This window comes from Castanea sativa, chromosome 4, assembly GCF_040712315.1.
Source record: "Castanea sativa cultivar Marrone di Chiusa Pesio chromosome 4, ASM4071231v1".
NCBI lineage: Eukaryota > Viridiplantae > Streptophyta > Magnoliopsida > Fagales > Fagaceae > Castanea > Castanea sativa.
The window spans coordinates 41,515,110-41,565,651 of NC_134016.1; the positions used below are offsets into that span (position 1 = coordinate 41,515,110).

Sequence of the window (50,542 nt, forward strand, 5' to 3'; positions counted from 1 at the left end):
TAAACGTGTGTCGTAAGAAGTCCAAGTACGCACGTTTGCGTGGGGATAAAGCAAAAGCTCATCCGAAATATATCGAACGACATGCCACGTGGAATCCACAATTAATTTATACAAGACGGATATTCAGCAATACTCAACCGTCATAGCCGACTAACTTACGGTGTCGATCCGTCCTCATTATCTCCGTCCATTTACTATTTTTATCCCCTTCAGGTGGTTTGGGCGGTTCTCTTCTTCTTCTTCTTCTTCTTCTTCTTTTGGTGGGTTGCAGTGGACGTTGGGGAAGAAAGAGCCTCTAACAAGACCAATGGTGAGACAAAAACAATTTTTAAAAAATAAACTAATGTTATATACAACTACAATAATCGTGTAAATATACACGATTATTATAGCAAATATTTATATTTACACATTTATACACCTAATTATGTGAGTAGTCGTGGGACAAAATTGTATAAATTTCACCACTTTTTCTATTTGGAAGCGCTTATATTAATGCTACCACATAGCGAAAGAGGGAAATCTCTATGAAAATTAGTACTTTCTTACCATGAGACCATCTTGTTCTCATGGAGCATTCTTGTAAGCTCCACATAATTAATTAAGAATTCTGCAGAAGTTTGTTTTGATGCCCTTGCTAAAGAGGAGGAACCATCTAATTGGTTTTTTTTTTTAGAGAAATTTTTAACCTATGGTGTCTGCTCCTAATGATAGCTATTTATCATCAGACCAAGACACTAATCAGTTTTTTGGTGTAGACGGGGATTGAACCCCAGATCTCTTATTCAACTATCAGAGACTTTACCCTTTTTTTTTTTTTTAAGCTCATTCTGCCGCTAAATTTTCTATTGCTCTTAAAGATAGTTTCTTTTATAATAATTGCAATCTGCCTCCTGTGGTTCTGGAAGTTCTTAAAAGAATTCAAATAAGTCTTCTAATTTTCAAGTTTATTCAATTTAAGTTTTTCATTAAATTTAAATATACATACGTACACACACACACACACACACATATATATATATATTTTGTTCTTGTCTTATTCCCCTATAATATCTAAGTTGATAAAAATCTTAATTTGATTACAATCAAAATTCTTCATCTACTCCTTCTATTATTAATTTATCTATAATTTCTAAGTTGCCAAAAATCTTAATTTGATTGCAATCCAAATTATTCATCTAATCCATTTATTATCAATTTTTTTAACTATTTTTTTTTACTTAAATTATATTACCACACATCAACGAAACAACAACTTTATTTGTTCATATTTTTTAGATTTTAAAAAATAGATATAATATTTTGTTGTTATCTTCTTCTCCTATAATTTATTAAGTTTTACATGTTAATGTTTTTATTTTTTTGGTTCTTATCAACTACTTTTAGTATTTTAATAAAACATAAATTACCGTAACTTTCTTTTTTCTTTGGATTTCCTCCACACACTGTCACATTTTTTTTCTTTAGATTTCCTCTTCATACGCTACTTTTTTTTAAATTTAGATTTCAGCTTCACATCTCCACAAATTAAACTAACATTAGATTTTTTGTTCATATCAACTTCTTCAATATGGAGTATACATACATACATAGACACACACACACGCACACACACACACACACATATATATATATATATATCAAATAATTCATAATGAATACTTACTATACATTTTTTCCTCTATTTTCTCTTCTTCTACTAACAACCTTGCAGGTATGTGTTTGTACTATAATTTTTGGAAAAATTACACTTTACCACTCTAAATTAAACTTTGCATCCTAAACTTTTCAAATGCACATTTTGCACCCTAAATCATAATCATTGTTACACTTTGCACTCCAATGTTAAGTTTGCTGTTAACTTGGATGAAAAAGTGGCACCACGTGAAAAGACTTAATTGCTCCTCTTCTTAATCCTTAAAAAATAAAATAGAAATTATATTTTACCATCCTAAATTATATTCATGATTACACTTTACACATTAGTTAAACTTTGAACTTCCATCCAAATTAACAGAAAACTTAACATCGAGGTGTAAATTGTACCAAGGGTCATATTTTAGGGTATAAAACGTGTATTCGAAAAGTTTAGGATGCAAAGTGCAATATGAGGTATAATTGAGGGTAGTAAAGTGTAATTCCCCATTTTTTTTACCTTATATGAATTTATGCTTAATGTGGTTAGACATTATTTTCTATTATTTTGTATATCGTATATGAATTACATGTTTATGACATGGGTTCCAATGGTGATATGTTGCTTCCATCTCCTCAATTTTGATTTAGAAAACAATCTTCTTTTTAGCTTATTATTAAGCATTTTTAATATTAATTTGATGATAAATTGTTGAAAACAATTTGATTTTTTTTTTGTTTATATTATTTTATCATAATTGATAGATAAAATCAAAGATAATATAAAACCGAAGCCTCTAACTAATATTTGATTTTTTTTAAAACCTTCCACATTTTTACACATCAGCATTATTAAAAATTAAAAAAAAAAAACTATTTCTAATAGAAAATCTTTCCACAATTGTGAAAATCAAACCTGATACCCAAAAACCCAACTCTGAACATCAATCCCAAACACCAAACACCATTCTCCTTCTCCTCTCTCTTCTCTATTTCCCTACCATTCTCCTTACCCAAAACCCAACCCTAAAATCAACTCAAAATTACACACACACACACACACACACACTATTTCTCCCCATCCTCTCTCTTCTCTAATTTTTCCTCCTTCATCATTACAAAACTTCTATGACTTACTTTGGATTGAACTGAAGAATGGAATTGTGCAACAATCTTCAAAGCTACATAACCTTTCTTTTTATCCTAAAAAAATTACAATATCACGTATCTGTAATCAGCTCTACCCATTTGTGACTCTTTTCTCAGTTTCTTCCTCTCTCTGTGTTCCAACTTCAAACTCACTAATCACTATGTTAAAGTTAAGTTTGATGTTCCAACTTCAAACTCACTAATCACTAATCACTAATCACTAATCACGTGTGTGGTTAAAATTTGATGTTTCATCAACTGAAGTGGTAGCCAAGTATGACTCCTCTTTCTTCTTTATTTCTATATATTAAGAAGATTCAGAAAATTAATCTCTATATATTAAGAGGATTCAAAAAGTTAGTTATACCTTTAGAAAATGTAAAAAATAACTCTAAGCTAATTAGATAATCCTTATTCTTAAAAAAATAAAAAGTAGGGTTAAAATTGTAATTCAACAAAAAAACACTATCGTAGAAACTTTTTTCCTAAAAATTAGTTCACCCTCTATTTAAATATATCTCACGCACGTTTCATAATTTTTTCCTAAAAATTAGCACACACTAAACTCACAAGTTTACTCTATTTCAAATCCTAAATTTTAGGGTACGTTTGGTATGCTGTAATAGCTCCTGTAATGGAATAGTTATTCATGTGTAAAAGCAATTCGGTCATTTGGTTGCATCTTTATTATATGGATTAGTTATTACATTGGAATAACTATTCTTTAAATCGAAGAATAGTTATTCCTCTTTAAAATAGATGTAATAGCTATTCCTTAGTGAATATAATAGGTTTTAAAATTAATATAATTCCAAAAATATAAAATTTCCTTATACATCATCATTTACAAGCTTTCCATATTTAACAACCAAACTTATGAATAATAATAGTTATTCCACTACAATGTTTTCTATTCCCAGTAATAAAGATTACTATTCCTAATGTAATCTACATTCAGTATACCAAACGTACATTTAGTTTCTTAAAAATCCCTCCCAGTATAACCCCACTAACAATAGATAAATTTAATTTTAAAAATTACATTAAAATCAAAATAAATAAATGAAAAAGCTTCGTCGCACAAAGATATATTATCCTACATAACATTATAATATACACACACATACACATATATAATTACTATTAAACTATTATACATCCTATAATATAAAAAAAAAAATAGTAATATAACATGATTCTTTTTGGGCTAAGCAAAAAAATTGATCATTATTTTTTCTTAAGTAATTGATTATTTGATTAGATTTTTCATATATTCAGATTTGTCTACTTTCTGGCAAATTTTTAATTTATTAGTATTTTTTTATGAATTAATAATTTGTTATCTTATTCACTATATTTAATGAGTTATATAATTTGATTTAAAAACTAGATTTGTGGGAATTTAAAAAATATTAATTCATTTTTTTAAAAGACTATTAATTCATTGATGTAAAAGAAAAAAGAAGAGAATAATCTAAAGTAATATAGCAACGAGTGTCTTTTTAGATCTACAAAGATTGAACTCGAAAAAACATCATTTTGAATCATTAAATGGTGAGTGTACTTTAACTAGCACATTAAATACATTTACAAAATTGTTTTAGACTATTGTATATAATAGGGATATAATTAACATATGTATAGAGAAAAAAAAATTTAAATGTCATTTTTTTATCAGACTCTCCAAAGTTAAATTCCTGACTTCGCCATTATGGAGAATGAGATTAAGGAATCACTTGCTCCGCGACACTAACTGCCGCATGCAGTTTTGGTGTTGGCGTGTGAGTGTATTCTCTTATCTCATCCCTCTTCCCCTATATATATGTGTGTGTGTGTGTGTGTGTTTCTCAACAAAAAAAAAAAAAGATCAGACTTGGTATTTGTTTGTGGTCATATAATAGGGAAGAGGCTTCTCATGGAAGGGTAGTTTCTTTTCATAAGATTTTGACTTAGTTTCCACTTGAGATATTAAACTTTTTTTTTTCTCCCCACGGTTGCAAGAGACATGAAATAGAATTTGCAATATTTATACATTAGAACTTTCAATAATGCTACTACAAAGTTTGGATGTTATGCTATCTGCTTGGTTTGTGATAAAGTTCATAAATGGGATTGTCAAAGCCTTAAAATCTTATAAAAGTGCCCAGTTTCTAAAGGTGAATGTATCACAAAGAAATCCAAAAAACTAATGTCCCATTATCCAAAATAATTGGCAATTGGCTACTAAATATCTTTGCAAATCTCTCCAAAACTTCACAACAGATTTTCCCATAACACATTTTTCAACCTGATAGCCTACATAACTGTTGGAAATGAGGTTTGGAAATTGCCCAAATTAATTAACAAAATACAAAACAAATTAGAGATATAAGATGAGAGTGTAGAGAGATATAAACTTATTGATTTGAGCCGAGACACGAAACTTAATCCGATGTCCTAAAGAAGCAATTTCGCCCCCACTGGAATGACTTTGTCGGTGCAAATGGCTCCGGTGGTCGCTCTCTAAGATACAACGGCAGCTCTATTAGTGTGCACTCACAAGCAGAACTTCAAACTTGTCATTGGATACCCAATATAAATATTGAAGAAAGATAGAGGTAATACTATATTAGAAGAACTCTATTTTTTTTCCTGCTTCTCTCATTTTTGAAAGAGGAATGGCCTTTTGGTTATACAGAGGAGCTAATAATAAAATTAACCGCACTTACACAATTGGCTGGCTTCATTTGCGATTTACTTTACATAGAAAATTCCCCAATTGCAAAGAGTAGTTTTCTAGATGTTGAAAGTAATGAATTTTTGCAAGAGTGAATAAGGAAAGAAAAGGATGGTAGACTTAGGAAATTCTACCAACAAGGGAGTGATTTGAGGGATTTCATCCCTTTGACATCGGAGCTACCTAAATCAAAAATTTTATTTTCTATTATTTTATATGATATATAAAATAATAGAAAATAACCCTTCACCCTAAGTTTAAGCAAACACAAAATTGAAGGATAACCCCATAAAAACACATCTCTAAAACATTGCTCAAAAACTAGTACTTTATTGGTTATTCAAAAAGCCCACTAGTATCAATTTTGCAAGTCACTGGCAAACTTCATTCTCTAAAACTTCTTCTCCCTTGTGAGAAAGAAATAAAAATAGTAAACACACTCTTCAGCCTTTCAAAACTTATTCATATAAGATTAAATCATACTTTATTTCGATAGGTATATTGTCGATTGAGATTTTAATCTGATATTGTTTTTGTAGGTGGTTATGGTGTACTACAATAGTAACAATACTACTATATAAGGGGTTTCCTTTGTTAGGATCATTATTTCCATGGTTCAAAGATACCCATATACCCTAAGTTTAAGCAAACACAAAATTAAATGACAACCCTATAAAAATACATCTCTAAAACATTGGTTACAACCTAGGACCACTCTCCCACTATTAGCCACTACTTTAACGGTTATTCAAAAAGCCCGCTACTATCAATTTTGCGACTTAAGTAACAAGCAAACTTCATTGTCTAAAACTTCTTCTCAACCGTTAGAAAGAAATAAAAACAATAAACACACTCTTCAGCTTTTCAAAACTTATTCATATAAGATTAAATCATACTTTATTTCAATAAGTAAATTGTTGATTGGGATTTTAATCTGATTTTTTTTTTTTGTAGGTAGTTATAGTGTACTAAAATTAAGGGAGTCAATACCATACTGGAGAGTGTTTCAATTTGGTCAAATAAATGAAATATTTCAGTACCGGTTAATACCGATATATTGTTTCAAAATTACCGCTAATTTTATATATTTATATATATAAATATTTATTTACTTATTTATAAGTTCATTAGTCAAAATCCATATAATTTATTAAAAATATTTATAATTATAAGTCTATATCTTAATCAGTATGCTAAACTTTAGTTAAAAACTTAAAATGTTAGCTCGTTTTAATAATAATAGAGAGTTTATCTATTTAATAAATACTCAATAGATAGTTTTTTTAGTTGATATATTTAATTAATAATAATAATATAATAATAATAGTAGTTGTGGTGCACAACACGTTATCAATTTGACAGATGGTAAAAAATTTCAAAAAAGTTGAATAGACACTCTATTAAACTTTAGTAGTTCACACGAGTGTAGTGGTCTTGTCACTTGTCAAGGGCACACTTAACCAAATGCTATTACTAGTTCATTGCTCAAGATATAGATTTGAGGAGTTGGGCAACTGAGTGGTGAAAATGTAAAGATGAAGAACAGAGGTGTTAGGATGAAGAAAAAGAAGATGGGTGGGGAAGAGATCGGCGAAATACAATTTAATACTTGAAAATTTTGCTGCAATGCTGGTAATGTCGACTAAACGTTTATTTTTTCCTCTCTTCTTTTATTTTTGCTGATTTTTTGGTACCGGCCAGTTTTTAATTTATGGCTGAAATCCGGTAAATAACCCAGTAAAGTCGAAATGGACCCGATACATCTGATATTTGAACTGGTATGATATAGAAGCGTTTTTGTACCGGTTCAGGCACTGGTACGAAATATACCAGCCAAAACGGTACGAAATCAACTTCCCTGACTATGATACTACTATTTAAGAGGTTTTTTTATTTCTCAAAAAAAGGAAAAAAAAAAAAAAAAAAGGTTTTTCTGGATTGGGATCCTCATTTTCGTGATTCAAAAATACTCTTACACTGTAGGTTTAAGCAAACACAAAATTGAAGAATAGCCTTGTAAAAATAGGAAAATACATTTCTAGAACATTGACCACTCTCCCACTATTAGCCACTACTATATGGTTATTCAAAACCACCACTACTATCAATTTTGCAAACTTCATTATCTGAAAGGGCCTGTTTGGTAACATCTCAAACTCACATTTTTACATTTTAAACAACATTACATATATTTTCCCACACTTTTTCATCTAAATGCATTTCAAAAAATTACAAAAAACTATAAAAATCTCATCTCAAACTATTCTACCAAACACCCCAAACTTCTCCCCATGAGAAAGAAATAGAGACAATAAACACACTTTTCGGATTTTCAAAACTTATTCATATAAGTGATAAAGATTAAATTATACTTTATTTCAACAGGTAAATTCTCAATTGAGATTTTGATCTGATATATATATGTGTGTGTGTGTGTGTGTGTGTGTGTGTGTGTTTTGCAGGTGGTTATGACATACTTAAAGTCTACAAGTCATCCTACCAAATCTAGAAGGAATACAATATAGGTGAGTTTGGTTCAGCTTTTTAAAACTAGGTTTTTTGAAAAAGTAGAGTTTTCAAAAAGCGTAGTATGAAAAAGAATTTTTTGAAAAAATTGAGTGTTTGGTCAAAACTGTTAAAAAGTGTTTTTTGAAAAAATTGAGTGTTTGACTAGCACTTATAAAAATGGTGGTTTGAGTGGTAAATTACCAAAAAGGACAATGTAAATATAAAAGAGTTTGTTTCATACTTAAATCAACTACTTCATCATACTTAATTCAATTTTTCTCTTTCTTAAAAAATTATTTTTCTCTCACCAATATTAGCTAATAATAATCTACCACTTAAGATTTATTGTGAAAATATTATGATAATTGATACCGATTTTAATTTGAACGTACTATTACAATTAACTTTTTTCTCTTTCTAAAAAAATTATTTTTTTTTCACCAATATTAGCTAATAATAACCTACTACTTGAGATTTATTGTGAAAATATTGTGATAATTGACATTGATTTTAATTTGAATGGACTATTAAAATTATTTTTTTCTCTTTCTAAAAAAATTATTTTTTCTCACCAATATTAGCTAATAATAACTTATCACTTAAAATTTATTGTGAAAAAATATTGTGATAGTATTTCCTCCTTTTTTTCCCTCTTTTTTTATCCTCCACACACGTACTTTTTTTTTTCCCTCCACACACGTACTCTTCACTTTTCTTTTTTGTCTTTCTTTCCCCATTTTCCCTACCACTTCCTCTAGAACATTTCAGTTTCATTTCGCAGCTTTTTTTTTTCCCCTTCTTCTTCTTCCTTTCTCTCTTTTCTCTTACCACTTCATCTACAAGTTCTATTGTGCTTGATCTTTGCCGCGTGATTCTACTGTGCTTAATCTTTGTTGCGTGATTCTCTCTTTTTTCTTACCATTTTACTGTGCTTGATCTTTGCTGCTTGATCTTACCGCTGCCTATCTTCCACTCCACTAGGTCAGATCGGTTTTTTGAAGGGCAGAGCAGAGAGATGAGAGGAATGAGGAATCTGGCATGAGAACTGAGAACATCTTCTGATTTATTAAAGGGTAATTTGGTAATTGCTTGCAGAGTCCAACGGATATATAAATCAACGCACACGGGCTTTTTCAAAATGCACCTTAGAGCTCCTTTATGGCATTGCGCGTTCTCTTCACAAACCCAAAACGCAACTTTTTGGAAAAAGTTGCGTTTTAGTGAGTGTTTGGATCCACGTTTTTGCGTCCATGTTTGCGCATTTTCTCCTTTTTTTTTTTTTTTAACTGCAACTTTTGACTATTTTCCAGTGTAATGTTCACGGGTTCTACAAACTTCACTTTTCAGCCACCTTTTCATTAAAAATAGGTCTCACGGCACTATTCACACATTTAAAAATTATTTTGCTACAGTGTTTTCAAATTTCAGTTATAAATTCTATCCAAACGGACCCTTATACCTAACCAAACGGGCTTTTTGTATTTGTAGTTTCAAAACGGGCTTTTTGGGTTAGGAAAGCTGAAACAAACAAGCACATAATGGCATTGAAAACTTTATTGGAGTTCTTATCAATAAATCTACAGATCTGGGTACGTTGTCTTTTAATTTGTTCTATTTCTTCATATTTTTTTTTTTTACTAAGCACACTATTTACGGACCTTAAATTTACAAAATGTAAATGTGATATTACACTTGCTCACTGTATTGAGGATGAAAATTTTCATCCAACTATCCCACCAAATATGATAAATATTGGTAACTTTTTCGCTCTTAAATTTCCAGGTTTTGCCTAGATCTGATCTCCAATTAAAAATATATTTTTTTCACTTTTATTGGCGTGCCATATAGCTCCATAGACCTTTACTAAAAAATCTTTGGTTAAATTGCAAATTACACTTTCTAAGAGGTGTTTAGATTTTACACCCTGAAATTTCAGAATTTAGATTTTACTCCTTAAAGTTTGGAGGTGTTTGAATTTTAAATCTTGACATTTTAAAATTTGGATTTTACCTCCTAAATTTTAAGGGTATTTAAATTTTACTTCCTAAAGTTTAAGAGTATTTGGATTTTATACCTTAAAGTAGTAAAGTTTCAAAATTTGGAGTGTAAAATCCAAACACTTTCAAGCTTTAAGGGATAAAATCTAAATTCTGAAATATTAGGGTGTAAAATTTAAATGCCTCAAACATCAGGAAGTAAAATCTGAATTCTGAAACTTTAGGGTGTGTAAAATTCAAGCACCCTCAAACTTTAGGGGTGTAATTTGCAATTTACCTTTTTTTTGTGGAGAAATTACCGTTTTAAGAGAGTCTACTCAGTTATTTTTTGTGATTGAAAAATGTAGTAATTTCAAACTAGTTGCTAACCTGTGCTATGCACGAGAACTTATCTATTTGTGAGGTAGACTAAAATAATTTTATAAAATCTTAAATTGATTACGAAACTAAACCATTACATGATTTGCTCTTGTATGATTTTAATTTGTGTTACAATTTAATGAATAAGCCCTTCCAAAAAATTTGTCAGACAATTTCAAATACTGAAAAAAATAACTTTATAATTTAGATATTAAAACTTCTAAAAGACCAAGAAATATTAAAAAATCAAATGATTCATTACTTAGAAATAGTTGAAACAAAACAAAATATATATGACTAAAAAATAGAAAAATATAATAAAAATATTGGGTTACATTTAAAAGAATAATCCATGGTTATAAGTTTGCACCCTATCATAAAATATCACGTTAGTGAAATAGAGAGATGATAATAATAATAATAATAATAATAATAATAATAATATCAAAGTTTGAGTTTGTGTTTGAGTTGGACTTAGACTTATTAGAGAGATAGAGTTTTACTCTTTGATAAATTTGGATTAAACAAAAATATTTTTGTTTAAAAGAAAATGATGAGTTTGAGTTTAAGTTGGACTTGATAAAGAAATAGAGTTTCACTTTTTATTAAGTTTGGACTAAATAAAAATAATTTTATTTAAATAAAATGATAATTTTATTTATATATTGTATTGACATGAAAAATTGTGAGCGTTTCATAGGTTTCGGTTATATATATATATATATATATATATATAATCAATGAAAACTATTAATCTTTACCACCAAAAAAAAATAAAAAAAAACAGATGAACAAGTGCCAGCACACTTGCAAAGGCTAAGTGGGGAAAGTTTTATTAGTCATTGCTTCTTGTACTCGTATAATTTCCTTTTCCGAGTGGGAGAAGGTTTGTGCACCGGCTTTGTATAATTTTTCTATAAATAAGCAACGAGTGAATAATCTTTACATAACTGTGTTAAGATTTAGATAGCCAGAAAATACAAAGATGGATAGTGTAGTAGTGAGAAAAGTATGGAAAGAAAATCTCGTAGAGGAGTTCGAACTCGTGAAGGTAGCATTGAGGAGTCACCGCACGGTTTCAATCGACACAGAGTTTCCTGGTGTTGTCTACCGACCTGCTAACGTCGACGGGCACGACCTCGGAAAACTCCCTCCGAACTGGAACTACCAGTTTATCAGAGACAACGTGAACTCCACCAACATTATTCAGTTGGGTCTTGCTCTTTGCGACGACAAAGGTTGTCTTCCTGATTTCGGTACCGAGTGTCAGTACGTGTGGGAGTTCAACTTCAAAGATTTCGACGTTTACAATGATCTCCAGAACCCGGAATCGATCGAGTTGCTTGAGCGCCAAGGAATCGATTTTGACAAGAACTTGAAGGAGGGTATTGAGTCTGCCGACTTTGCTGCGTTGATTTTGGAATCTGGGTTGTTGGGCAATCATCACTCTGCTTTCACTTGGGTCACCTTTCATGGTGCCTATGACATTGCCCACTTGATGAAAATCTTGATTCGGCGACCACTGCCGTATGATCTGACGAGGTTTATGATCATGGTGCAGAGTATATTTGGGAAAAGGCTTTTCGACTTGAAGCATATGATGAAGTTTTGTGATGGACTTTATGGGGGTTTAGAGAAAGTGGCTAACGCATTGGGAGTGCAGCGTTTGGCTGGGAAGAGTCACCAGGCTGGTTCGGATACCTTGTTAACTCTGCAGACTTTCAAGAAGTTCTTGGACGTGTACTTTAAAGAACAGAACAATGGTGGACTCGGAGTCAGACATAATGGGCATTTGTTGACAAAGATGCAGTGTGTTCTTCACGGCTTGGAGTTGAATAATGGCTTTCATCAATGGAATAATGCCGGCTTGAAGATAATTAATCCGTTCAGCCATGGCTTTCGTAGGTTAAATCTGAATAGTGCTGGCTTGAAGATGATTAATCCGCATCAATTGAATAGTGCTAGCTTGAAGATGATTAATCCGCATCAATTGAATAGTGCCGGCTTGAAGATGATTTATCCGTTTAGTCATGGCTTTCATGTGATAAATCTGAATTTGTGCAGACGAACATCTGCAATATGTAACTGATTTTCATTCAAAAAGTTTTTTTGATTTTTCTTTTCTGTTTTTGGTTTATAATGTCAATACAGGGTTAAATCTTTTTAGTTTCTATTTGTTCAAATTTTATTTTGTTTTTCTGGTTCTTGACTATCAAAATAACATCGCTATTTACTTCAAAGAAAATATAAATAACATCGCTATGAATTATTCTTGCCTGTGTACTAAAGAATTGCTAAGCAGACAGTAAACAAATGGGAACAATTTGCTTACACCTCTTTAAGATATTAGAGTAGCTATAGGAAGTCACATCCACTTTCCTTACATCTAAACAATGTTTTAATTGTGAACCAAATGGTGACTGCACGTACTATGTAACCCATAGTATGTATTAAAGTGAAAAGAAGAGAGAATCAATATACGGATATTTACAAGAAAAAATGAATGATACGACATTCTGCAGCGTATGAAGTTCTATATACAAGGTGTTCATCTAGAACTTGTTTCAATTTTTGAAGGAAACCAAAAAAAAAAAAAAAAAAGACACTATCCTCAATGGTATCACAAGGCAGAAGCATGGACCTAAAAACACTTCAATAGAAGAATGACTTTCATGTATGATCAAAACCAGTTCAAATGCTTTGGTATTAGTAACTATACCTATAGCTAACACCTGAACCTTTGGGCTAAAAAAGGAATCCCCTTTGATAAATGGTTCTACTAGGTGCCAGCAGATTCACAGACGGCACCAACTTTCAAATGAACAAAAAATTACTATGTCAGTCAGCAACGATTACCATAATCTCTGATGCTCATCTTCCTCCCTAAAGGAGTCAAATCTGTGCATCATCCAGCCCCCTCTTGCAACAAATGAGTTAACATCAAAACCAAAGATCAATCTGATTGCTGAAGTATGTCCACTCTATCACGAAAAGGAAAAGACAATCCAAGAAAGCATCCTATTTCAACACAGCCCTATCCACAACTTTTCTTCTCAACCCTACAACAGTGCGTGTATTTCAAGCAGTGTCTTGGAAAGAAACTTGAAATTCGGAACTACGCCTTGGCTTGATAACTGATGCAGTGGCCAAGCCCTGAAGCAATTTCACAACATCCACAGTATCGTCAAGATAGTACCTAGCTTTGCTTGGTTTTTGGCCAACCGTACATGCAAAGATCTCTGGAGCTGCAGGGAGACATGATTCATTAGCTATGCTTGATATGCTTTCAAACATGTCCTCATCAGATCTATCATCCCCAATGCACATCACAAAATCAGGTTGTTTCCCATTACTAATCATGGTAGAGAGAACTTTCTCTGCAACTAGCCCTTTAGTGACTCCCTGCAGTGTGGATGCCAATGTTAGACACTCCAAAAACCAACCAATAACAGGGACACAGAAGACAGAGAGAGAAAAAACATGCATACCTGTGGCTTTACTTCAACAATATGCTGGCCCCTCTTTACAACTACAGGCTCATTTGCTAGCACACTTTCAAGATGGTCCAAAAGCTCCTTGGCCTGACAAGTCCCAAAGTCAGGATCAGCATCTTGATGGTGCCATACCAAGGCACTCTCCTTGGCCTCTATATTGGAGCCATCAGTTGTCTCTGTGTACGATCTCATTACAGGTGTTGCAATCCTTTTCCAATCAAAATCTGTGGCTATGGGATTTGTTTCCCAATTTGATGTCCTACTCCACCTAGAATTTGAATCATAGAAAATATGAAATTAATACTTGTGGCCAATTATCTCAAAAACATCATTTTGATAAAGGGACACAGCACATTCAATGCACTTGAAAATTACCTTTATTAAATGGAACTCCTATTTCATGTAGGAAAATGTATTAGAAATGAAAATTACAAATTAGCACCCATAATTATGAGAATATAACATACCTTATGAAGTATCCATGCTCAGCCGCAATACCAAGATTCTCACATTGAGCAAACCATTCATTAAGTGAGTCTTTCCCTCTACCACTAACTATGAACACTGTGTTCTTAGGGTCATCACACAGGTTGTTCAGAACAGAAATAACTTCGGGGGATGGGGTTTTAACAATTGAAGCTTGGGGCACTACTGTACCATCATAATCCAAAAATATTGCTCTTCTATTCGTCCTCCTATATGCAGAGACAATGTGATCAATAGAAAGCTTCCGGAAACTTGGGGAGAGAGATATAACTCTAAAACCCAGACCAAATCCAAGGCCCCAACAACGTTTGCTGTAGTGATCTTTGCATGCTCGATCCAAATCCTGCACAAAAGCGCGGGACCAATACGCCACATCATGAGTGCTAATATAGCGAAAGTGTTTCTCATGCCGCAACTGCTTCTCTAAATCAGGCATCATGATTGCCAAATACAGTGCATTGGCTACAGCATCAATATCCCATGGGTTCACCTTAATTGCCCCACTTAGCGATGGTGAGCACCCTATGAACTCTGAAACAACAAGTGTACTAGCATGACAAGAAGCAGAGGCAATTCCCAGAGCTTCATCCATTTTTGGAGTCCCTTGCCTACAAACAGTATACTTGTATGGGACTAGATTCATACCATCCCTCACAGCATTTACGATGCAACATTCTGCCAAAGCATAATAGGCAGTCTTCTCATAGGTAGGGACCTTACGGTCAATTAGAATAATCGGTTCATAGCCTGGAAAACCAAAATCCTCATTTATCTTTCTGGTAGTCATATATGTCTCCCTTTTTGCTTCTTGGACATCTTTCCCTGTGGTCCTTGCAGGATTTATAATTTGCACCAGGACAAGTTTGCCCCGCAACTCTTCATGCTGCAACAAAAGCCGTTCCATGGCTAATAATTTTAGACTGATGCCTTTAAATATGTCCATGTCATCGGCACCAAGAATTAGTTTTTTCCCCTTGAATTGTTTCTGGATCTCTTTGGCCTTCATGGAAGAAGATGGGTGATTCAATGCAGATTCAAGTTGACCCATATGAATCCCCACAGCCAAAATTTTGATATACACAGTGCGTCCAAAATATTCAAGTCCAATGTGGCCCCGCTTAGATTCAAACACCAAGCCCATCAGTCTACTGCAACAAGATAGAAAGTGGCGAGCATAATCGTATGTATGAAAACCAATCAAATCAGCATTAAGCAATGCTCTCATGATTTCTTCCCTGACTGGCAGAGTCCTGTAGATTTCTGATGAGGGAAATGGGCTATGGAGGAAGAAGCCAAGCTTGACTCGATTGAAAGCCTTTCTCAAAAATGTAGGGAGAACCATGAGGTGATAGTCATGAACCCATACAAAATCATATTCTGGATTGATCACCTCCAGAACCTTGTCTGCAAATATTTTATTAGCAGAAACATATGCCTGCCAAAGCATCCGGTCAAAGCCATTGCCATGGTCTGGGCAAATGGGCAGCATGTAGTGAAAAAGGGTCCACAAATATTGTTTACAGAACCCATGATAGAATTTCTTTTGAAGGTCAGGAGGAAGGAATGTGGGCACACAATTGAAATCCTCCAGCAGTTTCTGGGAAACTTCTTCTTGCTCACTTGCATCTACTTCAACCTTCAAAGATCCCACATATACAACATCATTGTTAGATGAGAAACCATCCTTAAGCTGTAAATAAAGTGAATCCTCATCAAAACTAAAGCACCATCTGCCAGATTCTGGATCCTTTTGAGCATGAAGAGGGAGAAAATTTGCCACTAATATTACTTTTTGACGGGTGTTAGGGGAGAGAACATCTAAATCTCCACTACTATCTACATCAGGAATGATTCCAGGAGCAGTCAACACCCGTGGAAGTGGTCTAGGAGTTTGAGGGAAACTCAACATATCCGCAGATGACAATTCCAGCAAACTTATGCGAGAAGACCTTGACACCATGATTGCCTGTAGGTGTTCATATATCTGTTATTTGAATTTTAAAATGCAGAACAATGAAGGAAAGATGCCCTTCCCGCCAAAAATATCGCAATGGATTAATCCAAATTAAAGAAAACCAAATACCTGCAGGAAGGTAGCAAAAGACCGTTATAACCACCCTATAAAGGACAATGCCCAGCATTGGAATTGTGCAATAAAATACGCTTCCGTAAAAATCCACCATTCAATAATTACAGTGGAGCAATAAATCTTTCATTTCTTATCAACTACTGGTTGAAATCTATGTATCAGGATTTTTTTTTTCTATTAGAAGTTGTGCTATATACTGCTTTCTGTGAATGTTTCTCCACCAGAAAAAGTCATTCAAACAGTTAAACTCACTAAAGAAGAAAATTTCACATGATTCTACTATAGAATGAATTAAATTTTCAAATATGTTCCCCACCACAATGATTAGAGCTCTAAGTTTGGCACATCCCCAACTAGGAACATCAAATGTAAGTGCGCTGGGAATGTATTTTATCAGATATATATGTAGTTATTAAAAATGCAGGTGCCTCTTAGAGGGAGCTTATGCCTGCTTCAACCTATGAAGCAATGAAAAAAAAAGGTCCCAAACCATAGTGAGGCCTAGCTGCTATTTACAAGCAAACAGACCCACATCAAACTAAGCAGAAAAGAGAAAAGATAATCAGGATAAATGAAAGAAACCCAAAGGCAGAGCCTTGAATATTTTCTAAAGTGGAGACACCATAGAAAGGCACAATTGATCTTGCCTACGATACCCTCAGATATCAAATTATTTTTTATAAACAATTTCTATCGCATACAAATCTAACACCATTTTCAATTATACATGAAATACCCTTCGATGCTTAATTGCAGATGAAGGTTGTCAAAAAGAGCTATATGATCTTAGGCTTTCATACGCTGAAATGACACAGTTATACAGCTTACCTTGTTTCTTAAGATAACCATTGCATACATGAAGTGCATATGTTAAAATGGGAATAAAGACAGGATAAATAAAAGACAAAAAGAGTAGTTACAGAATGAACATGATAAGCAGATAAAAAATGCCAAGAGTGATAGTACAGCCACAGCTTCAATAATATTGAAATTTACAATGATTAAAATTTTCAATTCATATCTTAATTTCCATCATATTCTATAGTAAAAAGAGCTGCATTCATGTATCCACAATTAGCAGAAAACAATAAAGAGCTAAATGTTCTGACATAATTTCAAATATCTGAATGCTCAAAGACCATCTAGAGGTGACTTCTTTGCAGGGACTCATCCAAGAGGTGACTATTCATGCGAACTCAATATATATCATGCAAGGTTTAACTAACAACAAAGGGAAGAAAATGTAGATAAAGAAACAGACAAAAACATGTATATACAATTATACAGGTAACAAGGGAAGGACTATGTTTCATTGGTTTATATGAAGATAGTCAATTAGTCATTGTATATACTTACCAGAAAGTCCTTTATATATAATTCTGACCTACCTGTTAAAACGTATGAATACAATTACTAGAGGATCAGGACAAATTTTATGAAGCCAGCGGAATGGAAAGGAATATTCTATAAAACAATTTATGAAGCTTGTGGAATGGAAAAGAATATTCTTGAATTGATTTTCTAATATAAAATAAAAAATTAAAGTACATTGTAGCAATATACTACTTAATACACATCCCTTTGCTCCCACCAAGACCATTAAATCACCTTATCTGATCTTCTAATAATGGAATAGGGATATGTTCAATTTAACATATCACATAAGTGGTTAATAAATTAGATTTGGATAATGATGAAGTTCTTTCTTACATTCATATATATATATATATGAAATATTTTTCCTATGGATAGGTTTATTTTTACAGATTTTAGGAGGCCACCATTTGTCTTTAGCTCCTTGAAATAATTATTGATTCATCACTAAATCAGCTTATCTGGTTACTAATAATGGACAAAGCGGAATAATCTTCAATTAATGTAATAAATAATAGCTTCTTGGCCATTCATTGGTTCATCCTTATCTTCAACAGTAATGGAAATTTTTTACTAGAAATAGTATAATAAAACTCAGAAACCATTGCTCTAACCAGATTTAGTATTCCAAAATATTCACATGCAATCTGTATATTTGATTGATAAAATCTTCCCGATGTTATTTTTCTTCAAGACTCCATTTTTCTTGAACCTTCAACTTTATCCACTGTGCTAAAGAATAACTCTCATGCCCCTTGACCTTTCTTTAAAGACATATCCATCCATCCATCCATACATCCATACATACATAAACATACAAAAATTACATCTATAGAACCAAAAGAAAAAAGAGAGAGAGAGAGAGAGAGAATTATGTAACCAAACAAAGGCTAGCAGAATTGGCAATATGAAACCATAGAACCATGAGAAGTTTCAGCAAAAATTTGAAATGCCAACAAGGCAACAATCCCACGTGGAGAGAGAGAGGGAGAGAAGATTACCAGAATAGAAACCAAGCTGATCCAACAATAGAGCTTCTAGTCAAGCGGTGTGTAACAGTAAAGATCTATTTTTCTGCAAAGAAAAACCATACCCAACAAAAGAAAAAATTCAGATAAGCAATGCAAGTTATGTTTGGTTGGCAAGAAACCCAAGAAAAGATAAAAGAAAGAAAACTCTGCAATCTCACAGAAGAAAACCCAAGTTCTCATTTTTTACATTTCCAAGAGCCAAAAAAGCAAAGAGACCAATGTGAACAAACTCACCAGCAGAAAAAAAAATAAAAAAAGGAAGTACAGAAACGAAATACTCCATCAGAGAAAAAGAAAAAAAGAGAAGAGAAAGAACGTTTAGTGTAAGATGTTAGGTTCGAAACTGGTGAGATTTGTGAGGAGCTTTTATGGGTCCGAAACTGACTTGAATAAAAATAAAAAGTGTGAAAAAAAATAATACTATTTATATATTCTGAAGGTTCCGTTTGGAATGGTGTTTGTTTGTATATTTGTTAATTTGATAAATTGTTCGTTCAACAAAGGAAGCTCTTAGATTAGATAAAATCGTAGAAAGTCAAGAAAAGAAAGATATATATGAGGGAGAGAGAGTGTTACAGTTGGATTGCAACCATGGTTGGTCTTACGTTATAGTCTTGTGGATTTGGTCACCCACAAATACCCTTAACTTTCAACTTTATTAGGTGTGTACCCTTATTCATTTCCTAACTTTTGTTCTTTTTTCTTTCTTTTGATAAATGTGTTTTTTTTATTATCGTATTTTGGGAAAACTTTGGGTGATGGGCTCAATAATTTGTAGGGTAGTATTTATTATACAGCCATTTATACACATGCTACACACGCTTTTAAAATAAAATAAAAAATAGTCGAAGTTGGAACTGATTTTTGGAATGTGTGTGCATTGTGTGCATTAAGTGATGTACACTAAGTATTTTTCTAATGTAAAAGACATTGTAAGTCCAAAAATTTTATGTTTGATCTTTCAATTATTAGTTCATAGGATTTTCAAGGTATCTTATAGACTATACTCCAAAAACAACAAAAGGGGTACCTCATAGATAGGGAGATAAATAGTTTGACTAAAAAAAACTTGGATACCATATATAAAAATTAAATTAAAATGTGTTATTTGTATTGCTTTATCCTCTACGACCTTATAGAAATCAATAAGTCTTGCTAAGAAAGCAAATTTTGACAACTTTTGAGGTGATACTTTTTTTTTTTTTGAAGCTGTTGAGATGAAATGTTGTGAACTTGTGATCCTAATGTCATCATTTACAAATAAAAAATTATTTATCATGTTGAATTAACACTATTCACATTCATTGTCCAATTAGCTTGTAAGTGTTTTGTGCTAAAATTTGTAGTAATTTCTATGTTTTCCTATGATAAAAGTGCTATTAGGAGGACCTGTTTAAAAATGATATTTAATCAATTATAACTTACTCTAACAAATTGTGAGAGATGTGCTATCACCTTTAACATTTTAATGCCATTTAAAAAAAACCTATAACATTTCAACTTGTCGGTGATAATTTTTTCTTCAATACTATGTCTTTCTAAATGCTATTTTTTTTTTCAAAAGCAGTTTATCTTTTATTTAAAGTGTTACATTTGATGGCTTCATTTGGGAATCAGGACACTTGTCATCCTTGCAATGCAAAGGGTGTGATGTCCCATTTCTAATTTAAGAAATCGGTTAAATAGGTAATAATGATAAAAGAGTAGGAGTAAAGAAGATTATTCATAGGTTAGTTTTCTATCACCCAAAAAAAAATCATAGGTTATTTGAAACACACACACAAATGAAGAATACTTGAATGAAAAATTTGGCAATATGTCATCGGGCTAAGAAGAAGGGGTTAAATATGTAATTCAATAGGATTAATAGTCAACCCATGATTAAAAAGATTAGGTTAACCTCAATCCTCCAATAGATTGTTCTGTACCTAAAACCTAATTCTTTAGGCAACAAAAGAAAGACTTCATTATTACCATAAAGAATATTATCCTTCAATCCTGTTCTTGCTCTACCAATCTTTTATGTGCTATTATTATTTTGTAGGTAGAAATAATATTTATTGACTGTCTCTTGGTTTCTTAAAAAAATAAGTAACGAATGAAGGTTGAAAATCCCTAGTGTTCTCTGCCTGTCTGCCTACGGATAAGCATGAACATAAATTGTGTGCCCACAGCTATCATTGTGAACCTCCCCTGTCTTTTTGTGTTCAAATTTCTCAATTTCAACTCTTCACGAGTAGGGAAACTATCAAAACAAATATGAGTATAATAAATTAATAATCAATAGCTTTTTCTTGGAGGGAAAAGACTTTTGAGACTAATAAAATTCATGAGTTTGTAGAATATCAATTGATACGAGTGAATTGAATTAGCTTTGATTTTTTGGTAGTAGATTGATATTAAAAAGCTGAGTTCCTTTAGTTATTACCATTTTTTATGTTTTTTTTTTTGTTTTAAATCTTGCTTGTTAAATACTCTCTCTGTCCCATTTTGTTTGTCCTCTATTCCATTTTGGGATGTCTCAAAATATTAACTTGTTTCTAAAAATAAAAGTTATTAGTTTACTAATGTTCCTATTATACCCCTACTTTATTTTCAAAATTATTTAAAAAGAAAATTAACTAATATTTAAAAAAAAATCAATCTAATTGGGGCACATTTTTAGTTGTCTCATTAAGAATAACTATTTTTTTTAAAAGCTGATTAATTTATTTAAGGGTAGTTTTGTAAACTTATACATTTTTGTAAGACAGACAAGACAATAAATAATATTCCCTTAAAAAATTTGACTTTTCAAACAAGACAAACAAAGTGGGACGGAGAAAGTATAAATAATAATGTGAGTGTAAATTTATAATACCACGACAACTATACAAAATGTCAAGGGCCTTGTAAATTGTAACTCAATTGATATTTCATAGTGTTTTTAATTGAAACATTTAGGATTAAAACTCTCCCTTCCCAACTGTCAATTAAAAAAAACAACTATACAAATCACACTAATTATAATTATATATGTGTCATTATATGGTTGAACAAAAAATTCTGCAACATGGGTAATGTCCTTCTACCCTCTACCCTCTACTCTCTACCTTTTTAGCTGCAATTGTAGTGGTTTAGAATGAGAGCAATAACCAACTCGTTATTCCATTTTATACTCCACTGTTCACAATATGTTACACATTCATTTTCCCCCTTTTTATAGCAATCTAAGTTTAAAATAAAAAAAACATTTTATAGTAATCTAAGTTTAAAATAAAAAAATAAAAATAAGATACGTGACATGCTTTAGTTGGTCAAATATAATTGAAACACTAAAAATGGAACGTATGATTTTTATTCACAAAACCCTAATCCATGGAAGGCTATAATTGATGTTAGCCTTTACAATAAAACATGTATCAGACCCCACTAAAATAATAAACCTCGTTCTCGTGTAATAAAATGTACCAAGTATAGTAACCGATAATTGATAACGTATATATAAGTGGGCTACTTGATTTACTATCTTTACTTGTATTATAGTCCAAACAATGGCATCTTATGAACACAAAAATTAATATTTATTTGGTGATTAAAAGCTTTCCTCTTGACGCACGATTAGCTCTATTTGCTATAATGTGCTCACATGCTATGGAACCCACGAGCTGTGAGAGGCCTAAATACACCCAATACATACTAAAAAATAAAATAATAATTTCTATGTGCACTATAGCTCATACTCTAGTCTGAGTATTTATTGTTCTTTAATATATGTTTTTAGGACACTTGTTGATTAGACGTTTTTAGGACACTTGTTGATTGGACCCATCTTAGAATGAATTGATAATGAATTTAGATAATAATCCTATGAATGTACACTTAATAATTGAGTTTATGGCTATTGAAAACCCTTATGGACACGGCAAAATAGAAGAGAGTGTGGGTTAAGTAGAGAATAATAAGGGCAATAAAGGGTCAATATGAGCTGTAACCTAATCATGCCCAGCTTGGTGAAATGCAACAAATTAGTAGTTTGACTAAAACGCCTATAATGCAAAGAGAGAGAGAGATAGAGAGAGAGAGAGAGAGTAAAAAGTTAGTGGAAACCACATTTATTTTGGTAGGATAGAAAAAGTGCACGCGGCTGCTCGACCACGCTATTTCATAATCTGTCATCCACTTTAGATAATCCTTACGCATTTACTTACTTCCTTACCTTACTCACGTAACGTTTCACTTTCCTTTTTTTTTGTTTTTTTACCAAAATTGTTCTCATAATTTAACTAGAAATGTTACGCTGATCATATTTGTATATAAAAAAATTAAATGATTAATTGTTACGGATTGATACTAATGAATAAAATAGTTATTTTATTGGTTTATTTGAAATAAAAACATGTAACACCCTGTTATTTAATATTTATTATAAAAATATTATGAAAGTAACACTTTTCTTTAATTTAATTTTTTTATGCTGACAAAACAATCCGTGTAAGTTTGCAAACCCTGATTAAGATGGTAAGATTAAAAAAAAGTAAAAATAAATAATTTAAAAAAAAAAAGTTTATCTCTTAATTTCTTTTATTCGTTTTGGATAAGTATAAACAATAGTGTTGACATCTTTCACCTTATTAAATTGTTATAATTTGTAACTGTTAAACTGTTTGCCAGTGACATAATGAGACGTAGAAGACATTAATTCGTTATTATTCTTTGGCTATTCTCTTCGTCTTTCTCCATCTTAATAGTTAAATAATAGTACTACTTAGAGTTTTTTTTTTTGAGAAGGAACTACTTAGAGTTCTTTTACGTTTCTTCTTTAAAAAAAAATATCCTTTTACGTTACATACATACAATAGCAATGCAAGGGTCAAAATGTAGAGTATACTGTGAAAGAACTTTTATAATTCATAAAACCTACCTAATGACTTGTAATCCAACTCATGCAAGTTAATATTATAAACCTTATTAATAATTTAATTTTAATTTTAATTCATAAAACCTACCCAATGATTTGTAATTCAACTCATGCAAGTTAAAATTATGGAATTAAAATTATTAATAAGTTTTTTTTTTTTTTTTGCAAAATTCTCTTCCAATTTGAGACATTAAAAACTGTTGGAACATTTTAATATTAAATAATTAAAATGAATAAATTTTATAACATAAATGTAAAGATGTGGGAGTCAATGTGGAAGATGAGGAGTTAGTGAAAAATGTTTAATCCCACATTGAAAAGGAGAGAGACTATTTTGTTCTTTTTAATTGTGGTGATTAATGGGCTAACATGAATTGTCTCAAATATTGGGCCAGATACGTGCGCAAGAGGGAGGTGAAGGGTGGAGGTGTTTTTATTATGAAAAATAATGAGCCATTAACCCACCTAATGGACTATCCGTTTGGGCCTTTTCATTATTCAGAAAACTCCTTATCTCACCATTAAATTGTGTATCTCTAACCCATCAGAATAATATCTAACAATTAATCTTGTAACACCCACTATATTATAATAATGGACCTAATTAATCAGATTAATTTGGGTAGTAATTTCGTGAGGCCCATTGAGCCTATAAATAGACCCATTCAGACACATCTAAGTTACTGCAATATACACTAAAAAAATAGAGAGATTCTTGGCAAGGAAGGGTGTTCTTTCTGGTGGATCTTTGGGCTTGAACACTTTGTGCAGAAGTTATTCTAGCCATACGACACTTGTTGGGCTGTTGTATCCTGGGGAAGACAAGTCAGAGACGGTCTGCACCAGTTACAAAGTTTAGCAAACCAAGGACTTGAATCTCCTTAAAGAGAGCGAGTGTCGCGCCTCAGTCCAAATAGTGTTGTGTAATCTCTTTCTTTAAACTAATAAAAATTCAGAAGTATTATTCAGTTTCTCTTCGTGTTATTTCCATTATCATTGTGTTTGCACCAACAAAAACTATTAATATTTTCTGAAGAAAAAAAGTAAGATAATTTTGAAATATATAGAAAAATATGTCCTTCTTTGTAATTGGTAACTTACTATTAATCTAAATTTTGTAATAGGCAAAATTTAGATAGTTGGACACCCTAATTAAGGTCAATCATGTAGTGGCATTGGTTAATGTAATTGTGGGTACAAGAATTCTAGTAAGGTAATTAAGCTACTTGTCATACCCATGGCCGAGAGGGACTATTATTCTGCCGAGAAGGCCACGCCCTCGAGCTGTAGGGTCACGTCAATAACACGTTATCAGAGGAGGTTGCATTGTATAGAAAGAGTTTCGAAGAATGAGCTAGCATTGACATGACTGAAAGGTTGGTAGCTGTCACCACATTTAATGCATCCCACAAAACCTCTTGGCTGCATTTATGTAAAGAAGACCCCTGAACAGTGCTGCCTTAGTTGCCGCAACTCACAAAGAGATTGAAAATGTGCCTGATGGGATGGGCACTCAAGTAGTGGCCTGGATGCTCAACAAGTGGATGGCCAAGATCATTTAAGGTCATTTAAGGGAAACTATATAATGTCCAGGGACTGGGGGATCGGAAAAGAGAGAAAGAAACATTGTAACACCAAGAACTGGACTTATAACCAAATTCAAATGACAAATATACAAGATTTAGTCTCATCGGATTGTGCCGAGGACGATTTACTCTAAGCAAAACCTTTTTTATTCTTGTTTTATTTTCATCTGGGCTCATTACAATTGTTATTTGATTGATTAGAACCTAGTTTTTCAACATACTCTCTATAAATTCATTGTATTTAGCTCTTTGGCCCTAGATCCTTTTTTCTTTTAGGTCTAGGTTGCCAATCAGGTCCTTATGGTAATAATTTTATCTTTTCTCAATGATAATTAAATTTAAATTTAGGTTCATGTTATCGAATGTCCTTAGGGTAATCTATAATAAACTATAATAGAAAAGTTTTGACACCACTTTTATGGGAAATATAAAAAGTTGTCAACAACATTTATTATTTTATTATTATCCCAATAAAATGTTTCTAAAAATAGCTTATAAACCAATGCTCTTAGGACGTTGATTAACATTTCCCTTAATTTATTGCCCAATAGGACATCGTTAATGAATTTAATTAGGAAACTTAAGACACAATGCCTTAAAAACTGTACCTACATTTTATTATTTTTGTAATAATAATATTTTTCAAATTATTTTTGAGAGAGAAATTAAATTTATGGAGTCTTCTAATAATTTTTTATTAACACCCAACCAAAACACCAATTAGTTTTGGTGTAAGCAATGGATTGAGCTCATTTAATAGTAAAATTTGTTATCAATTGAACTAACTAGAACCCAAATACTTTTCAAAATGACAAGATATAAATACATTACTTAGGCGTTGTTCTTTAAGTTCCTCTCTTAAGATTCAGCCATGTGAATTTTTTCTCACAAGATGGAAATGTATTTTTTAGTTAAGTAACTACATGAATGAATTTTAATAGAGGAATTTAAGAAATAACACCTAAAATACTATATTTAAATTTTGTCATTTTCAAAATATGTGGCGTTTTAACACAATTGAATTAACTATACAGATTATAAATTAAAAATATCTTTCACTTTTAGAACGCACCTTAAAAAAAATGTCTTATATAGGAAAAAAAAGGTTGCTAGGAAGACCATGGCAAAAATGTAATAATCATGAAAAGGAGGTCCCTAATGGAATTGGTGAAATACGATGTGGATAAAATCTAGGAGACAAGGATCTTTAAATGCCCTTTTCCTTTACCCCCATATGTAGGATAGCTCCTTCCGTTTTCCTCATCCTTAAATTTTAATTCCAACATTAGCCCTTTTCCTTTTCCTTTTGCTTCCACAATCTCGTACGGCCTTTTCAGTTTTTCACGCTCGAGCCCTATTTCCCTTTAACTTTGACAACTCAGAACGCACTTGTTTCATTTTTGTTGGATATTCCACACCACGTCAGCATATCATTCGGATATTTTACCTAATATTTGATGAGTAAGTCTAGTATTATAATCAGTTTCCCAATTTTGCCACAATTTTATCGTTTCGCGACTGGTAAGTGGTGGAATCATAGACCCACATAAATCTACTATTTTATTTTCATCACTTACAACTTATTATATAGGCAAATTGTGACAAATAAGGTAAAAATAATTGTGATAATAGATTTACTCATATATATATATATATATATATATATATACTAATTCTTTAAGTACAAGTTTAAAAAAACTACTATTACTACTTCTTATTTTTTCATTATATATATTCTTATTTCAAAAAGAAAGGGAAGATTGGTCAAATCCATGACATGTAGCAAAGAAATTAATAAGTGTCAATACTCTTTCATTTATTCAATCTCATCCTATGATATTTATATATATGGATTTTGTTAACGGTTGTTCTAAAAACATTTGTTTAGTAAATATTTAAAATAATAATAATTTATTTGAAAAGGAAAATTTTTTGATTATTTTTTATATTTTTCGTAAAAGTCATATCAAATTTTTTAAAAATTTATTCATTAACAAATGTTTTAAGAGCATTCATTAACCGAACTATCAATATATTATTTAAATTTTTATGAAAGTATATTATTTAACTATTTTATTCTAAATTTTGAAAAGTTAAATAGTAAAAAATCTATTTTAATTATCTTTTTATCTTTTTATAATTTGATTGTAGGGGAATGAATAATTTAAATTCTAGACACCACTATTTCAAAATTTATATAGTTATTTGGAATTTTGCAAAATATTAATGTTTTTATGAGAGAACTAAATAACGAAAAGGTTTCAACTCTTTGTCTTTTTTGGATAATTGAAAGGTTCAAAACTTATTTTCATGGCCGTAATTAAAGAAGTCAAACTTTCAGAGTCTTTTGGCTAAAAATTGCAAAAAATGAAGTTTATTATTGTTATAGGTACTGTTTAAAGTTATTTGGCAAAATGAGGAGAGAGACTGAATTTCGGCAACTGTATTGCCGAAATTGCAAGAAAAAGTAGAATGTGTCAGGGGAGAGAGAAAATTGAATTTCGGTAATGACATTACCGAAATTCTTGTCCTGCCCTGCCTGCCGTTGAAGTGCCCAAAATACTGAAATAGAAAACCAATTGTGGCAATGGCATTGCCGAAAATGGGAGGAAAAAAAAAAAAAAAAAGAATTGTGGCAACCAAGTTGCCGAAAATGGAGGGAAAAAAAAAAAGATGCTACGTCCACAATATTTTTCACAATAAATTACAGGTGATTAGTTGTTATTGGTTCAAATTTGAACCTAACACTAAGATAACTTTTTTGCCCCAATAATAACAATAAGTAATAACTTGCTATTTATGATTTGTTGTAAAAATATTGTGAAAATATTGTGGATGTATCATTTAAAAAAAAATCGTGGAGCCGAAATAGAATAAAAAAAAAAAAAAAAAAAAAAGTGGCAATGTGGCAATGCCATTGCCGAAATAGAGGGAAAAAAATTTTCCCTCTATTTCGGCAATGGCATTGCCACATTGCCACTTTTTTTTTTTTTTCTATTTCGGCACCACAATTTTTTTTAGAAATGATACGTTCACAACATTTTCACAATATTTTTACAACAAATCATAAATGACAAGTTGTTACTTATTGTTATTATTGGAGCAAAAAAGTTATCTTAGTGTTAGGTTCAAATTTGAACCAATAACAACTAACCACCTGTAATTTGTTGTGAAAAATGTTGTGGATGTAGAATTTTTTCCCCCCTCCATTTTCGGCAACTTGGTTGCCACAAATTTTTTTTTTTTCCTCCCATTTTCGGCAATGCCATTGCCACAATTGATTTTTCATTTCAGCATTTTGGGCACTTCACGGGCAGGCTCGCAAGTAAGGGCAGGACAAGAATTTCGGTAATCTCATTACCGAAATTCAATTTTCCTCTCTCCCTTGACACATTCTACTTTTTCTTGCAATTTCGGCAATACTGTTGCCGAAATTCAATCTCTCTCCTCATTTTACTAAATAACTTTGAACAGTACCTATAACAATAATAAACTCCGTTTTTTACAATTTTTAGCCAAAAGGCTCCAAACTTTCACGCACAATAATGGTTTTTGAACAACATTTTCCATCAAGATAAAGGAAAGACACTTGTCATAATAAACTTACATTCCCTTTTTTATTTAATAAACATCAATCTCGTGTTCTTTATAATTGGTACTGTGTCGGCGTATTTCAAACATTGACATCATCGGCCTATCCATAAAAATCCATTGTCAACAATAAATAAAAGCATGCTTAGAAGATACTAGTGTTGTGTTATTGATTTTTCGTTTCTGACTTGGAATTTTAGGAGGCAACTCATCCCGTGGTACATGGCACGGCACAACACCTGTCGAGAAAAAATAATATCAGCTTCGTAGTATCTTTAACTTATGGGTTTTACTGATACATGTCCTTAGGGTATATGACACGCGTATAACATATGTTGAGAAAAAATAATATCAACTTCACAATACCTTTCAAGTTATGAGTTTTACTGACGTATGCTCTTAGAGTATTGGTTAATAAATCATTTTAAGAAATAAAGAGATTAAATACTATTGGGAATTTTTTTTTATGGTATAAATATTTTATTGTAAGATTGCTTTCATCTAGATTAGCCATGCATATGAGCTTGGGCTGGCTATGCGTTAGGGGGGGAGGGGGATGAGTAAAATAGCTTTAAGCCTTTGAAAGCATATTACAAAAAATTGGACCTGTTTAACAAATTTATAATATCTTTGAATAATGTGACGGAGATAAGGATTTGGTACAGTGCAACTGAACACTAAACCCAATTCAAGTCTATGATAGGGATACATTATTTTTCATTTTTTTTTTATGATTATTGATATGGTACGTTGTGATTAGAATAACACTCACTACACTTGTGTTTACCATTAACACTAATTTAATTATGCAAATCACAACAAACCAATTAGCAATTGTGAAAAAATGGGAAAATTTTGTTTTGCCTAGACTTATTGATGGATTTATTTAAACATAAATAAAATAATTAGAAAAAGAGATGAGGATCCTCTAAATTAATTATAAGGTAACTCCACTACTGGAGTTCATAAAATATTATCTATCCATTTTGAAATGAAAGGATTAGATTTTATCAAATCATCAAAGTTTTAAAAATATATTAAATTGTTTTTTTTTTTAGAATTATATATATATAAAAAGAGGTACTACGTCCACAACATTTTCACAACAAATCATAGGCAGCTAGTTGTTATTGGTTCTAATTTGAACCTACCACTGAAATTAATTTTCTACCTCATCAATAACAACCTAAAACAACTTGTCATATAAAATTTGTTGTGAAAATATTGTAAAAATATTGTGGAGATATCATTTCTTATATTAAAATGGTGATAGTCATTTAAAAAAAAAAGTAATGCTAGGGATATAAAAAAATTTATAATTTTTTTTACAAATTACTGATGTGGTGAATAATTATTGGTAAATAATAAAGTAATATTAATAATGAGCTTAGATGAAAACTAATAAGAAGTTGGCCACATCAACAGTTTATAAAAATGTAGTAAAATAATTTATGGCTGTAACATTACTCTTAAAACAAGTTAAAAAAAACTACTATTACTACCTTTTTTTTTTTTTTTTTTTTTTCATTATATATGTTCTTATTTCAAGAAAAAAGGGAAGACAGGTTGAATCCATGACATGCAGCGAAGAAATTAATAAGTATCAATGCTCTTTCATTTATTCAATCTCATCCTATGATATTTGTATATATGGATTTTGTTAACTTATGCTCTAAAAACATTTGTTTAGTAAACATTTTTTCAAAATAATTTATTGGAAAAGGAAAAATTTGATATTTTAATTGTTTTTTTTTTATATTTTTCGTCAAAGTGATATCAATTTTTTTTAAAAATTTATCCATTAACAAATGTTTTAAGAGCACCGATTAACCGAACCATTAATATATTATTTAACTTTTTATGAAAGTATATTATTTAACTATTTTATTCTAAATTTTGAAGTTAAATAGTAAAACATTAGATCTATTTTAATTATTTTTTTATTTTTATAATTTGATTGTAGGGGAATGAGTAATTTAAAATTTAAATATCTCTATTTTAAAAAAAAAGTTAGTTTATAAAATTATTTGGAATTATGCAAAATATTAATGTTTTTTATGAGAGAACTAAATAACAAAAAGGTTTCAACACTTTTTTTCTTTTTTGGATAATTGAAAGGTTCAAAACTTGTTTTCATGGCCGCAATTAAATGGATGAAATAAGTCAAACTTTCACACACAATAATGGTTTTTGAACAACATTTTGCATCAAGATAAAGGAAAGACACTAGTCATAATAAACTTAAATTCCCTTTTTTATTTAATAAAAATCAATCTCGTGAACTTAATAATTGCTACTATGTCGGCGTCTTTCAAACATTGACATCATCCATCGGCCAATCCATAAAAATCCATTGTCAACAATAAATAATAGCATGCTAGAAGAGACTTGTGTTGTGTTATTGATTTTTCTCGTTTTCGACTAGGAATTTTAGGAGGCAACTCATCGTGGTACATGGCACGAGTACAACACGTGTCGACAGCTTCGCAATACCCCTAACTTATGGGCTTACTTTACTCACATTTGGCCTTAGTGTATATGACACGCATACAATATGTGTCAAGAAAAATTAATATCAGCTTCACAATACCCCTGACGAGTCCAAATCTTCTTTCCCACTTTTCCTACTCTACTTTATACTTCACCAATAAAAACTTGTCACGTGTTCACCTAATTAATTAAATATTACTATTAATTAATAACCGTAGCATTAATAAGTCAATAATGATAGTATTTAATTAATTAGATGAACACGTGACAAGTTTTTAATGGTGGAGTATAGAGTGAAATAAGAAAAGTGGGACAGAAGATTTGGACTCCTAACTTAGGATTTTTATTGACATATGCCCTTAAGGTGTATGTTAGTAGACTATTTTAAGAAATTTTTTGTGAAAAAAAAAACTCATTTTTTCATAAACAAGTCTCCTAAAATGGATGGTTAATTAATATAGGACATATATTAACTGGATCCATAACTTATAATGAAAGCCAATGTGATGTCTTCTTTTTAGGTGTTATTATTTAGTGATCTTACAAAAATGTTAATCGGAAGTTAACAAATATCTTAAAATTATTGATTCATAAAATATTTTTAGAAATTATTTACTAGAAAATACAAATGTAATCGATTTTTTTGACACATTTTTAGATTTTTCAAGAAAGTGGTAGTAAAACTTTCAAAAAATTGTCTATTATTAAATGCCTTAAGGATATTCGATAATAGGACCCTTATCAATAAACCATTTTAGCAAAAAATTGACACTACTTTCAAGATAAATATAAAAAGATGTAAAAAATTAAATATTGTTTTCAATAAAAAGCTTATAATAAAATTTCATAAACTAATATCCTTAAAGCATCTGTTATTTTCTTCATATATTATTATCTTCTATTGCGGATTTAAATTATCTCAATTGTTAAAATATTTTATAGTTGAGCAAAGTATTTGAAATTCAGATCTCATTTATACAAAAAAATAAATAAAAAATAATAACTGATGTCTTCACCTAATAATAAATCAATAGTTGAGAAATAGTCATAAATCAATAAATCAATAGTGGAGAAAACTTTGCTCAACTGACCTCATAAAGATCTTTTTGAGATAGGGGAGAAGTAATCATAAAGATAGATTATTTTCTAGTTGAGTAAATACTTTGCTTAACTGATCTCATAAAGATCTTTTTGTTTGTAAACTAAAAAATAATCATAAATCAATAGTGGAGAAAACCGAGAAAATTATAATGTGAGATGGTTATGACTTTCATTGAAAGTTGAAACGTGGAGATCTAAATGACGCCTTCACCAAGAAAAATATAATAATAATAAAAGGGTCATGGTAACAAGTGCTCTAGGGTATTGGTTAACAATCCAATTAAAGAAAGTTTTTATGGGAAAAGAAAAAAGTAATTAATATTTTGACAGTCTTTTTTATTTTTCATAAAAGTGATGTCAAAATTTTCCTAAAATTGATATTAACTAATGCTCTAAGGAAGCTCGTTAGCATTTCCCACAATAAAAATTGTAGATGACATAAAAACTAAAGTGGTTCAACCGTTCATAGCAATTGTATATGACATTCTCCATGAAATGTGGGATTTTGTTAGATAATACTATATAATTAGGATATTCTTTAAATGTAGAAATATCACGGACAAAAATGAAGTGATTAAATTCTATATTTCTATTGAGGATTTTTTTTTCTAGTTTAAATATTTTATTGTAAGATTGCTTTTATCTAGATTAGTCATGCCATAAGATATGAGAGGAGATGCATATGAGGTTGGGCTGGCTATGCGTTAATGGGGGAGTAAAATAGCTTTAAGCCTTTGAACGCATATTACAAAAAATTGGACTTGTTGAACAAATTTCTAATATATTTGAATAATGCGATGGAGGTAAGGGTTTGGTACAGTGCAATTGGACACTGAATCCAATTCAAGTCCATGATAGAGATACATTATTTTTCATTTTTTTAATGATTATTGATATGATACGTTGTGATTAGAATAACACTCACTATAAGATCTTTTTAGATATACATAACTTTTAGTTTATTTAAGACTTTCTCTCATCTCCTTGTGTGTGTCCTAAAATACTTGTATTCTAAAAAAAAAGAGTAACACTCACTACGTATCATCTAATTAAAGAAAGCTTTTATGGGAAAAAAAAAAAAATAATTAATAATTTGACAGTCTTTTCAATTTTCCGTAAAAGTGATGTCAAAATTTTCATAAAATTAATTGTTAACTAATGCTCTAAGATAGCTCGTTAGCATTTCTCATAATAAAAATTGTAGATGACATAAAAACTAAAGTGGTTCAACCGTTCATAGCAATTGTATTGCTGTCATACTAAAAACATCGTATATATCTTTGTATTTTTATGACATTCTCCATGAAATGTGGGATTTTGTTAGATAATACTAAATAATTAGGATATTCTTTAAATTTAGAAATATCACGGACAAAAATGAAGAGATTAAATTCTATATTTCTATTGAGGATTTTTTTTTCTAGTTTAAATATTTGATTGTAAGATTGCTTTTATCTAGATTAGTCATGCCATAAGATACGAGAGGAGATGCATATGAGGTTGGGCTGGCTATGCGTTAATGGGGGAGTAAAATAGCTTTAAGCCTTTGAACGCATATTACAAAAAATTGGACTTGTTTAACAAATTTCTAATATATTTGAATAATGCGATGGAGGTAAGGGTTTGGTATATTGCAATTGGACACTAGACACTGGATCCAATTCAAGTCCATGATAGAGATACGTTATTTTTCATTTTTTTTTTAATGATTATTGATATGATACGTTGTGATTAGAATAACACTCACTACAAGATCCTTTTAGAAATACATAACTCTTAGTTTTTTTAAGACTTTCTCTCATCTCCTTGTGTGTGTCCTAAAATATTTGTATCCTAAAATCTTTGTATTCTAAAAAAAAAAAAGAAAAAAAGAGTAACACTCACTCCACTTGTGTTCACCAATAACACTCATTTAATTATGCAAATCACAACAAACCAATTAGCAATTGTGAAAAAAAGTGAATTTTTTTTTCTGGTCTTAGACTTATTGATGGATTTATTTAAACATAAATAAAATAATTATAAATAGAGATGTGGATCCTCTAAATTACCAAGGTAACTCCACTACTGGAGTTCATAAAATATTTCCATCCATTTTGAAATGAAATTATTAGATTTTATCAAATCATCAAAGTTTTAAAAATTTACTAATTTTTGTTTAGAATTAAATATATTAAAATAGTGATAGTCATTTAAAAAAAGAGTAATACTAGGGATATCAAATTTTTTGATAGACAAATTTACAAACTGCTGATGTGGTGAATGATTATTGGTAAATAATAAAGTGATATTTTTATAGTGAGCTTAGATGAAAATCAATAAGAAATTGATCACATCAACAGTTTTTTAAAATGTAGTAAAATAGTTTGTGGCTGCAGCATTACTTTTAAAAAAAGTTATATATATATATATATATATATATATATATATATATGTTGATGACATGGTAAAATATAAGAATTAGTCACAAACTATTTTATAAATTTTCTAAGGACTAATAATGTGATAGGTGATTATTGGTACATAAACAAGGGATGTTACTAGCTAACTCAGATAAAATAATTAGTGTTTGTAGTAGTAATTAAAATATAATTCATCATGAAAAGAATGGGTAGGATTATAAGACTTCTATGTTGGAGTTATCCTAGGATTCTAGAAGATATTAATATTTATTTAAAAAGATACTTGCTTGAGATTACTTTCTTAATAACTCATATACCTATTGTAATGGGAATTTATTTCGAACACGTTATAAGTTATATCTAAAGATTAAAAGTTTGTAATTGGTTCATTTAATTTTAGTATGAACAATTATTAAATTTGAAATTATCACCAAACTTGACTACTTATTCAAATTACATGTTTCATTCGTGTATTATAATATTATATATATTCAAAGCAAGACTCTTGTTTGGTAGTTAAATAATAACTAATTATTATATTTGAGCTTAATCCGTTATCTTGATAGATATAATAAGCATTCGATTTATGAGGTTCACTTTATGATTATTATTATTTATCATTCGATTAAGATATTAATTGGTTTATGATATAACGGGGCTTGAAATCAGATCTCTTATTTTACAATAAGTAACTTTATTAGTCAAACTAGGGAGCCGAAACAAAAACTTTGCACAGGTAAAAGATCTTGGACTCCTCTCTTAGAATTCCTATAATACTAATTTTGAGAAGGCCATATTTGAAGATACAATTGAAGTGAGTATTGATGTGGTGATTCGTAACTCCCGTGGTGAGATTATGGCAGTTATGTCAGAGAAAATTCGGATTCAGATCCTCTAGAGTTCTTAGGGTACTCTACCAGTAGAGTTCATTAAATCCTAACCACTCTTTAATGATTTAATGGTTTAGATTCTGCCATGTCAGCATTTCATTAATAATATTCTTGAAATAATAAAATAATGTTGTAAACAAAACAATTAAGATGATTATTAATGAAATGCTGACATGACAAAATCTAGACCATTAAATCATTAAAGAGTGGTTAGGATTTAATGAACTCTACTTGGTAGAGTACCCTAAGAACTCTAGAGGATCTGAATCCAGAAAATTCCAACTCCCCCCCCCCTCAATGGTTATATTGGAATTTTCAGCAGCAAGGAGAGCTGTTTTGTCTATTCATGAGGTAGGAATCAATTGATCCTCCTTCGAAGGGGACTTTGAGATTGTAATAAATTATTTACAACAAGTTATTCTCTTCTTTTGGTCATTTAATTATAGATACTTTGTCTTGCTCTTCATCTCTTCTAAATTGTTCTTTCTCTCACTCTGTTATGTAAATGAATTCGGTTACACATGCCTTAATCAGGAAAGCAATATTGTCTTTTTTGCTTTCTATTTAGATGAAGTCTGTTTCTCTAAATATTAATTTTGCTATTATAGCTGATTTATTAGCTACGTAATAATTCCCTTTTCCCTAAATAAAAAAAAAAAAGTAACTTTATGTGTTGGGCTGACTATACCCGCAACTCAATCCATTTATCGATAGGGTCAAGGTTTTTTATTTTGAACAAGATAGAGCCTAGATTTAGTTTAGGATTTAACTAGACTTAAATAATAAATAAAGTAAGGTAAAAACATCCACGAAATGAGTCGTGTGGACAAGTAAGCCCAGGTCACGGAGCACACTGTATAAAAAAGGATTGGTTAGGTGGGAACCACGTAGATTGGGATGGAACAATACAAAGGAATATATATTATTCCTAGTTTTCTTTCTCTCTATCTATCTTATTACATTACATGCAAACTACATGGGACCCGCGTTATCCGCTAACCGTGTTTCACGGCAGGGTGTTGCGTGTGGAGAGGGAGCGTGGGTCTTCGGTCCTTATCCACCAAAAAAGAGAAGAAAAATAATATAGTACAGTTTATTACTACTGTACCTTGAAAAAAAGTTTGGGTGAGAGCAAAGTGGTGGGTCCCATAAATTGATGGAATGTTCCACCGCTCTTATCCTAAAAACCCATCGACGTTGCTTGCTTATGCATACTATTCTCACTTTGGTGACGTAATGACTTTAGTCATTACTTGCTAATTCTAATCCTACAACAATGGGCTACTTGGGTAGGTAGGGACTAGGGAATTAGGGGTCATAGGTCCTGGCAGGAGGAAGTATACTCTGTTCGTTTGTATGTTTTCTACCACTAACAACTAAGTGGGTCCCACTAGTTATGAGTAGGGGAAAACGTACATCCAAAACAGAGTATTTTCTCGCAATATTCATAGTCTTTGGCTGGCTTTGAGTTGGGCTAGTGTGCCAAAGTCCAAGTTGACATAAAACTATAAAAAATTTTAAGGACCGTAACTGCAATTTGTGTCACAGCTATTCACTTAAAAGATTGTGATTGAGTTTATGTGAAAATGATAGACAATTAATTATAGTTTAACATGTATAATAGTTGTGTAAAAATTGTGACATTTTATATGGTATTAGAATTATTCTAAAACTATTGATGATTGTTGGACATAGTAAAATGTAGCTAGGACTATTTAGGATTACTTTAATTAAATGAAAAATGTTAATAAATGTCTTAAGGATATTGGTTTATAAATTATTTTTAAAAATATTTTATGAAAAATGATAAATAAAATATTTTGTTGGCATTTTTTTTTATTTTTTCTATAAAAGTGATGTTAAAACTTTCCTAATATAGTTTATTAACAATTATTCTAAGGGCACTTATTAACATAATTTTTTAACATAACCCTGATTAAATTAAAATATATAACTTTATTGAATTTAATTGTTTGAAAAAGATAATTTGGTTGTGTTTTATTGGGCAATGCAATTATGCAGTTGAATTTAATTGTAGAACTTAATGGTTCACACCTAAAGAATCGAACAATACAAAATTGGGAACTCTAGTAAGTCATACTTGTCAAATTTATTAATAAGTTTGATGATTAAAAAAGTCCATAATTGTTAAGTTGTCATGTTATAGTTAATGTATAATAAAATTTGTTACAATTCTAAAAAAAATTTGCAAAAATGATTTATTTTGATTGTGTGTGGAGATGGAGGATAGATTTGAAACTTGGATGTTTCTGTTGGAAACACCAGAAGGTGCCAACTATTTGAGCAGTGAGGTTTTTGAAAAATGATTCTAGTACTAATTGCAATTTACTAACCTCAACAAATTGTATGTTTCTAGCATTGCTTGAAATTTATACATACGGGTCATTTATATATTAGGGATGTTATTGCGGTGTATGATATAACTCTTCATTTTTGGGTTATAATTAGCTAAATTAGTAAAATTTTCTATTGTATTTTAACCTAATGATAAAAAATAGAGTAGAAACCATATGCTAAAATTTTATCTTATCTATAAAAAAAAAAAAAAAAACTCTTTCTTACTTTTGCAGAATTAAAAAAAAGAAAAAGATTGAGAGACAAAAATAATCCAAAGGTCCAACCCAAGAAGGCAGATGAGAGCTGGACAAGTACAACCCCTTTTCCATTGGTTAAGCAATCTAGTCAGGCCCAAACCCAAAATAAAATATACCAACTTTGGAACCTCCAACTTCAAGACAGTGTTTCTCAAAAAACCGAACAAAAAAAAAAAACTAGACTTTAAACTAGCCTAAGTTTCCAGCTAGAACTCTCTCTCTCTCTCTCTCTCTGAAGTTTCAAACTTTCAACACAGTTCAGTTCAGATTTGGCAGTGGCTGACGAGCTAAGCCATGCCAGGCCCAGGTCCGCACATGATGTACGCCATGGGTTCGGGCCTGGCCATGTCGTCTCTCACCAATGGCCGCTTCAGCCCGCACCACACTCTCACCTACACAGTCAACGCTTTCTTCGGCCCTGACATCGGCTCCTTCTCCGAGTGGCTCAGCTCCACCATGGGCTTCGGCCACACCTTTGCCTCAGCGCTAGCCGATGCAATCCACCACCCATTTTTCTATATCCTCATTCTTGGCCTCCCTCTCTGCTTTCTCTACTCTTGGGTTTCCAGGGTTTTGATCCAAAAGGGTGTTCTTGATTCTGTCTCTGGGGTGAGTTACTGAGCTTCAAGTTTTGTTTTTTTTTCCTTGTTTGGTTGCTGGGAAAGTGTGGGAAAATGAAGGAAATTGAGTTTTGAATTCTGGGTTTTTCTTTGTTCACTTGTTGTAAGCCATAACTGTACAAGGGTGAGTAAAGTTGTTTACTTTTTGTTTATAAATCAGTGGCCAAATTATTGGTTTTGGGTGAAAATGTTATGATTTGGGTCGTTTGGCTATTCATATAATAAGTTCTCAATGATTACATATCTATATCATCTGGTTGAATGGGTGTGTGGAAAATCTGAGTGGGACTTTGAATTGAATAAATGGGATGTGTTATGGTGGTTTCTAATTCTAAGTTGTGAAATTTGGGTTTTAACGGTTCAAGTTGATTGATTTTTTAGAGAATCACGTGGGGATTGCAAAGCTAGATTATCAATGTGGATGATAGTACAATGCAGGCAAACAAATAGCTGTTAGTTTTTTGAAGCGAATGTGTTTTATATGGACTATTGTTTATGGAAATATAAGAAATCAGATTATTGTATAGGTCTAATTCAATTTTGCATGCTTCTCAGTAAATTGTAGTTAAGCAATTGCGTTTTTTTTCATATATAATGTGGGTTTCATACATGCACTTAGCTGCATTAATTTGAAATAGTTGCACTGTCCTAAGTAATTTGCATCCTAGTTCTTGGCAATAAAAGTGTTGAGTAATTTAGTTTTGTAAGCCATGCTGCTGCTAAATGTAGTAATATAGTCTTGTTGGGTTTTATACTGCAGGTCCCACTTACTAAGAAGCAATGCCTATTGTTGGTCTCTGCAGGTTCTTTAACACACTTTTTCCTTGACCACTTGTTTGAGGTATGTAGGAGCTAATATGCTATGTTGCTGATCGTAATTATTGTTTTTTTTTTTCCCTTTCTGTTTTTGTTACTATAGTGAAAACAAATATGGTGACTTGTTTTGGGCCAGCCGTCAAGCTTTGTATGATGGGTACAAGTTAGAAGAAGTTAATTAATCAAAAATCAATCCTAATGAGATAATATGGCAGTGTTATAAGTTACAGTTAGTTTGTGGGCGTATTCAAGGTTATTTTAGATGAAACTTCAGTTTGGATGAGATCAATTGCAAAATAGAGAAAGTAATTTTCCTTTTAAAAAATGCATGGCATAATTTATTTTTGATGGAGATGACATGATTTATTTAATGAGCATATGCAAATTGAATTTAATAGTATATGCTATTTGGTATCATTTTAATACTGATATGAATGGGCCATATCTAGGGATGATGGAGTGAGCATCATAACAAGAATATGGTGAGATTCTTTTAAGACTTCTCATGTGGACAGTAAATATTAGTAAATTGGGGAGTAAAATTTTGATTGTAGCTTAATGGTGACTAGATACCTAAGAGCAAGCTTTGGTTTTCTTGTTTCAGTTTCTCGTAGAGATAGAGATTGAAGTAGCAGTTCTACAATGTTAAAGCAGGGTAGAGAGATGTTTTTACCTTTTGGGTTGTCATATGTGGCCATGAGGAGCAGCCAGGCTTGATGGCACGAATAGGAAAGCAATTCACCAACATATTTGGGAAACAAGTGTAAGGATGTTCATTGGAGGAATAGCATGATGGAATTGGATAGGATTGTTATTAGTTGCACCCCTGAGAAGTCAGAATCAACATTAGCAGGGAATGATATGGTTGGAAATTCAATAAATTGGTTGAGTTCATTCTGCTTAGGTTCAAGTTGAGCTGCTGCTAGGGAAAGGGGACATGCGGGGCTATGTAGGCTGATGTAAGTGGAAAGTCTATGATGATTTATGATTTAGAAAAAAAATCCTCAATATAGAGTCATGGTGAAATATAATTATGTAAACTGAATTCGATTTGTTGGGGTGATCGGCTAGTATGTTGTGCTTGCTTGAGTTGGATTTGCTGAAGTAGTCATTTCGAGGGGTTGATGCATACTGAATATCTAATACAAAATTTAGCAGATACTTTGTGTCCTTGAGCCTTAAAACTCAACAAAGTGGTAGATCAACAAATTTCGTTTCATTCTTTAAAGAACCCAATCCGTGCAATTTCATAATGACCTGTATAACACAAGCAAAATATTTATAAAAGTCTCATATCGAAAGTGAAACTTCTACATTTTCATTACCCTCATCGGTGGTATGATGGCTAGTAAAACAGTTGGGGCTATCCAAGCATGAGAAGCACCGCACTAACAATTACAGCCACAGAAAGGCAAATTCATGGTTTTTTCCTAAAAGAATTTCTTCTTCCTTTTATTATTTTGAAAAGGAAGAACCATGTTTGTATTCTTTTTTGTTATTTGGGTGCCACAATTTTTTTCATAGTTCAAAATCGTTGTAGTTCAAATTGATGGACCATATATAATGTTGTAAATGTTCAGGAAAATGGACATTCAAAAATGTATACTTGGATATTGAGCACTGGTTGGTGGGAGACCCAAGCACCTGTCAACCCAGATGCCGTTGTTGTAGTTGGCTTCTTATGCATTTGCTTAATTGGTGGCTTTATTTACATCAACAGGTAATTTTCTTTTTGTCTTTTGTTTTTGTTTTGTTTGGACACTGCATCCTTTGAAAAAAAAAAAAAATTTATTGAAGTTACGGGTATGGTTCTTGGCATAATCATATTGCTGATTATTTCTGGCGTGCAGAGTGAAGTCCGGAAGTTCCACTAGAAATCAATCATATCAATCAATGAAACTTATATTGATCATAGCAAGCCTGTATTGTTTATGGTGCGCAAGCCAAATATACTGGGCAAATCCTCGTCGGTCAGCTGTTGGTGAAGAGGCTGACCTTGGAGTTCTTGTATTTTTAGCCACGTATTTTTTTCTCCCTCACTGTTTGTGTATTCTGTCTATTTACGCAAAAGATCTTAATTCAGAGCAGATTCCCCTTTAATAATAGTATCATTATGAACATGATAAATGAACAGCACACTTCTGCCAACCTTATGTAGATGAACAAATGCTTCGAGCAAAGATTCGTGTTCTGCAATTTGTCATGAATCCTTCAGTTTTCAGAATTTCTATTCATTAATTTTTACTCTTCACTGTGTATCATGTTATTGTTTTTCTTGAAAGATTATGAATTTTTTTGTAAATTCAAAGCAGTATATAATTGGGTTATAACTTGATTATTTCCCTATTTGTGGGAACACCTTTTATTAATTACAAGTCACCAAATCTAAAAACAAACAATATAAGAGAACGATATGGAAATAAAGTGATCAACTAATGGATAACATCTTCAAATGGTAATTACAAGTCACCAAATCTAAAAACAAACAATATAAGTAATAAAATAAGAGAACAATATGGAAATAAAGTGATAAACTAATGGATAACATCTTCAAATGGAAAAATCACTTTGAGATAATGTAAATGGAGTCAACACTAAACCCAAGGGCGAAGGCTGTTTCGGTTTGATTAGTAAGACGAAATATTTTGATACCAGTTGATACCGAGATTTCATGTTTACCGCTACTTATATATATATATATATATATATATATATATATATATAGATAAATTTATTTATTTGTATATTCATTAGTAAAAATTTATATCATTTATTAAAAACATTTAAAACTATAAGTTTTTTTTTTTTTGAGAAGAAGTTCATATCTCATTTAATATGCTAATTTTTAATTAATATGTCAATTTATTAATAATAGTAGACAATTGATGTTCATGTACTTAAATGATACCCTAATAATAATAAATTAAAAAAAAAGCAAACCTGAGGCTTGTTCTGTGTATTTATAATGCTATAGTGGTATTCTAAATAATAATAATAATAATAATAATAATAATAATAATATCAATAAAGAAGAAGAAGAATAGTTCTATTGAGCGGTGCTTTTGTTTTCTTGTTTTTACCTCCATCTCTACTGCCACACACACCATCGTCAATACGCTGTTGCTACCATAGTGGTATTCAATAACATGGTAGTGGCAATAGAAACTATAATTACTATTTGTACTCAAAGTAAAGGGAACAAAAGTCAAAAAGTTGTATTTATAAATATCATCAGGAAAACATTAACTTCTGAGAGAGTAGTTGTGTACATAAATTCTTTGTAGGTTAAATGAGAGCAGTTGTGTTACAGCCAAGAATTATAATATAGAAGCAAGTTGTGCAGACTGAGATGAAAAGAAAGAAATTCAAAATTCAAGATGCTATGCAAAAACGTGAAAGAGATGAAGTAGATGCAGTAAGATTTAATGAAATAATACCCAAAATATATAGACAGTCTTTGTACAAAACAAAACTACTACACTAACAATACTGTGAAGAAGAAATCTCGATGAGCGGCAGATTTCGATTATGAACGGTGTAAGGTCGCAATTTGGTGCCCCAGCCCAACAAGAAGGAGGACGTAGGCCCAAAGAGCTCGATACAATGAATTTGTAGAGTGTGGGCTAGAAACCTTGATTCTAATGAGCTTGAACGGTAATGGCAATGACCTAAGATCACAAAACCATATAGATGAACAAGTTTATAGGATGAAACTTATCCTCGGACTCAAACTGAGAACCAAATGTTTATATTTCTCCTTTCTTTAAAGATTCTTTACAAATATTCTCCCCCTCTTCTCTACAGGACCTCTCCCCTTCTTATAGTCCCTCCTCCTTTCCTCTAGATTCAGATTGCTTTCCTTGATACTTGTTCCATCCGCCTCTTTTGGAAGTCCCTAGGTAATAGCTGTAAGGCTAAAAATCACTGTTCAGGTATCACTTCCTCATAAATGTGGCCAGAGACTTTGGCACAGAGCATTCAATGCGGTGGTAGCAGCTTTCTCTCAGATTTTTTCTTTAACCCTCCTACTCTCTATGCCCCTTTTTCAACATATCTTCATCCCCAAGACCTTTTAAAATATCATCCTAGTTAACATGACGTACCACTTGATCCTTACTGTACTCAGCCGAGAAGGTAGTCTTCCTCGAATTATTTACATTCACCTCATTTGCCACATTTGCTTCCGGGGCTGTAAGTTTGATATCGTTATTACCATTAACCCGTCCTCGGACAAGCAAACGTCCTCGACTCAAGCCCATGGCCCAAAAACGTATTTTGGGCCTTTTGTCCCCATAAATGGCTTATTCGAAATTTTGTTAAAAGTGGATTAAAGTATATTTATAATTTTAAAAAAGTTAAAAAAAAGAAGTTGTCATACTAATCGTGTATAAAAATATTGGTAAGTAAAAAGGTAATGTAAGTTTAGTTAGGTTTAACACCATAAACATGTGGATGAAGATCTTCTATCCACACCATTAAATCATTAATATGTCTTGCATGTTTAGTTAGATTATAAGTTACAGAATTTTCCAATCAATAATGTGTGAGAAAATACATCGCTAAAGGTGGACTTTGCAAAAGTGAGCAAATGTTTCGAAGACTAAAGATTCATCCTCACTTCTCAAGGCTTTGATGAATTCGATAGATTTGTTGAGCCAATTGGCATCAATGTTTAATCTAAATGCTACAAACAATTTTTTATTTTTTATTTTTACAAATAGTTGATATTGTAAGTGATTATTAGTAAGTAAAAAAAAAAATGATATAAGTAATGACCTCAAATGAGAATCAATAAAAATTTGTCACATCAACATTGTGTAACAATATTGTTAAAAATTTTGTGTTTATAGCATTACTCACGTTTAATATATGTTAATCATTTAACTTATTTAGAAAAATGCTAGTGGTTGGCCATAAAAACCAATAAAATTTGGTCACAACAATAACTTACTAAAAACATTTGTGAGGTTCAGCCCAAAATTTTCATTTATTTTACTTGCTCTTTCTCTTTTATAAATAGATCACATTGTCACTTTAGAAATGGTCCAGTACTCACCCTTCTTCCTTAACTTCCTCTTTTCTCTCTTTTATTTTTTTTCTTCTCTCCTTTCTTGTTCCCTTGCCCAACCCTTACCTTCTCCTCCAGTGAGGTCCTCAGTCAAAGCATTATTCTCTGTGCTCCACGACCTATCCTTCATGGCCAGGCCTCTCTCTCTCTCTCTCTCTCTCTCTCTCTCTCTCTCTCCAGTCCCTGTTCAGAACACTCAAGGAGGACATAGAAAACGAATGTCCTTGCCTTTACGGTATTGGTGTTGCTGCTTTCGTTCAGACACTAAAGAGGTTTTTTTTTTTCAACACCTTAATTTGTTTTTCAAAGCCATTTTTGTTATTTCTTTCCCTTTTTTGTTATTTTTGAGATTGGTTAGTTTTTGGCCAATCACAATCACTTCGGTTTTGAATTCCCTCTCAACTTGCCTCACATATTGTCTAGCTTCTTGACAGTAACATATTTGTTATGACTTGATGCTAATACACCTTTATTGTGAAAAAAAATAAAATTTACCTAGTACTTGAATTCTTGATAGTAAAGTACCCTATATAAAAAAAGAAAAGATAAAGATAAATCACTCCATAGATCCACACTCTAAATAATAATTGTTATCTAAAATATTTATAATCCACTTAATAATATAAAATTTACAAAAGAATATGAAAAAAAAATTTACCCATTACTTGATTTCTTGAAAGTAAGGTACCATGCAAAAAGAGAAAAAAAGATAAATCACTCCATATTCTATACTCTAAATATTAATTACTATCTTAAGTATTTATAATCCACTTAATAGTATAAAATTTACAAAAGAAAACAAAGTGAAAAAAATTTATCCAGTACTTGATGTCTTGAAAGTAAAGTACCATACAAAAAGAAAAAGAAAAAAGAAAAGAAAAAGATAAATCATTCCATAGTCCAAACTCTAAATACAAATAACTATCTTTAATATTTATTATCCACTTAATAATATAAAATTTACAAAAGAAAAACAATTTTACTAGTAATTTATTTCTTGAAAATAAAGTACCATATAAAAAAAAGAGAAAAAAAAGATAAAGGTAAATCACTCTACAATCCATGTAAGTGCACAATTGCACCTGGCCCCAAGAACAGTTACGGGCTCAGGCCCAATGAGCCTTAAACAATGTAATTTGTAGAGTGTGGGCTTGAAACCCAGGTTAGAAGTGTTTGAGGATTAAATGGCAAGCCAAAGATTATAAACACTTAAAAACAACAAAGAATACTATAAGTCAATCTGCTCGGACGTAAGCCGAGAACTGTTCTTATATTATTTCTCTCTCTTTTTCTCTTTCCTTTAGGTTACAAAGAGGGGGATCCCCTTTTCTGTCTTAGATTGCTCTTTAAATACTACTCTTTTGAATACTTTGTACACGTGTTGCCTCACCTCCCCCTTAGCCCATATATTTCTTTTCTCAGTGCCTTTGAATAGTAACCAGAAGTTTCTCTTCCACTGTTCAGGTGTCACTTCCCCATAAATGCGGCCAGGGTGGTAGGTGCAGGGTCTTTAATGTGGAGGTGGCAGCCTTTATCTTTGACATTTCTTCAATACCGGTGCTTCCGGGGCATTCTAGGGTTTCCCCCTTTTAACCATTGGCCTTAACCGTGTCATCCCCTAATCTTTACTACGAAATCCCAAGTTCTTCGGTGTCCATCCGAGGGTAAGTTCACCCTCAGCTGGATCCTCGGATCTTCGGCGTATGGGCCGAGCCATAGTACTAACAAATTCTACACCCAGGAGCAGGTCGGCCTTCCTTAACACGGCCCAAAAGGCCCACATTCTCATCAGGATCTTTTTGCCCCCCACAATCCACATTCAAAATACTAATTACTATTTTAAATATTCATATCCACTTAATTATATAAAATTTACAAAAGAAAAAAAAGTGAAAAAAATAATTTACCTATACTTGATTTTTTGAAAGTAAAGTACCATACAAAAAGGAAAAGAAAAAGAAAAAGAAAAAGATAAATATCTCCATGGTCCACACTCCATATATTAATTACTATCTTAAATATTTATAATCCACTTAGTAATCTAAAATTTATAAAAGAAAAAAATGTAAAAAATTTATAAAAAGAAAAAGAAATAAATCACTCTACGGTCCACACTCTAAAAACTAATTACTATCTTAAATATTTATAATCCACTTAATAATAAAAAATTTTCAAAAGAAAAAAAAATTTATTCAGTACTTGATTTCTTGAAAATAAAGTACCATACGAAAAGAAAAAGAAAACAAAAAGATAAAGATAAATCACAACAAATGGTCTATACTGTAAAAACTAATTACTATCTTAAATATTTATAATCCAAATAATAATATAAAATTTACAAAAGAATAAAAAGTGAAATTTTTATTACCCAGTACTTGATTTCATGAAAATAAAGTACCATAAAAAAAGAAAAAAGAAAAAGATAAATTACTCCATAGTCCACACTCTAAATACTAATTACTATCTTAAATATTTATAATCTACTTAATAATATAAAATTTAAAAAAGAAAACAAGTGAAATTTTTTACCTAATACTTGATTTCTTGAAAATAAAGTACCATACAAAAAGAAAAGAAAAAGAAAGAGATAAATCATTCCATAGTCCATACTCTAAAGACTAATAACTTTTTTAAATATTTATAATCTACTTAATAATATAAAATTTACAAAAGAAAAAAAGTGAAAAAAAATTTATTCAATACTTGATTTCTTAAAAGTAAAGTACCATATAAAAAGAAAAAGAAAAAGAAAAAGAAAAATAATCCCACAGTCCACATTCTAAATATTAATTATGATTTTAAATATTTATAATTCACTTAATAATATAAAATCTATAAGAGAAAAAAAGGTGGAAAAAAATTTACCCAGTATTTGATTTTTTGAAAATAAAGTACCACACAAAAAGAAAAAGAAAAAGAAAACAAAAAAAATAAAGATAAATCACTCCATGGTCCACATTCTAAAAACCAATTACTATACTAAATATTTATAATACACTTAATAATATAAAATTTACAAAATAAAAAAAGTGAAAAAATACCCAGTATTTGATTTCTTGAAAATTAAGTACCATACAGAAAGAAAAGGAAAAAAAAAGAGAAAAAGATAAATTACTTTGCAGTCCACACTTTAAATACTAATTACTATCTTAAATATTTATAATCCACTTAATAATATAAAATTTATAAAGAGAAAAAAAAGTGAAAAAAGGTTTACCTAGTACTTAATTTCTTGAAAATAAAGTATCGTACAAAAAGAAAAAGAAAAAGAAAAAGAAAAATTATTCTGCAGTCCACACTCTAAATACTAATAACTATCTTAAATATTTACAATCCACTTAATAATATAAAATTTACAAAAGAACAAAAGTGAAAAAAAATTACCTAGTACTTGATTTCTTGAAAATAAAGTACCATGCTAAAAGAAAAAAGAAAAGAAAAAGAAAAATTATTCTACAGTCCACATTTTAAACACTAAAAACTATCTTAAATATTTGTAATCCACTTAATAATATAAAATTTACAAAAGAAACAAAATTTCCCAGCACTTTATTTCTTGAAAATAAAGTACCATACAAAAAGAAAAAGAAAAAAAAAGATTAAAGGAAAATCACCCCACAGTCCAAACTCTAAATACTAATAATTATTTTAAATATTTATTATCCACTTAAATATATAAAATTTACAAAAGAAATTTTTTTTCCAGTACTTTATTTCTTGAAAGTAAAGTACCATACAAAAAGAAAAAGAAAAAAAAAAGATAAAGATAAATCACTCCATAGTCCACACTCTAAGTACTGATTATAATCTTAAATATTTATAATCCACTTAATAATATAAAAATTACAAAAGAAAAAATATATGAAAAAAAATTTACCCTGTACTTTATTTCTTGAAAGTAAAGTAACATACAAAAAGAGAAAGAAAAGAAAAAGAAAAAGAAAAAGAAAAAGATAAACCACTACACGGTCCACACTCCAAATACTAATTACTATCTTAGATATTTATAATCCACTTAATAATATAAATTTTATAAAAAAAAAAAGTTTATCTAGTACTTTATTTCTCGAAAGTAAAGTATAATACAAAAAAAAGAAAAAAGAAAAAAGATAAATCACTTCATGGTTCACACTCTAAAAACTAATTTCTATTTTAAATATTTATAACTCACTTAATAATATAAAATTATCAAAAGAAAAAAAGTGAAAAAAAAAAATTTATCCAGTACTTGATTTTTTGAAAATAAAGTACCACACAAAAAGAAAAAGAAAAAGAAAACAAAAAGATAAAGATAAAGATAAATCACTCCATGGTCTACATTTTAAAAAGTAATTACTATCTTAAATATTTATAATCCACTTAATAATATAAAATTTACAAAATAAAAAAGTGAAAAAAATACCCAGTATTTGATTTTTTGAAAATTAAGTACCATACAGAAAAATTCTCAAAAAAGAAAAAAGAAAAAGTACCATACAGAAAGAAAAAGAAAAAAGAAAAAGAAAAAGAAAAATTACTCCATAATCCACCGTTTAAAGAAAAAGATAAATTACATCCAGCTCGCAAGTTCTTCACCAAAGAATTTGGGAAATTCCAACTTCATGGATCGAGACACCAGCAAATTAGGGTTGTGATTTTCCCCAATTCTCTGAGATTGGAGAGACCCTCCCTGATCTCCAGAACTCAATTTCTGCAAGATCGTAGTCAACTGTCGACTCATTTCATTCATCGTTCTTGTATTTTCATTCATCGTTCTTGTATGGATCTCTTGAATGGTTCTCATCTCTTGTAACTCTTTTGTGTGATGATCAGTGGTAGTTCGAAGTGAGGCAATAGCCACGTTGGTTGCAGCAGAAGCACGAGTTTCCGCCATAGATGCCGAGGAACGTGAGCTCTGATACCAATTGTAAGGATTGCATTCAATGATTAATTGGTGTAGCTGATTCAAGGTCAGCTGGACCTCCAAGATTTGGGAAAGGAAGGAACAGAGGAAAAGACAAGGAAAGACTGAAATTGGGATTGTATTTGCTTAGTTTCTCAATGTACAATAGCCTCCCTTTTATACATCATCTACCAGCTGTCAATGCCACCTCAATTCTCTAACTAACCCTAACTATCCTGTACTTCCACTAACTAACCCATATCCAACTAACTCATTACACTACTGTGACGTTTGGTACGGGGAATCCACATTACTCCTGGCATCCAGATTCCTAGGAATGTGATTTCTAGGAATCACATTCCTAGGAATGTAGCTATTCCTATGTTTGGTTTCATTAGGAGATTCCCAGGAATGTGAGATGATAATGTTTGGTGTATTCCCAAGAATCTTAAATGAATTATTTGTTTTTCCCATTTTGTCCTTAGATTTGAATGTGAAGTACCAAGCCCTTTAAAAAAAAAAAAAATCTTCCTTTAAATAAATAATGAAAAAATATATATAAACTATTAATTAGTCCTTAAAAAAAATATCTTACTCTAAATAGATAGATAAAAAGCATTATATAAACTATTAATTAGCAACACATTCATTAAAACTGTGACCTAACATTTCAAAATGACAAGAATAATATAAAAATAACTATTAGCAAAGTTATTTATCATGTTTATATTGTTTTGGCGGA

At 31.0% G+C, this 50,542-nt stretch overlaps 3 protein-coding genes across 7 annotated transcripts; 2 read left to right on the plus strand and 1 right to left on the minus strand.

Moving 5' to 3' along the window:
* Positions 1-11,350: 11,350 nt before the first annotated feature.
* Positions 11,351-12,454, plus strand: LOC142632920 (putative CCR4-associated factor 1 homolog 11). Its single transcript, XM_075807232.1, has one exon. It carries the CDS (start codon positions 11,351-11,353, stop codon positions 12,452-12,454), a length of 1,104 nt encoding a protein of 367 aa, XP_075663347.1.
* A 338-nt stretch (positions 12,455-12,792) lies between these two features.
* LOC142631023 (putative alpha,alpha-trehalose-phosphate synthase [UDP-forming] 9) lies at positions 12,793-19,315 on the minus strand. 4 transcript variants are annotated; one of them, XM_075805083.1, is made up of 5 exons: positions 18,998-19,314; positions 18,810-18,882; positions 14,327-16,428; positions 13,854-14,127; positions 12,793-13,767 (listed from the first exon to the last, which is right to left on the minus strand). In XM_075805083.1, exons 3-5 carry the CDS (start codon positions 16,303-16,305, stop codon positions 13,444-13,446), a joined length of 2,577 nt encoding a protein of 858 aa, XP_075661198.1. In that variant the 5' UTR covers positions 16,306-16,428; positions 18,810-18,882; positions 18,998-19,314; the 3' UTR covers positions 12,793-13,443. The 4 variants fall into 4 exon arrangements, with proteins under 4 accessions (XP_075661198.1, XP_075661199.1, XP_075661200.1 ...); XM_075805084.1 differs by adding an exon at positions 17,791-17,822 and having other exon boundaries at positions 18,810-19,314; XM_075805085.1 differs by having other exon boundaries at positions 14,327-16,311; positions 18,810-19,315.
* A 19,241-nt stretch (positions 19,316-38,556) lies between these two features.
* Positions 38,557-42,101, plus strand: LOC142630274 (uncharacterized). Of its 2 annotated transcripts, XM_075804258.1 has the most exons (4): positions 38,557-39,023; positions 39,795-39,875; positions 41,431-41,570; positions 41,701-42,101. In XM_075804258.1, exons 1-4 carry the CDS (start codon positions 38,709-38,711, stop codon positions 41,948-41,950), a joined length of 786 nt encoding a protein of 261 aa, XP_075660373.1. In that variant the 5' UTR covers positions 38,557-38,708; the 3' UTR covers positions 41,951-42,101. The 2 variants fall into 2 exon arrangements, with proteins under 2 accessions (XP_075660373.1, XP_075660374.1); XM_075804259.1 differs by lacking the exon at positions 39,795-39,875 and having other exon boundaries at positions 38,558-39,023.
* Positions 42,102-50,542: the final 8,441 nt, after the last annotated feature.

Excerpts from the sequence above, each read along its gene's own strand:
- LOC142632920 (XM_075807232.1), top strand. The coding sequence starts at position 11,351 with ATGGATAGTGTAGTAGTGAGAAAAGTATGGAAAGAAAATCTCGTAGAG.
- LOC142630274 (XM_075804258.1), top strand. The coding sequence starts at position 38,709 with ATGCCAGGCCCAGGTCCGCACATGATGTACGCCATGGGTTCGGGCCTG. Across the intron at positions 39,876-41,430 it reads TCCTTGACCACTTGTTTGAG|GAAAATGGACATTCAAAAAT; the intron begins GTATGTAGGAGC and ends GTAAATGTTCAG. Across the intron at positions 41,571-41,700 it reads GGCTTTATTTACATCAACAG|AGTGAAGTCCGGAAGTTCCA; the intron begins GTAATTTTCTTT and ends TCTGGCGTGCAG.
- LOC142631023 (XM_075805085.1), bottom strand. The coding sequence starts at position 16,305 with ATGGTGTCAAGGTCTTCTCGCATAAGTTTGCTGGAATTGTCATCTGCG. Across the intron at positions 14,128-14,326 it reads GAGCATGGATACTTCATAAG|GTGGAGTAGGACATCAAATT; the intron begins GTATGTTATATT and ends TTCAAATTCTAG. Across the intron at positions 13,768-13,853 it reads TTGTTGAAGTAAAGCCACAG|GGAGTCACTAAAGGGCTAGT; the intron begins GTATGCATGTTT and ends TCCACACTGCAG.